The sequence below is a fragment of the Protopterus annectens genome, chromosome 5.part1 (genome assembly GCF_019279795.1).
Source record: "Protopterus annectens isolate FY-2018-M chromosome 5.part1, PAN1.0, whole genome shotgun sequence".
Lineage (NCBI taxonomy): Eukaryota > Metazoa > Chordata > Ceratodontiformes > Protopteridae > Protopterus > Protopterus annectens.
The window spans coordinates 314,650,447-314,722,535 of record NC_056736.1 but is presented as its reverse complement, the minus strand read 5'-3'; positions in this window follow the sequence as shown (position 1 = coordinate 314,722,535).

Here is a 72,089-nt window from a genome sequence, read left to right as displayed (position 1 = left end):
CATCCTTGTTAGAAATATTGCCTCACATCATGAAGACAGGTGTATTTGCGAAGGTCTGAAAATACTGCCAAATGTTTAACTTATAGACATGCTATGTATGCACTGAAATGTAATGCACAATCCTTATGGCAAATGGCTTGCCTTAATGTCATCAGTTTATTTATTTTTCAAAAGACCATGACAGAGCAATATAAAATTGTTGGCACTTTGAAAGTCAATTTACTATTCGGGAACAAAAGGCCGCTCTGCATATGACTTAAACCCTTTGCCTCTTTAAGAAAGACTCATACAAGTTACTGCCAGATTCATTTTTTTTTTAAACTGTACTTTATTCACACCATCTGTACCCAGATATCATATAAGCTGATCCCAAATCTTAGCTGGGCATGTATGTGCACAGGCTTCTGCAGTGGGGTGGTGTACAATACTGGTTGTTTTTTGTTTTATTTGAAGTTAGTACAGTAGATCACAGGCCCTCATTTCAACCATGATTTCCAGTAGAAAAAAAAAATTGAAAATGCAAGGCTACTGTTATCTTTTCTGATGTATGATTCTGCATTTTGCATACCTTCCTAAACCACTGTGAGCATACATGGTATCAGTTTCTAATGTGGGAGCATGAAGAGAAACACTTTGATTGCCTTAATTTCCCTTTTTTACACATGAAATGGGCATCTCCCTATGGTCATTCAAAGTTTAGAGAACATCATAAGGTACACTTAATGGATCTTCATGACATGCGGCCATTTTGCTCTGAAGCTACCATTCTTTACCATTCTGCTTGATGTCAATGCATTGACTTTACCAGTAAAGTCTACAATGTTTTTCCCTTATTTGTCTCAGCTACTTCATAAAAGGGATACACTAATTAAAAGAGTGTAGTGTGAGTAAGGACTACAATACATTTTTTTCTGGAGATTTCTCAAGTTGACAAAATATGGTCTGTGCCAGTAAAGGCCTATTTTCTTTGTACTGGCCACATCATCTGTTGCCTGTATATGGACTGTGTGAGAGAAGGTACATCCTCTCCATGGGTATGTCATCTGCTGCCAGTATATATCTGTGCTACAAGCACTCTCCTCCCCAAGCATGTGAACTGGTTTCACTATACGGTCATCCTAGTAATGGACCCCTTCCTTATGATGTGCTAGATTTTACTGATATATGGAGTGCATCAGTAAAGATCACCTTTACCCTGAGCATACTAGCTGCATCCATTATGTGGCTATGACAGTACCCTCCAGTCATTCTCCCTAGTATATGGCCTTTGTCAATAAAGACCCACTTTTCATCAGGGTATGTCAAACTCTGATCATAAGATGGATTGTGAGTAAAGTTCTACGTTTCCACTGAGTACAATAAAGACCCACTTTTCATCAGGGTATGTCAAACTCTGATCATAAGATGGATTGTGAGTAAAGTTCTACGTTTCCACTGAGTACATCAGCTGCTATGTATACAGCTCAGTATACAGAACATGCCAGCAAAGGAATCCCCTTTTCACTGGTTGTGTCAGCTGCTGTATATGGACTGTGCTAGCAACCCCCTCCATTCTTACTAGTATGTCAACAGCTGCATGAATATAGACTGCACGGTTAAAGGCTTTACTTTCTCCTGAATATGTTAGCTTCTTTCAGTGTACTGACTGTGACAGGAGACTTGCCCTCCCTGATATTTCATGTAATATCATTGGCCAGGATGTATGAGATCATTTTTTGTCAGGTCTTTCTATTTGCTTTTTAACAGAAACCTGGTCAAGTATAATGAAGCAATTTCTATGTATAATTGCTTTCATGAATACAGACTTCATTGGCAGTAGAATTTCTATTTTATTAAGGGAGGATTGTCCTTTGTCTAAGAAGCTAGATTACGATTGTGGGTTTAGTTTGCTAAACTGCATCTAAGACAGTTAAACTGAAAGTCACTGGCTACTACACAGAATCTAATTTGTCTTTTTATATGGATTATTTCTTTCCTAGTTAAATACCAATGCATAAGCTTCAGGTGGTATTTTTGCAGGGATACCGAAACTGACTGGACAACTCTATTGGTCAAAATAATAGCAATACATTCTTGGCTGCAGTAATAAAAATGGACTTTAATAGATAATTACCAGTCAACCAATGGGAATAATATCATGAATTTATATTTTCTTTAGTAATACTGCAGTTTCAGAATCACTTATTCTTTCATCTTTGATTAATCCAGATCATTCATTCATTCATTTTCACTCTCCTGTTTCCTGATGAATCCAGTTCAGGATTGTAAGAGATCTGGAGCCTACCCTGGTACTTACTGGGCACAAGGCAGGGGTCTTTAAAAGGAGCCTGCCTATTATAGGAAGCACGCGTGCGCGCGCGCACACACGCACACACACACACACACACACACACACACACACACACACACACACACACACACACACACACACAAGAACGCACAGCATGCATGCCTACTCACAATTTGGAGGAATGACAATTCATCTGTGATATATCTTTGGGATGTGGGAAGAAAGTATAGCGCCTAAAAACCTTTTCAAACAAAGGGAGGACATGGAGACTCTGCAGAGAATGGCAGCATAAAAATAATACCGGGCTCTGGGCACAGTCAGTAAGAAGATAAAATATTCTATTACTTGTGATAATAGTAAAGATAAAAGTGACTTTAAATTCCTGGAATTGGGAGGCTGACTCTGATAACATGGCAATTTCAAATCAATGAAAAATATTTTATTACCATACTGATCTGACTGTAGATATATAAACCAACTTTTACCAATATTTAAACCATGAACATGCCCAGCTTAGTCAGTGTAATTATATTATTAATAGAAAATATAGCACCAGAATTGTGTGGTATATAATTTATAAACAGCATTAAATATACATTAATAGGTGTAGGTTTGTTGATGCTAATGCTAAATTATAAATGCTGTAAACATTAGTTAGGACATGTGTCACAAAAGGAAATATTATCAGCCTAGCTATCTGGAATTTTGTAAATAATTATATTTCATTTGTGAATTTATTTTATTTATTTATTTTACATTTGTTGACCGGGAAAATCCGACTGGTCACAGGCCCTTTCTCAGCGGAGGCCCGGAGAAAAAAGCTCCAAACATACAATATACGGGTATCAGACTATATATATTGCAAAATTAAAGTTTGAAGAATATTAATATGATTTATATAGAGGTGTGACAGAAGGAGATACTGCCAGCCCAGCTATCTGGAATTTTGCAGGTGGTTGTGTGTCATTTGTGAATATCAGCATAATGCAATTGCTTGTCTTACAACTATATTAGAACTGTATGTCATATTGTACAGATGTGTAAGGAAGACACATTTTGTAAAATACTGAACAGAAATGTATATAAACTATTGTAACTGTGTAAATGTATATGTTTTAACAGTGGGAACTGGCATATAGAAGGTTAACTTGCAAAACTGTAGAAAATATAGTTGAAATTAAATTATTTTATAACCACATAATAAAACAGATTTTATCTTTCAGTTTCAGTGCAACAGGAGACATTATGTCTAGAACTAGAAGTTTTTTGTATTGTCTTTAAATGTGGAGGAATGTAAATTATTTAACGACTTCCACCATTTGCCAAAAGATCTAAGGTCTATGTGTTTTCTCAGGTAGATGCTAAATGCTACCAGCTGCAGTGGGGGGTTTTACCTGGGAGAGTCAGAGGGCAAGAAGTGATGTAATGCTGCAAGAGTGCAAGTTTGCCAGCAGTAATATTTGAAATATTAATTTAAGAACTTTCTGAGAGAGACTGTACATTTTGTATTTTGTCAGTTCCCTGTGCTTTCTCCTATTAACCTGGTGAGCTTGGGCATCCTGAGGCAATGTAGCAACTGCCTCATGTACACTGACAACCCTCTCCTCCTACCTCACAACACTCAGACTTGTGAGAGATGCACTTATATATCCAAATTGCAAGTCACGCACTCTCCAGCCAAGACCAGAATAGCTGGTCAAGAGGAAAAGATCAACACTTGCACCACACCACATGGAACACATAGCCCTCCAGAACACACACCAGCACTGCCGTTACATAAAAACACAAACCACACACCCACCTTTGCAGAGGGTCTCAATAAAAATCTACCCAAACAGCAGAGACCTCCAAGGCAGAAATGTACTCGACCACCACAACACAACACTAATCATTAGACACATAACTTTCCTAAAAAGTGTGCCACTCAACCAAAGCCCCTAAGGCAAAACAGCATGCCCAACACACTAGTCATAGGTGACTTGATAGTGAGGCACACTGATGTCCCATTCACTAGGTTGAATAAGGAGAAAGTAACAGTCAGCTGCCTGTCAGGTGCCAGGATCCACCACATAATGCACACCTCAGGTCCCTCAACAATAGGGACAAATATGAATCTGTCATTGTACATGGGGTATGAATGACCTGAGATGTACCTCCCTGGACTACATGAAAAGAGATACAGAGGAGCTCTCGGATTATGTAGCCCAGGCGGGTATGACCCTAGCCTCCTACTATCACCCAGAATGATACCACAGTACAAGCAGAAAATGATAGATTTCAACAATTGGCTAGGTTTCTGGTGTCATTCTAAGGGGATCCAGTATCTGTCTGCCTGGGATGACATGATTGACAGACCTAGATGCTTTGCAAAGATGGCCTGCATCTGTCACCCCTGGCTCCTGGGTACTAGACAAGGCTCTTGCCACCCCTATAGTGGCTTTTTTTAGGCGGTGTTCCAAAGACCCAATCACCACCGTAACAGCTACAAACAAATCCAATCTGAGGGTCATGTTGCTCAACACTATAAGTCTAAATCTCAAAATGCACTTGCTCGAAGCACTCCTTAAACTGGAGAACATCAACATCTGTGCTGTAACTGAGACCTGGTGCAAGGCAACAGAAGGCACCCCTGCACTACCAGGCTATAACTCATTCCACACCTTTTGGCCCCAGAACTTGGACCGAAGCTCCAAAGGCAGTAGTGTTTCCATATTCATAAAGGATGCACACATCTCCAGACTGGTAGCCCACATAATGCATCAGAGATACTTCAGGTGCAGCTAACATTGGGTAAGACAGCAATTCAGGTCGTAGCCTGCTATAGGTACTCAACCATGACCCAAGACTCACACTCCACATTCTTAAGCACCCTGGCGAATATTAGGGTCCAACCTAACACTCTCATACTGGGTGACTTCAACTATCCCTCCATTAACTGGGAAAGCTACTCATGTACCAATACACTTGCCCAATGTTTCCTGGAATTCATTAATTCCAATGCCCTGGACCAGCTCATTCTTACCCCCACTAGAGGCATCAACATCCTTGACTTGGTCATTACTAACATGGGCGATCATTGCTCTATACCAATAGTCAACTCCTCCCTGGTTAGATCTGACCACAAGCTAATCACCTTGGAAATCCACATCCCCCCGCCCCCCCAAAGGTAACCACCATGAAAAACTTCTCCAAAGTTAACTTTGGGCTTCTAAAAACAGAGGTGGCTAACTTCATGGCACCCATGCAATTGGAGAACAGCTGCATGACCACTGAAGCATACACTAATGCCCTGTACGACCACGTACACAAATGCATGGATCTCACCATACCCAACAGAACTAAGACACTCTCCTCCAAAAAAAAGAATCCAATCTGGTGATCCTCTGCCATAAACAAACTCTACAACAGAAGAGGAAACTGATGCGAAATAAGGTGAAGTCCCAAGACTGAAAAAACTCCCTTATCAGCCTCAACAAAAAGATGAGATCCCTCCTCAAATTCTCTAACGCTAGCAATGAAAACAGAATTGCAGCAGATAGGAATCTCCATGGCAATACCCAGATTTCCTCAGAGCTGTTGCACAATGGCACCTCCTATACTGAGCCAACAGATATTGCCAATATACTGGCTGACAGATTCAGTGCCAACTTTACCCCCCCCCCAAAGGATCAATCACAGTGCCAATCAAACAGTATTACTGCTGCACAGGTTAAAACAGTACCGTCCAAGGTCAAGAATACAGCTTTATGGGACCTGACAATATCCATGGCTGTATTCTACATGAACTACAGAGTGAACTGACACCTCACCTGTGTGCCCTGTTCAATCACAGCCTCACCTCAGGCTTTGTCCCTACCGAATGGCACACTGCTACAGTCATCCCTCTCCACAAAGGAGGAGCAACTATAGACTCTGGGAACTATCACCCCATTAGCCTGACAAGTCTGATATGCAAAGCTATGGAATGCATCATCATGGACCTAATAAACAAGGATATAGGGAATCTCCAAACTCTGGATCCCACACAGTTTGGTTTTGTGAAGGGTAGATTATGCCTGCTCAACCTGGTCGACTTCTTTGAGTCAGTCACCAGAGCTGTGGATGAAGGCAAGGTGGTTCATGCAGCCTACCTTGATCTGGCCAAGGCCTTTGATACCATTCCCCACTCAGGAATCATAGAAAAACTCACTAAGCTAGGCATCAACCCCTATATCACTAGGTGGGTTGCAAACTGGCTTACAGATACAACCCACAGTGTGAAAGTAGCTGACTCCAAGTCAGACTGCTGACCAGTCAAGAGTGGAGTCCCACAGGGTTCGGTCCTGGGTCCTCTCCTGTTTGGTATCTACTTCTCTGAAGTCCAGGCAACATGAATGGACTCTGGCTGACAAAGTTCACAGACGATTGCAAGTTGGGAGGCATAATTAACTCCCTAAGTGATGTTGAAATCCTAAAGAAAGGCCTCACAGAGACCAACGACTGGTGTCAGAACCATGGGCTTAAGCTCAATTCCAAAAAATGTGTCGTCATCCCCTTTGGGAAAAACCCAGTTCCCATGAATTACCACATTGATGGTAGTCTACTGATTACAGAAGTTGTCATAAGAGATCTGGGAACACAGGTTGACAGCAACCTCTCTTTTGACCACCACATTGCCACTGTGGTCAGAAAGTCCTTCTATGTGGCACATCTTATTACTAAGGGTTTTGCATCCAGGAAGAAAGAGGTCATTGTCTCCCTCTAGTCTTCCCTCATTAGGCCAGTCATTGAGTACAATGCCCCATTTGGCATGTACCCCACTAGACACCTGCCACAACTGGAGAGGCCACAAAAGTACCTTACAAAGGGATCCTAGGCCATAAACACTTTTCCTATATGGACAGACTCAAAAAAATCCAACTATTCTCTGCCTCATATTGCCTACTTCGAGGCAATCTCTGCTTGACCTACAAAGCCATGTCTGACCCAGCTCTGTTAGAAATGCTACATCTAAAGAAATCCCAATCCCTCCGCATTTCACAGTCCAAAGACCTCAACCTCATTACCACAATCAACAGAACATGCTGGAGGGACAGGTTCATAACACAGAGACTGCTCATGCTATGGAATAGACTTCCCACACATGTCAAGCAGAGTGCCTCACTGGCCCTCTTCAAAAGAAATCTTGATGAGTGGATGGAAAATAGAAAATTCACCACTGGGATCACTCCAGGGGCTCTACTTGACAGAGGCACTAGGAACTAAGGTCGGGTGGTACGATGCCAAGGTAATCCTATGGGCTAGGCTTGTAAAGGCTCTAGGGCAATTAGCCTAGGGCACACCTATGAACCTATGAGTAAGTAAGTCTAGGGTACAGTAATTTCTCTTAGATACAGTTAGGAATATAGTGAAGTATAGCTTAGATGTTTTCTTTATTTATTTGAGACTGCCGTGCAATGTTGTTTTAAATATTTCCTGTGATTTTGAACTCTGAAGTTACTGTGACTATTTACTGAGTATTTCTTGTTCTTTTATTATTTATTCTTAAATATATTTAAACCTGTTAACTGTGGCTGGTCTGTCTAGAGATATTTAAGCTCTTACAGTACTTGCATATCTATCTGGTGACACTGTGCAGGCCACTCCTAATAGCCTTGCTCTTGGTCAAACTATCATTTGTATTAACAGTAGTGTTACACAGCAAGATTGGACACCCTTTGTTAAGGGCCTTAAAGTAGCTGATAAGAAGTGGCTGGTGGCAGTCCAAACTACCTTATAGTCTGGGGAAAAGGGGACATAATTATTAAACCTGTGCCAGCCTTTCCCAGGTTTGTGTGTGTTTGTGTATAAATCAAATCTCAAAGAGTGTGTGTGTGTGTGTGTGTGTGTGTGTGTGTGTGTGTGTGTGTGTGTGTGTGTGTGTGTGTGTCAGCTATTTGGGCAGGGACACGAAGCACTGGTAGGACAGAGAGGGTGCTGGAGCTCTTGATTTGTCCACTCAGCTGAGATCTCAACTCTATAGCTGTGCCAGTGGGGGAGTCTTATTGGGGATCTGGAGAAAGAGGGATAAACCAGCCCCAGAATGACTGTGGTCTCTGTGTGCTCTTTAGGTAAATTGCACTTTAGTGCATGTATACTTGTCATCCTCCCAGTATGTACATCCCCCACTGTTGCCAGTGGTGAGGATTGAGGCTCCTTGATTACTGGGCCAGTGGTGGGGCGTCACTTATTAATTGGCTGGCAGTGGTGGGATATCTACATATTAGGATTCAGTGATGTGGATATTGAATTCCTGTAGCCTGTAAACAGTGGTCACTGAAGAAGGTGTTTTTTCTCTCAATCAGCAACACAGTGAACATTCAGAGTTTCACATCACGATAGTTTTATTTTTTTGTGTTAGCTTAGTTAGCTAGGGAGAGCAGGCAAGCATGTCAGCAGAGGAGTATGGCAAGTTGACAAGGTGCCAGATGGCTGAGATGCGCCAAGACAAATAACTGGTACATGCCAACCTGACTAAAGCTGAGATGATTGCAGCCCTAGTCACAGCTGCATCACAGACCAGCAACAAGATGGACAATGAGACTGGCCATGGAAATGTACAACTCACAGAAAATGGACAGTTCAACCTATTCACAGGGACTTAAAATTTCATCTGGAGTTAAAGAGACTTGAACTGGAGGCCAAACATTTGTAAACAGAAGCAGCAGAGAGACTGAGATGTCTGGAGGCTGAAAAAAATGAGAAACTGCAATGTCTGGAAGCTGAGGAGAATGAGAGGCAAAGACAACATGAGAAGCAGATGCTGACTCTTTGCCAGGGTCATAGAGGTAATTGGGTAGGGAGTAAATGAACCCCAGAAGTCACAAAGGTCAGTAAATTTCTTCCACAATTTACAGAGAGTGATAATTTTGACAGTTTTATTCATATGTTTGAAAGGGTATGTAAACAGTATAATGTTGAACACGGGCACTGGGTATGGTTTCTGACCCCCTTATTCCATGGTAAAGCTGTAACTGCTATTTCTAAATTGTTTGATACTAATTGCTTAAATTATAGTACTGTTAAAAATTGTCTGTTAGGGAGTATTAAGTTAACAACTGAAGCTTATAGAAAAAGGTTTGTGAGCATAGATGCAAGGCAGATGAAAGTGTGTGTGAATATATTGCTGAGTTAAGCACTTATTTTCATAGGTGGGTGAGAAGGTGTCAGGACAAATCTAGGACTTTTAATCAAAAGATCAAAATTCCAAATCCATTATCACCGAACATACTTTACCGAAAGCGCTTTCACCGAAAAAGCGCTTACGGTAAAGTATGTTTAAAAAAAAACAACAACATTAAACCTACTTCTACGCAGGGGTCAAGCCCCCCTGTACCCCCCAAAAAAAGCCAAGTCAAACCAAATAAAATCCAAAGGTGCCATCAAACGACTTCTTCAGAATAATTCCACAGTAAAAAAACTCAGTCTTAAATACATTTGACTAATAAAACAATAAATCAATTAAATACATTTGCAAACTGGATAAAGTTAATTCACAATTAAAAGCTTAACTCCCTACTTTAATATTCTCACTCCGAGGTCGCACTAAAGTGGGGAAAAGGAAATGTTCCCTTATCCGCACCCGTAGTACAACCGGCATAATGAGCATACTTATCTGAAAGTGCTGCTTCGGTGAACAGCACTTTCGGTTAAGTATGCTTAGTGATTTCTGCTTCGGTGGAAAGTGCAGTCGGGGATCTGTACAGATCCCATCAGGTCACCACTTTTGAATGGCTGGCAGACCTCCTTTTGAGGGAACAAGCCCATAGCACTCTGCCTAAGGACATGAGAACTGGTTAGCAAATAAGCAATACAATACTGCAGATGAGTTGGGGAAAAAGAGAGACCTATACCTGGCAAGCAGGGCACCATTGCACAAGAAAGGGATACCCAGTACTGCTCATATGTCTAAGGGAACCCATGGTGGACAAAAAAAAAGACAACAGGAATCAGATCCAAAGATTTAGTGCATTTAGCACCTCGGCCACTACAGCCTTGAAAGAGTACATTTTTTATTAGAACTTCCGCTGTATATATACCCCGTAACACACAATTAATTAATAAAGCAATCAATAAAACAATTACATCAGTTAATTGCAACAGTTTAAAGCAAACATTTCCAATTAATTTCTTTATTCAACCCCCTTGGTGTAAGAGTATCAAATTTTAAGATAAACATAGTTTCTTTATATGCTAATATATTTTTAATCAATCTCTCATCACCCTTTCTTACAAAAACTTTTTCCAAAATTGTTGCTTGTAACAAGCTACTATCACCATGATGTTTCTGCATAAAATGTAAAGCTATAGGGCTTTCCAATTTTTGTTTTTTGATATCTCTAATGTGTTCCTGCAACCTAATTCTAAATTTTCTCTTGGTCTCCCCAATATAGAATAGGTTGCAGGGACATCTTATGCAATACACCACACCCTCAGTATCACAACAAAAAGTAGTATTTGATATAAATATTTTGCCATTAATTCTATAAAAACTAGACACTATATGGCAACATATATTACAATTATTGCAGGGTATAGTACACTTACATCATAAAGAAATAGAGACATTTACTACAGGTAGTATAAAATAAGCCTTCACCATTTTATCTCCCAAATTTTGCCCTCTTTTATAGGCAATATAGAGTGTGCTACAAATAATTTTATTCAAAAATTCATCCTTCATTAAGAATTTCGAATAATACTTAAGTGTTTCCCAAATCTGTCCACTTAAAGTATTAAATGTGGTAGCAAAAAACATTTTTCACTACTGTTAGATTTATTTCTATTCATAACATACATGTTCTTATTGTTATGTTTAGAAAAATTGGTATCAATTATTTTATTCACAGATTCTTTGATCAAATCTTTACTATAACCTCTATGTACAAACATAGACAATGTCTGGCTTATTTGTTTTTATAAATCAACTGTATTATTACAAAGTCTGGATAATCTAATCATTTCACCAAATGGTAGAGCTTTGACATTATGTTCAGGATGGCAACTAGTGTCATATAAATACTGATTGCCATCATCAAATTTACGATGGACCATAGTTTTAATAGAGCCATCATCCATACCAATTAAATCCACATCCAAAAAATTAATTTCTGTGCTGCACTATAAATCATCAAATTTAACATTATAAGTATTATTATTCAACTGAGATACAAATTCTTGAACTTTATCTAACTCTCCATTACAAATAAAAATTAAATCATCCATGCATCTAAAATAAAATAAAGCATGTTGTACAAACTTATATATATATATATATATATATATATATATATATATATATATATATATAAAATCCATCTTAAATTTGGCCATAAAAAGATTTGCATACATGGAGGTAAAAGGTGCCCCCATGGCTGCACCTCGTAACTGATGCTAAATAACATCATTAAAACTGAAATAGTTATGAAGCAAACAAAAATGAACAAGCTCTACCATATAGTGAGACATTGGGTTATCATCCAAAAAATATTGCAATGCCATAATACCATTGTTATGTTTGATATTAGTATATAAACTGCATAAATCTATGGAAATCCAAAACATGTTAGAATTCCATTGTATGCCTGATATTTTTTCCAAAAAATCAAAGGAATCCTTAATGTAAGAATCACGCTTCTCTACATAGGACAACAAAAAATTATGTATAAGCACCCCAACATTATGTAGAAAATAATTATTGGCAGACACTATAGGCCTTCCCGGTGGGTTAAGGCTATCTTTATGCAGTTTAGGAAGACAGTAAAAAGTAGCTAAATTGCGCCCATCAGTACTAAATTTTGTGTCAATATCTTTCTTAGTGAAATAGCCCAAGCGACACCCTTTCTCTATCAAAATAGAAAAGTTTTCCATTGCTTTTTACATACATCTTAACATCACAAACTTCATATGTTGTTTTATCATTCAAATGTTGTAGACACATATTAAAGTATTGTCGATAATGAAGAACTACAATTTTGTTCCCCTTATCAGAAGGCTTCACAATCAAGTCCTGCCTAGCTGCAAGACTTTTAAGAGCAAGCAATTCATTCTTCGTCATGTTATATTGAGAATGAGGCATATTATTATATTCTTCATAAAGCTCTTTAATTGTAAAATTGAGCATTTCTGCAAAATGGCAAACACTATTTATATAGGGGGGAATAAATTTACTTTAAAAACTCACCACACTAGCATCAAATAAACTGTACACATTAACAGTAATATCACTGTTAAAATAATCAGAAACACATGAATAAAAACTGTCATCTTCACTATCCACTTCTGAGTTACTTTAATCATATTGTTTGTCAATTTGTCCATTAAAAAAACATTTAAGATGTAGTTTCCTTACGAACTTAATTATTTCTTGCTTTAATATACGTAATCTTGGTACCACAGTCGGAACAAACTTTAACCCAAGCTTCAATACACTGTATTGTTCATCAGTAAAAGAACAGCCCGATCAATTAACTACATTTGTAACATTGCAACCAAAAGAAAAATCAGTTCCATCTACCTCTTTTATATGGTTGTTTAAATTGTCCTTCATTTGTTGTAAAACCATTACCAGTTCCTCTCTTCTTGTTACCCCCTCTGGCACCTTCTCCGTTGTTGCGAAAACCCTGTTGATGAAGTTCCGGTTCTTGTGCTGGGGGAAGTGGAGTGTATGTTCGAACATCGTTTTCGGAATCTGTGGTGTAACCCGCTCCATCGGAAGAGGCAAATGAAACTGAATGTTGTTTTTTAGTTCTGGGTTTACCCTTAAACCCAGCAGATACAGTTTTTTTGTTTCTCCACAAAAAGGCACGCCCATTATTGTATTCACGCAAGTCCCTTTTGATTTTGTGTACTTTAAAATTAACTTGCTCGTTCTCAAATTTATTCAATTTGTCCTTCATATTTTTGAAGACATCATTCACCTTGGAAAAGCCAATCTTATTCAAGATTTCAGTGTGCATGGTATTAAGTTCATTCTTAAGTTTTTTTTGCAACAATTGCTCCCTTTCATTGAGAATGCTAACCCATTCCCTAGCACATTTGTGTGCCGCAGCTAACCATCGGTCTTTAAAGGCTGCATCTGCAGCATCAGCAGAATCAAAAGGTGTAGATGGGCTCTTAAATGCTTGCAACCCTCGAGGGGAAATGTCTAACTCGGAATATCTGAGCAAGCCCAATAAATTGAAATGACAGCGAGTCTCTCTAAAGATAAGTTTTTCAAAACTTTCAATACTATCTTGCACTTCTTGATGGAGAGAACCATTAGCAGAACAGCCAATACTGGCAAATGGATTGCTATGCTCTGCAATCTCTCCTCAGCATATTTAGATGCAAAATTATTAAACGTAGACTCACCTCTATTGGAAGAATTTACAACCCCAGAAGTATTGGGTTGGATACCTGAGTTAGCAATGGGAGCAGAACCACGCACTACAAAATTATCCATAGATTTTTGAGATGCAGTACCAGTAACACCTGAACTAGATGCTGCTGAGTTAAAGTCCTCATGAAAAACACAGGGAATATTCAGCATCGGATCTGAAGCCATAGACAAACGGCAAATACAGCAACCAACACAGCAAACCAGAATGTAGAAAAAATGACAGGAACCAGATCCAAAGATTTATTGCACTTAGTGCCTTGGCCACTGCAGCCTGAAAAGAGTACATTTTTTTAACCTTCCCCTGTATATACACCCCTTAACACACAATTAATTAATAAAACAATCATTAAAACAATCCATTATCACTGAACATACTTTACTGAAAGCACTTTCACCGAAAAAACGCTTAAGATAAAGTATGTTTAAAAAAAAACTGTTGCAAAACACAAAAAGCAGCAGAGGAATCAGAAAAACTCAGTTGTACTTTCATACCTTGCTCAAAATGTACCTTCGTACCACATAGTAATGAGCCAACATCCACTGTAATACTCATGTAGACAGGCTGTTGGGTTTGGAAAGCCTGCAGTCTTGCCCCAGAACAGTTTGTGGGGCAAGACTGCAGGTATCCAAACCCAACAGCCCATCTACATGAGTATTACAGTGGATGTTGGCTCATTACTACATGGTACGAAGGTACATTTTGAGCAAGGTATGAAAGTACAACTGAGTTTTTCTGATTCCTCTGCTGCTTTTTGTGTTTTGCACAGTTTTGCTTTGTAAAAAAAAAAACATTAAACCTACTTCTACGCAGGGGGACAAGCCCCCCTGCACCCCCCCGCACACACCACTACTTTGATATTCTCACTCTGAGGTCACACTACAGTGGCAAAAAGGGAATTTTCCCTTATCCGCACCGTAGTACAACTGGCACAACAAGCATACTTATCCGAAGGTCCTGCTTTGGTGAACAGCACTTTCGGTTAAGTATGCTCAGTGATTTCTGCTTCGGTGGAAAGTGCAGTTGGGTATCTGTACGGATCCCATCAGGTCACCATTTTTGAAGGGCTGGCAGACCTCTTTTTGAGGGAACAAGCCCTTAGGACTCTGCCTGAGGACATGAGAACTGGTTAGCAAGTAAGCAATACAATACTGCAGATGAGTTGGGGAAAAAGGGAGATGAGTTGGGGAAGAAGGGAGACCTATACCTGGCAAGCAGGGCACCACTGCACAGTAAATGGATACCCAGTGCTGCTCATGGGTATAAGGGAACCCATGGTGGACAGCCTAAACCACCCCAACAGAATCTGTCAGTAGCAGGGCAAGTCACTAGTACAGATACACGTCCAGGACCAAGGGTTAAATGTTTTAAATGCAACCAGTGGGGCCATGTAGTATATAGATGTCCATGGAGGTAAGGTGGGGAACAAAAGGTGGGAGAGCCAGTAAGTGGGAATGACAGAATGCCAGCAGTAAGTTGTCTGGAGACAGCAAGGGTACCAAACTACTACAAGAGGTAATATCCTCATCTTAGTAAATGGGAAACAGGCCGCTGCTAAGAGAGACACAGCCTCTGACTTAACCATTGTGAAGCCTTCAGTGGTTAAAGTGGAGCACTACTAGCTGGGCAGTCTACTCCAGTCAACGCTCTAGGAGGGACCCCATTCCAAATACCTTTGGCTAGGGCTCACCTGACTGGAAGGGTGAAAAGGAAGCCAGCAAGTAGGTGCGTTTGAGGATATCCCTGCAGATGCCCTGATAGGGAATGATTTTGATAATGCAGTACCTTGTATACATGCAGGGGCATTCAGTCAGGCTTGGAGATAAGCTTGTGGGTCTGGTAGCCTGGGGGACCTAGGCAGACTGCAGACTTGAAGCCAGGACTGGTGTGGTGGTTACTTCAGGGAGGTAATTACCCTGTAACAGTGAGACTGAAGGTGAACCACAGCTGCATCTGGGTACTGAAGTTCACTTGGACAGAGTGAGTGCAAGGGCAGAGGTGAGTAGTAGTACCCAGGCTGACAGTGAGGCACCACTGTCAGAGGATGCCAGACTTCCTGTGGAAGGGGAGCTGGGAAGGGTTACAAAGAGAGAGTTGAGACAGGCTTAGCTCTCAGACCCTACATTAGAGGGCCTGAGTGGGTTAGCCAGTGAGGCATCTGATTTTCAAAGGAAGGGTGGATCTGTATACTGGGACTAAGGGTTACTGTATAGAGAGTGGACCCCTGAGGGAGGGCTAGAGGGTAACAGAATACAGCAGTTGGTAGTGCCCAGAGCCTACCATCTTGCACTTCTAGCCATAGCTCATGACATTCCCTTTTCAGGTCATATGGGCATAAAGCATACAAAGAGACGTATTATACAGAACATTTATTGGCCTGGGATTTCCAGGGATGTAACATGATACTGTCGGATCTGTGTGCAATGCTGAAAGGTAGGCAAGACAGGAGACAAGGTGAAAGCTCCTTTGATGCCTTTACCTGTGATTGAGGAGCCATTTCAGAGGGTAGCTATGAACATTGTCAGGCCTCTGAGTAACTCAAGTTCCATAGAGAAGAAGTATATCCTAGGGGTACTAGGTTATGCTACCAGATACCCTAAAGAGCTGGCTCTGTCCTCCATTGAGGCAGAAAAGGTGGCAAATGCTTTGTTAGAGATTTTCAGCAGGGTAGGTTTCCCAAAAGAAATACTGACTGACAGGTGTCAATTTCATGTCAGACTTAATGGCTTGTCTATGGAGCGCTGTGGGGTGAAGCACCTAAAGACCACCCTCTACCATCCCCAGACTAATGGTCTGGTTGAGAGGTTAAACTCTCCACAAAAGACTATGCTACGGCATTTGCAGAGCAGTTCAAAAGGGAGTAAGACAAATATTTTCCCCATCTGTTGTTTGCTTACAGTGCGGTGCCCCAGGAAGCCACAGATTTTTCACCCTTTGAGTTGCTGTATGGGCATAGGGTGAGGGAACCTCTAGATTTGATTCAAGATGAGTGGGAGGGTGAGTGTGAATCTCACAAGGAGTCTGTTGTGACATATGTCCTAAACCTCAGGACAAGGCTCAGAGAACTCATGGGCTTGGCCCAGGAAAACCTGGCAGAAGACCAACAACAAACAAAGGTCTGTTATGACAGGAATGCTCGAGCCAGAGAGTATGCTGTAGGGCAGCAGGTAATGGTTCTCATTCCTGTCAGACACAACAAGCTGCAGCCAGCTTGGGAGGGACCCTTCAAGGTGGTAAGGAAGGTCAGTGATGTTAATTACATGGTAGAACTGCTAGGTAGGAGGCAGGGGCACAAACTGTACCATGTTAACATGATGAAACCTTACCATGATACGGAGGCCCTGGTGTTACATATTTGCAGTACAAAGCAGGAGGAGTCTGAGGAGGATCTATGGCTACATGGAGCCAGACAGCCAAATCCCAGATTACTATGGTGGAGCCTAGGGTTGCAGGTAGATGATAGGACAGTGCAGCACTGTACTGGGATCAGCAATGCCAAGGAAGCTGGAATCTCAAGACAAGGTCTCACTCTCTCAAGCAATGTTTCTCAAGGGTCACTTGAAAAACTAGCTTGAGCTTTCGGGGGGGAGATGTCACAAAAGGAAATATTATCAGCCTAGCTATCTGGAATTTTGTAAATTGTTATATGTCATTTGTGAAAATTAATATGAATTATATACAGGTGTGACAGAAAGAGATGCTGCCAGCCCAGCTATCTGGAATTTTGTAGGTAGTTGTGTGTTATTTTTGAATATCAGCATGATACAATTGCTTGTATTACAACTGTATTAGGACTGTATGTCATATTGTACAGGCATGTGCGGAAGAGATATTTTGTAAAATACCAAACAGAAATGTATATAAACTATTGCAACTGTGTAAATGTATATGCTTTAACAGTGGGAACTGGTACATAGAAGGTTAACTTGCAAAACATTTGAAAAAATAGTTGAAATTAAATTATTTTATAACCACTTAATAAAATAGATGTTATCTTTCAGTTTCAGTGCAACAGGAGACATAATGTCTAGAACTAGAAGTTTTTGTATTGTCTTTAAATGTGGAGGAATGTAAATTACTTTATGATGTCCATTTGCCAAAAGATCTAAGGTCTATGTGTTTTTGCAGGTAGATGCTAAATGGTACCAGCTGCAGTGGGGGTTTTCACCTGGGATTGTCAGATGACAAGAAGTGATGCCATGCTGCAAGTATCCCAGCAGTAATATTTGGAATATTAATTTAAGAATTCTCTGAGAAAGAGAGAGAGTAAGAGAGAGAGACTGTGCATTTTGTATTTTGTCTTTGACCTGACAACATCAGCTAGAAAATCCACTCACCACATCTGTCTTGCCTTGCTGTGAGTAAGTAAGTAAGTCTAGGGTACAATACTTTCTCTTAGATACAGTTAGGAATATAGTGAAGTATAGCTTAGATGTTTTCTTTATTTAGCTGAGAATGTACTTCCATGTTGTTTTAAATATTTTCTGTGATTCTGAACTCTGAAGTTACTGTGATTATTTATGGAGTATTTCTTGTTCTTTTATTATACATACATACATACATTAAATACATTTAAACCATTCAATTGTGGCTGGTCTGTCTAGAGATATTTAAGCTCTTATACTACTTACATATCTATTTGGTGTCACTATACAAGCCACTCCTAATAGCCTTGCTGTTAGTCAAACTACCATTTGTATTAACAGTAGCATTACATAGTAAAATTGGACACCCTTTGTTAAGGGCCTTAAAATAGCTGATAAGGAGTGGCTGGTGGAAGTCCAAACTACCTTACAGTCTGGGCAAAAGGGGGCATAACTAGTAAACCTGTGTCGGCCTTTCCCAGGTGTGTGTGTGTGTGTGTGTGTGTGTGTGTGTGTGTGTGTGTGTTTGTGAATAAATCAGATATCAAAGAGTGTGTGTGTCAGCTATTTGGGGACAGACAGGAAGCACTGGTTATACAGAGAGGGCTCTGGAGGTCTTGGCTTGTCCACTCAGCTGAGATCTCAACTCTATAGCTATGCCAGTGGAGAGTCTTATTGGGAATCTGGAGAAAGAGGGATAAACCAGAGCCAGATTGACTGTGGTCTCTGTGTGCTCTTAAGGGAAATTGCACTTTACTGTGTTTGTACTTATCAACCTCCCTGTGTGTATACCCTCCACTGTTGCCAGTGATGAGGATTGAGGCTCCTTGATTACTGGCCAGTGGTGGATCATCACAACATATACAGAAATGAATTACTGATGCTAATATTAAAGACAAGATTCATAAATTAGATGTATACTATTCTAAGACTAATAAGTGTCATGGTCATTCCTTGCCTTTCCAGTACCCTCCTTCATGCAGCACCTCCTTTCTCCTGAATGGATATTCCATAGAAGTAAAGATTGCTATATAAGTACAAATATGTCTGATACAACACCTGATGTTTTAATTGATAAATAGGGCAAATCTAGTATATGAAAGTCCATCATTGATCTTATTGTCAATGTTTTCAGGAAATGTTGCATACACAGTACAAATAAGAAGTCTTTTACTGTAATAGTGAAAGGTAGTACTTTTTAAATTAGAATTTGATGTGAGTTCTACCTTTTTTAAATTCAAAATAATTTGTATTCTAAATGAGATTTGTATTCTGAGATGCTTTTGAATACTGCTCTCGCCAGTCTATTAAAAAAGTTTGGTCCAGTTATTTTAAGTCTTCTTTAGAAAACTACAACATTCCTGATGGAGTCCTCTATATTGCCTTGCTCTTAAGTCAGCTACTAAAGGGGATCCACTTAGCTACAGGCTAATTAGTATGACTTGCATTTGTTTCCAAAGTGTTTGAGCATATACTTCAGAACTATGTGGTTGTCATATGTGATAACAGATTTTAATTAAATTCCATTCAGCTTTGATTTCTTAAAAGAAGGTCATTCTGAGCAAGTATTTTTAGTATATATGAGGCTGTAAGTATGTTATTAGATTACATTCAGGATGGATTTCTTAAAGGAAGGTCAGTTTGAACAAATATTCATAGCTTAAAGGAGGCTATAAGTATGATATTGGACAATTCATTCAGTATGCATAGCTTATATAGATCTAGAAAAGACCTTTGGCTTGTTTCTATGTTGGGTTGGAAAAAGATCTATGATTAAAAGGAATATAAATAAATTTGTAATACACTGGATAAATGAATTACTGACTAAGAGAGAACAAATGGTGCTGCTGAGCAGGTTTTTGTCACAGTGCATCAACTCTGACAAGATGTCTCTCATATGTTTGTAAAAGTTACATTATTTTAAAACACTTTTCTTTCTAATGCTTCTATGGAATAATATCTGCCAGTTAAGTAAATATGAGAATGACTGCAAGATATCTTAGATAATTGTATCAATGGAAGATAATTGCATGCTTACAAAGATACATTCATGTTCTCTGACAGGTGAGACAAGAATAGATTAAGACTTAACAGAGAAGCACAAATTAGTCATTAGTACAAATCAATCACATTTTATGAGCCCTCTACTGTTATTAGTTACTATTTAAGTAATATTCCTTTTTGACAATTTTTATTAAAGTTTTCAAGAAGTTGCAATAATTACAATTCAAAAATCATAAATGCAAAGGCAAGTAACTGTATACAGTAGACATCATGCAAGTCTGAAAAGGAAAGAAAGAAAATAAGGTAAAATAATAACTGATCATAACAATCACCAAAGATTAATTTTAAAATAAAAACTTTGGTAAGCGTTAGTGAAATAAATATTCCAGTTATAACAGGTATCATATTCTAAGCAAAAATCTACTAAGGAAAATTCTTTAGTCAATGAATTATTTGTATACAGAGTCAGGAATAATCTGTTTTTCTTGATTATGTTCTTTTTCTGGATTACTTTTTGTAAAGAAGATAAACATTCTTGAAACTGTGGTGGAGAAAAGTTATTCCATCTTTTAGTTATATTTTTCCTTGCCACAAATTGTCAATAGAAGATATTTTTCACTATTCAATTGGAAATCCAATAGAATGTTAAATAAAACTAATATTGTTTTTAAAGATATCTTGTTAGTCCAGAAGTCTGAAGAAAATTTGAAATGCACACTATTTAGACCTGACGTTGGAGTTTATTGGAAACAAAATTGTTACTTCGTTATATAGGAAACCCACCTGGAGGAACACATTACTTCCCTTTGAAAGTATGAATCCCAGATTTACCTTTAAGGGGATCATATCCAGTCAAATGCATAGAATATCCAGGATATGTAGTGATAGGAATAGCTTGCAATTAGAACTCAATGAACTTGAGGTCTTGTTTAGAGAAAGAGGTTACCCCACCAAGTTAATCACTGAATGTAAGCAGGAAATTATTAACAAAATGAACATCAATCATGACTCAGATGTTTATGAAAGGAACTTCTCTAAACAGTACATGAGAAACAAAGGGAAATTTACTGATAAGTTGAGCTATGTTACTAAATATACTAGTGATGTTGTTAATCTTAACAAAATTATCTATAGGAATTGGAATGTTTTAACAACGGACCCATTTACTAAAACAATAGTGGGCGACTATCCTAGGTTTAGTTACAGGACCTGTAATAATTTAAAACAGCTACTCTGTTCGGAGAGGACTCCACAACACAATAATGGAGCAAGTGATGTACAAGGCACATTTCCTTGTGGCCGATGTCACATGTGCCCTTATATATCCAAGAGTATCAGTTTTCTACATCCAGAAGGATTTTTTACTTTTATACCAAGGTTTTATAGTGATTGTAATAGTGTTAATTTAATCTATTTAGCTACCTGTGATAAGTGCGAAGTATTTTATGTAGGTCTAACCAAGAGGAGACTTTGCGATAGAATTTACAACCACTGCTACGACATTAAGAAGGGGCATGAATGCAACGCTCTAGCTAAACATATCATTGAGTACAATACTCACACATTTAGCTTCAAGGTCCTGGAGAAAATAGCTATAAACCCCAGAGAAGGAGACAATACCAACCATTTAGCCGTTAAAGAACTTAAATGGATCTTCACCCTGAAAGCCCACATTTATCCTTGTATCAACCAATTTGTATCAGTTAAACCCATCCTAATCAATAGGAAATTATAACAAATATGTTTTTCATATATATACAGAATACAGGTTCTGCTGCCTATTCAGTATCTTTGGACTGGCAGTTCAGTTTTCTTCCCTTCCTGGCTTTACATCATATTTATATTTTTTTCTTTCTGACCCAGTAGGCCATCAGCCCCTTCTTTTTGTATTTTAGGTATAATGAAGATTTATTCATTTCATAGAGAATATGCAAATATTCATAAACATATTCATACACCTCATGAATGCGTGAGTCCTACATAACATATATGTGTTTTTACTTTAATTGTACATATATAGACCTTGATATTAATTTAATATAATCAGGTTAAAAATATATATGTCTTTTTATATTTATTGTATACACATTTCTTTATTTATCTATATTTATCAACATTTTATTATATGCATTTCGTTTTTATTATTCATTATGATATATGTCTGAAATTATATATGAATACATAGACTTAAACTTTTTTATCTAATAGGTGATCTAAGAGAGTTGGATTTCCTGTTTTTAAGTCTTTCTCAATAAGAGTGTTTAACATCTAAATTGCTATAGAAAGATACATATGAATAAGTTTTTAAAGTCTAATACTTATTCTCATGATTTATTTTCATAGTTGATTTGGACTCACTATGATGATTAATTTGCATTTTTGCGTGTAATTTATGTTTATTTTTAGGATCCTGATACTAATATGAGCAATTACATAATGAATTTATGGCACCTTATGTATTTTGCTCTAGGTATAGTTTGATTAGCTTGCCCCCCTCCCCTTTTCTGTATCCTGGGATGGATACACTTGAGCTTTACGCTTAGGCAAACAATATTAGCGCTACCTGCAGTTTTCCACTGGAGAGTCTCATAATATAGCAGTTCCTATCTTTAGTGAACCAGCCGTTTATTCTTGCGCAGGTTCTCAGTAATGTTCCGTATCATGCACCATTTTTGCATTTAATAATTTGTTATACTTCGCACTATTGAAGCGCAATATCTATTTTAAATATGTGATGCATTAAGATATTTGTTTACAGACATTTTGTTTTATATGTTTACTTGTATTGGGATATGCATTTTTGTTAGTAAGTAGCTCCTCTAAATGCTTACGCACATCATATGATCGTAATTGTCATAACATATACATCTTGAAAGGAGAACGGTCACCAAGAATCATCTTATCTTTTCTAAGTAATTAGTCTACTTGTTCTTCACATTGGAACATCTGAGTAAGAGCAGTTAGCTAAGCGTATTATTGAACGTTGGAAAATGCTTACTGGCTTTACTAAATACTTTAATATACAGCTTTAAAACTTGTTTTAAAAGACGCTTTAATAAGCTGTGGTTTAATTATTTAGAATTTTTGATTATTTAGCATGGTCCAATCCATTACATGCTCATTTGAGTTGGTTAAGCATTATTCATTAACTTTTTGAGATGAATACTTCTATTTTTACTCTTGCTATGATTCACATTTTCTGAAAGATCGGCAACACATTTCTTTATACATAAATTTCATGGTTCAGTATGATGCTAAGTATAACTTTATTGTCATTTTATTAAATGTTATACTCTTAATATTTTAGTTTGAAACAAGAACAGATAAGCATGTTTTCTCTATTGATTTTGTGGGGTGTCTGTTCGCATTTTGAGATCTGTTCATGACATGGACATATCAACAGTTGTACTAAGGCTGTACGATAGATCGCAATATGATCTAATTTTATTTCTTTTTTCTCTTTGCATTATACTATTGTTTCTTAGGAGCCTTTCATGACAGTGTTCCTAGTACCTTATATTTAGTTTAATATTGTATTACAAGGCAACGGGTCGGAAATGTGTTTTATTTTATTTTACTGGCTTTTGTAGTCATATCTGTTTGTTTTATATACACTGTCACTTTAATGAAAAGTGAATACGATTAATCAATTAGGCAATGATTAACATTCATTACTTGGCTTGCGCGCCAAAAAATCATGTATATAAGACCACAGTTTTTATTGTTTGAATACACCTGAAGAAGCGTAGTCTAACTACGTGAAAGCGCTTGTGTTTTTATACTTCAATAAAAGATACTACGTTCACCTTATCCATCTCCTGTGGTGACTCCTGTTTGGATCTGTTACTACTATTAATTTTAAAATAAAAACTTTGGTAAGCGTTAGTGAAATAAATATTCCAGTTATAACAGGTATCATATTCTAAGCAAAAATCTACTAAGGAAAATTCTTTAGTCAATTAATTATTTGTATACAGATTCAGGAATAATCTGTTTTTCTTGATTATGTTCTTTTTCTGGATTACTTTTTGTAAAGAAGATAAACATTCTTGAAACTGTGGTGGAGAAAAGTTATTCCATCTTTTAGTTATATTTTTCCTTGCCACAAATTGTCAATAGAAGATATTTTTCACTATTCAATTGGAAATCCAATAGAATGTTAAATAAAACTAATATTGTTTTTAAAGATATCTTGTTAGTCCAGAAGTCTGAAGAAAATTTGAAATGTTATTGAAATAAGTAGAAATAGTAGGTCAATCATAGAAAACATGTATCCAATCAGCTTTTCAGTTTTGGTTACATCTTCATCAGCATTCTTGTCTTTAATAAAATGTGATATTCTATCAGGGTTTAGAAATGCTCTGTGTAAGAATTTCCAAGTTGGAATATGCCAAAATAGTACCAATGAGGTGTTTCCCACTGATATTAATAAGTGCATTTTATTATTTTCTGAGAATATTGAAATTTCTCCTAGTTAAATACAATTCCAGAACTTATTATTTAATTGTTAATAGGCAAAGCAAATATGTTGTATAAAATTGAGATTATAGCCTTAGGATTAGTTTTATTAGATACAACTTCAGATAAGTATTTTATTAGTTTAGAAGATTCTTTATAGTGGGATTGTGATAAAGGAAAATATTTATTTTGCGCATGATTTCTAACAATTTGCAAAATATCCAGTCTTAGGAATCTAAATTAAATTCTAGGAGAAAAATATGTATTGATTTAACTTCTGTTACATCAGGGCAGTATGCCATCTTAAAAAAAATATTACTCTTCCACTGAAGATATTTCTGAGATGAAGTAATCTGAAAAATCTTTTAGAAATAGTAACCAGAAATAGTATATGAAAAAACAGAGTTTCAAATCTGGATTAAAAAGAACAGTGGACTTAAAGGAATTTAAGATTAAATTAACATGCCTTGATTGTATGGGAGGAAAAAAATATCAAATTGAATATAGTTGTAGATATAAAGTCACATCAAGTTGTTTATAATTTCAGTAGAAGAAGTGTTAATTTTAATTTTATTGGGAACAAAGAGAGAAACATACAGACATTTCCAATTCACTATATAGTTCCCATTCAACCAATGAATTATTACACTAAAATCACCACCATTGTATAGGTTTCTATGTTTGGAAAGTTATTACCTCTTAATTGCCAAAGTCTGCTATGATAGCCTATAGCAATCATCGGTTTCTTGGGAAACAAAACCACAAATCAAATGAGGAAACAGGAAAAAACATAACTAATAACCAAAAATATTCCCAGGTGAAATGGAGTGCTCAGGAGCCACAAACCAAGAATGAAACATTTATTTAAGCTTTAAGTAAATGCAAATCAACTTTTCATCAATAAGATTTCTTCAGAATACAATAAACCCACTGAATCAGTTCCTATATCTCTCTCTCTCTCTCTCTCTCTATATATATATATATATATATATATGTGTGTGTGTGTGTGTGTGTGTGCACTAATCAACTGATAGTCTTAATCAAATTTAATTGTGGCAAATGAAAACACCTGAAGTGAAGTTTAATAAACATACCACTAAAACACTAGGGATAGACCTACTTTATATACAAAAAGATAAAAATATCAAGAATATTTTAGAATATTGTAGAATCTAATGGTGACAAAGAGAAGAAAGAAAAAAATTAGTAAAAGTACTCAAAACTGGGGAATGTGTAGCCAGTGTAAATATATCTTGGGCTCTCCAGTACTGCAACTGCAAAATGCAGGAAAGTCTATCATCCACTCACAGGAAGTGAATTGTCTATCTGGGGTGGTGATGTATTTGGCTGTATGTATAACCTGCCCTGCATTCTATATAGGGAAAATAGAAAGGCAGCTATAGAAAAGGAAATATGAACACCAATATGAGATATCGATGTGACGATTGGGGAGAGATGGGCGAAGGCTGCCAGCCTAGTCAAATAGAATTTGATACATAATTCTATTAACTGTATAAATAAATGTAAAATACAGGCTTGTGTTTTTAAATCTAAGAGAACACTGTGAAATGTGGAACTACAAAATATATGACAACATTGTACTCTACTGGCCCAGTGAAGCATGTTGTACCCTTTCATGTTAAAATTTGGCTCCAGGGTGGCTGGATGAAGATTTCATGCCCATTGTTTTAAGACTAAAGTTTATGACCAGAATTTAGATGTGGAAGGTACTTTATTGCTCTGGTTTCTGCTAGCATATACATGTGAAATGTCTTGTATTGTTGTAAGTTTCTGAGGAGGTGTTAGATTGCTACATAATGTAGTTTGTAGCCTGAGAACTCAGACCAGGTGTTAAGATGATGCAATATGAATACTGGGAAATCCTAAGTATAAAAAATGATGTAATTTTTGGGAGGGCCTTAGAGACATATTTGTTAATAATGTTTAAATACTATTTTTCACAAGAGACCTGGAAGCATTTTGACTTTTGACATTCAGCTTATCAGCAGTCTGCCTTATGCTCACATGTAAGTTTTAGCACTGTGATTTCTTGTAGGAATAGTTAAAGCTAGTAAAGATTAATTAGTTATTTTGTCTTTGAAATCAGACCTGTCCTACTGTATTATTTTAAGTTTCTGTGTGATCTCTGAACTCTTAGATATCTCTGTGGTGTAGTAGTTTTGTCTTGTGTTTTAATTATTTATTATTAAATATTTTTAAAACCTTCTACCTGTGGCTGATTTGTATAGAGATAAGCTCTAGAGTACATTGCATATTTATAGAGGTTATTGTAATAGGCCACTCTAAAGTAAGCCTTGACTGTTAGTCATACTACCATTGGATATTAATATTGCACAGTAATAATTGGACACCCTTTTAAGGGCCTTTTAGTAGCTGATATTATTAACTGGGTGGTGGCAGTAATTACTACCATATATTCTGGGTAAAGGGGCACAGTTGGAGAATCTGTGTCAGCCTTTCCCAGGAGTGTGTGTGAAGTTTTATAAATACCTATCTCAAAGTGTGTGTGTGTGTGTGTTGTGTCAGCTACTTGGCAGGGACACGAAGCACTGGTTGGGCAGAGAGGGTAATGGAGGTGTTAGCTTGCCCAGTTAGGCTGAGACCTGGACCCTATAGCTGTGCCAGTGGGGAGTTTTATTGGGGACCTGGTGATCAAGGGAGCAACCAGCCCCAGACTGACTGTGATCTCTGTGTGCACTTAAGGGAAATTGTACTTTACTGTGTGTATTTGTTATCCTTTCCTTTTCTATGAGACGACCTCCCTGGTGTTAGTGGTGAGGATTGAGGCTCCTTGATTGCTGGGCCAGGGCATGGTCATCACAAGTGTTTGGCAGTGGTGGGATCTACTTCACACACTAATTGGCTTGTAGTGGTGTGGGTAGAGTGAATTCCTGTAGCTTATGTACAGTGATCTCTAAAAGTGTTTTGTACTCTAAAACAGCCACAAAGTGTATACTCAGATTCAGATCACAATTGTTTTATTTCTTTTGTTGGCTTAGTGTTAGTCAGGGTGAGCAGGCAGCATGTCAGCGGAAGAGTATGGAAAGCTGACAAGGACCAAAAATTAAGCGTGTTGGTGCAAAATAAACTCTGAACCAAAGAAAAAAGCACCAAGGAACTGTGGATACTGTTTTTTAATATAATAAAAAAAATTCATCCAGAATGAACCATGTTAAGCGCTTTCATCATGTTAAAATGACATCATCAGAACAACTGACCAAAATTAGAATCCACATTTAAATAGTCTCCCACAAAACACTGCAAACCAATTAATAAACTAATTAATCAGCATTTAAACATTTAAAGCTGACAAGCAACCAGGTGGCGGAGATGTGCCAGGCTAGGGGACTGGTGCACGGAAACCTGACTAAAGCAGACCTGATGGCAGCCTTGGTTACAGCTGCATCAGAAAACAGCAGCCTGGAGGACAATCAGACTGACAGTGGAGATACAATATCCTCAGAGAATGGACAGCTCAACCTTTCTGCAGTGGACTTAAAATCCATCTGGAGCTAAAGAGACTTGAGTTGGAGGCCAGGCATATGGAACTAGAAGCAGCTGAGAAAATGAGGAGTCTACAAGCTGAGGAAAATGAATGGCAGAGGAGGCATGAGAGTGAAAAGCTGACTCATCGCCAGAGTCATGGAGGTAATGGGGAAGGGAGTAACCGGACCCCAGAAGCACAAAAGGTCAGTAAATTTCTTCCACAGTTTAAAGAGAGGGATAATTTTGATAGCTTCATTCATATGTTTGAACGGGTATGTAAACAGTACAAAGTTGACCAAGGGCTCTGGGTATGGTTTTTGACCCCCTTACTCCATGGTAAAGCTGTAACTTTAGCAAAAATGCATGACACTGACTGTTTTGATTATACTGCTGTAAAAAGACATTTATTAGAATGTTTTAAGCTAACACCTGAAATGTATAGGAAAAAGTTACGTGAGCATAGACGCTAGGCAGATGAAGATGTATGTGAATATGTTGTTGAACTGAGCACTTATTTTCATAGCAGGGTGAGTGGATGTCAGGTCACCACTTTTGAAGGGCTGGCAGAACTTTTGGTAAGGGAACAAGCCCTTAGCACTTTGCTTGAGAACATGAGGATCTGGATAGCTGATAAACAGTGTACTACTTCAGAGGAGTTGGGGAAGAAGGGAGACCTATACCTAGCAAGCAGGGCAGCCCTGCACAGGAAAGGGATCCTCAGTACTGCTCATGGGACTAAAGGAACCCATACTGGGCAGCACAGACTGCCCCCCAACAGAATCCGCCAGTAGCAGGGGAAGCTACTAGTCCAGGTACACATCCAGGAGCTAGGGTTAAATGTTTTGAATGCAACCAGTGGAGCCATGTGGCATACAGGTGTCCATGGAGGCAAGGTGGGGAACCAAAGGTGAGGGAGCCAGTAAGTGGTAAAGACAAAATGCCAATAGTAGGTTGTCTTGAGACAACAAGGGTATGGAACTACCATCCTGCAGATGTCTTGAGAGGGAAGGATTTGGATGAGGCAGTGCCATGTACTTATGCAGTTACATGCAGTGAGGCTAGGAGACAAGCATGTGGGTCTGGTAGCCTGGGGGAGACCCAGACAGACTGCATACTTGCAGTCAGGACTGCTGAGGTGGTTACTTCAGGGAGTGAGCTATGTTGTAGCAGTGAGACTGAATGTGAGCCACAGCTGCTTGTGGGTATTGATGTTCCCTTGGACAGGGTAACTGTAAAGGTAGAGGTGAGTAGTAGTCCCCGGGCTGACAGTGAGGCACAGCTGTCAGAGGATGCCAGACTTCCTGTAGAAGGGGAGCTGGGAAGGGTTACCAGGAGAGACTTGAGACAGGCTCAGTTCTCAGACCCTACATTGCAAGGCCTGAGGCAGGTAGCTAGGGAGGCACCTGATTCTCAAGGGAAGAGGGAATCTGTATACTGGAACAAAGGGTTACTGACTGTACAGAAAGTGGACCCCTGAGGGAGGGCTAGAAGGTGATAGAGTGCAGCAGTTGATAGTGCCTAGAGCTTACCATCTGACGCTTCTAGCCAAAGCCCATGATATTCCCTTTGCAGATCATATGGGCATAAAATATACAAAAAGGCGTATTATGCAAAACTTCTATTGGTCTGGAATTTCCAGAGATGTAACAGGGCACTGCAGGACCTGTAAGCAGTGCCAAAAGGTAGGCAAAGCAGGAGACAAGGTGAGAGCTCCTTTGGTGTCTTTGCCTGTGATTGAGGAGCCATTTCAGAGGGTAGCTATGGATATTGTGGGTCCTCTGAGTACCCCAAGTTCCACAGGAAAAAAGTACATCCTAGTGATTGTAGATTATGCTACATGAAAACCTGAGGCAGTGGCTTTGTCCTCCATTGAGGCCAAGAAGGTGGCAAATGCTTTGCTAGAGATTTTCAGCAGGGTAGGTTTCCCAAAGGAAATACTGTCTGACAGAGGTGCCAATTTTATGTCAGACCTGCTGGTTTGTCTGTGAAAGTCCTGTGGAGTGAAGCAAATGAAGACTACCCCCTACCATCCCCAGACTAATGGTCTGGTTGAGAGGTTAAACTCTACAATCAAGTCCATGCTATGGGCATTTGCAGATCAGTTTAAGAGGGAGTGGGACAAATATTTGCCCCATCTGTTGTTTGCTTACAGAGAGGTTCCCCAGGAATCCACAGGTTTTTCACCCTTTGAGTTGCTGTATGGGCATAGGGTGAGGGGACCTCTAGATTTAATTCGAGATGAGTGGGAAGGTGAGTGTGAGTCTCACAAGGAGTCAGTTGTGGCATATGTCCTGAACCTCAGGACAAGGCTCAGGGAACTCATGGGCCTGGCCCAGGAGAACCTGGCAGAAGCCCAACTACAGAAAAAGGTGTGGTATTACAGGAATGCTCGAGCTAGAGAGTATGCTGTAGGGCAGCAGGTGATGGTTCTCATTCCTGTCAGACACAACAAGTTGCAAGCAGCTTGGGAGGGTCCCTACAAGGTGGTAAGAAAGGTAAGTGATGTTAACTACATGGTGGAAGTGCTAGGCAGATGGCAGGGGCACAAAGTGTACCATGTTAACATAATGAAACCTTAACATGACAGGGAGGCCCTTGTGCTGAGCATTTGCAGTGGATTGCAGGAAGAGTTTGAGGAAGATCTGGGGACTGATCTCCTCAGTGAGGCTCGGGGTGACACCTCGGTGGAAGGTGTAGCAATGTCCCAGCAGCTATCTCCTACCCAGGTTCGAGAAATCCAAGCAGTGTTGCAGGAATTTGGGGATGGGTTCACTGGGAAACCAGGGTGCACCCACTTGGTGCAGCACCAGGTGGATACAGGACCACAAAGGCCTATTAGGCAGGCCCCTTATAGAGAGTGCCTGAGAGAGTCAAACAGACTCTGAGGGAAGAGGTACAGGAGATGTTGGAACTAGGGGTGATTCAAGAGTCCAACAGTCCCTGGGCCTCGCCAGTGGTACTGATGCCAAAGAAGGATGGCAGCACCAGGTGCTGTGTGGATTACAGGAAATTAAATAGTCACACAGAGTCAGATGCTTACCCCATGCCTAGGACAGATGAGGCCCTAGAGCAGCTGAGTGGGGCTAAGTATCTTACAACCATTGATCTTACCAAGGGTTACTGGCAGGTACCCTTGACTCCCAGTGCTAGAGAGAAGTCAGCCTTTGTGACTCCTTTTGGCTTGTATGAGTTCACAAAGATGCCCTTTGGGATGAAGAATGCCCCAGCGACTTTCCAGAGGCTGGAAGATCATATCTTAGCAGGAGCAGGAAGGTTTGCCTTGCTTACATGGATGATATTGCTATCTACAGCCATTCCTGGCAAGAGCACCTTCAGCATGTCAGGGAGGTGCTGAGTAGACTACAGAGGGCAGGGTTGACCATTAAGCCGAGCAAATGGTGGGTATGGCAGAGGTCTCCTACCCAGGATATAGAGTGAGGAGTGGTAAGATAAGGCCAGAACCTGCCAAAGTGGAAGCTATTCAAGCATGGCCTGCACCTGTTACCAAAAAGCAGGTGAGGGCATTCTTGGGGACAGCAGGGTACTACAGAAAGTTTGTTCCCAATTATAGTACCATAGCTGCTCCCAATCACAGACCTGACAAGGAAGAACAAAGTCAGTCAGCAAAATGCCAAGTTGCTAAGATGGAGTCTGGGGTTGCAAGCATATGATATGTCAGTGCAGCACCGCAGTGGGATTAGCAATGCCAATGCAGATGGGCTCTCAAGACAGGGAATGGGGTGAGGTACACCCAGATAGACCTGTCACTCTCAAGCAATGTTTCTCAAGGAGCACTTGAAAAACTTGCTTGAGTTCCCTGGGGGGGGATGTGATGATTGGGGAGAGATGGGCGAATGCTGCCAGCCTAGTCAAATAGAATTTTATACATAATTCTATCAACTGTATAAATAAATGTAAAATACAGGCTTGTGTTTTTAAATGTAAGAGAACACTGTGAAATGTGGAACTACAAAATATGTGACAACATTGCACTCTACTGGCCCAGAGATATCTAAGAGTTCAGAGATCACCCTTTCATGTTAGAATTTGGCTCCAGGGTGGCTGGATGAACACTTCATGCCCATTGTTTTAAGGCTAAAGTTTATGACCAGAATTTAGATGTGGATGGTGCTTTATTGCTCTGGTTTCTGCTAGCATATACATGTGAAATGTCTTGTATTGTTGTAAGTTTCTGAGGAAGTGTTAGCTTGCTAAATAATGCAGTTTGTGGCCTGAGAACTCAGACCAGGTGTTAAGATGATGCAATATGAATACTGGGAAGACCTAAGTGTCAAAAATGATGTAATTTTTGGGAGGCCCTTAGAGATATGTTTGTTAGTGATGTTTAAATACTATTTCTCACAAGAGACCTGGAAGCATTTGACTTTGGACACCCAGCTTATCAGCAGTCTGCCTTATGCTCACATGTAAGTTTTAGCACTGTGATTTCTTGTAGGAATAGTTAAAGCTAGTAAAGATTAATTAGTTATTTTTTCTTTGAAATCAAACCTGTCCTACTGTATTATTTTAAGTTTCTGTGTGATCTCTGAACTCTTAGATATCTCTGTGGTGTAGTAGTTTTATCTTGTGTTTTAATTATTTATTAGTAAATATTTTTAAAACCTTCTACCTGTGGTTGATTTGTGTAGAGATAAGCTCTAGAGTACATTGCATATTTATAGAGGTTATTGTAATAGGCCACTCTAAAGTAAGCCTTGACTGTTAGTCATACTACCATTGGATATTAATATTGCACAGTAATAATTGAACACCCTTTTAAGGGCCTTTTAGTAACTGATATTATTAACTGGATGGTGGCAGTAATTACTACTGCATATTCTGGGTAAAAGGACACAGCTGGAGAATCTGTGTCAGCCTTTCCCAGGAGTGTGTGTGAAGTTGTATAAATACTTATCTCAAAGTGTGTGTGTGTTATGTCAGCTACTTGGCAGGGACACGAAGCACTGTTTGGACAGAAAGGGTACTGGAGGGTTTAGCTTGCCCATTTAGGCTGAGACCTGGACCCTATAGCTGTGCCAGTGGGGAGTCTTATTGGGGACCTGGTGAGAAAGGCAGCAACCAGCCCCAGTCAGTCGACTGTGATCTCTGTGTGCACTTAAGGGAAATTGTACTTTACTGTGTGTATTAGTTATCATTTCATCTTCAATGAGATGACCTCCATGGTGTTATTGGTGAGGATTGAGGCTCCTTGATTGGTGGGCCAGGGTACGGTCATCACAATCTAATAAAATTCAAGCAATGCTTTGCATAGACATTCTGCTTGTTGTAGTAGCATTAAGCAATTTTTGTTCACTATATTGGAAAATGTTCCTGCTGATCCTAGAAGGGGGTGGGTAGAAAGACAAGTTTGAAGTAAAAGAGCTGAGTTGGCAAATTAAATTAGATGCAACCCATTATTGCTTATGCTGGAAGTTCCACTATTGTTGGACATTAATATATATATATTACTCAGAGCCTAAATAAGTTATGTTTTTTTTTTTATTTTTTTACTGATTCAGTGGGTTTATTGTATTCTGAAGAAGTCTTACTGATGAAAAACTGATTTGTATTCACTTAAAACTTAAACAAATGTTTCATTCTTGGTTTGTGGCTCCTGAGCAGTCTGTTTCACCTGGGATATTAGGTTTCTTGGGAAACCAATGCAAATTTAAATGCAGCTTATTATTTTTTAACGATGCTTATTAGGAGGCAAGGCTACAGACTATATATATATATATATATATATATATATATATATATATATATATATATATACACACACACACACACACACACACACACACACATATATATGTGTGTGTGTGTGTGTATATGTATATATATATATATATATATATATATATATATATATATATATATATATATATATATATATATATATGTGTGTGTGTGTGTGTGTGTGTGTGTATATATATATATATATATTGGAAGTACAACCATTTTTATTAACTGAAGTGCATCTTCAAAAGGTATGATTAAGTTATTCCACCTAGCCAGCTAGATATCAAAGTGGTTATATCCTTCAAAATCTATTCACTGTTAGCATCTCTGGTTTCCTCAAAAGTGTTTTTTTATAAATATATAAAGATTTGACAAAGTTAGAGATTCTTTCCAATAAAATTATAGTGATTCATGTGTGAATTTATCTTTTTATTTATAATTAAATAATTTAATTTCAGAGTATTAAAATAAAGATCTTATAGTTATTCAATTTTTAATGACTGAGGCCAAGTCACTGAAAAGTTCTTCAGAGTTTGAGAATTGGACCATCTGCAAAATCATGATTTAAGAATTATAGTTATCATTCAGTTCTAGGCCTCTTATGTTTGGATTACATCTAATACAACTTGTTAGTATTTCAATAACTAGTACCAAAAAAAGAATAGGAGCTAAAGGACAACAATATTTTTTCCTGTAGTTAGTGAAATTGATTCTGGAAAGAATGGATCCAATTTCGCATTACATTGTAGTGCCAAGTTCTGATAATTTGTTCAATACAGCTGTATATTTACACTGCATTACTGTGGTTCTCTAGCAGTATACTTTCTGCTACAACTACTTTGAGCTTACATGCATACACTTTTTACCATCACTCTATTCTCACATTTCCTCTGTATTCTCTTGCTATGACTTACTGCAGTCCTTTCATCATACATTTTGTATAATAAGTACTAACTCTATTGCCTCAATATAATTTTGCAGCTTAGTAGGGTTATTTTTTTCTGCCTTTCATTTTAGAGCCTGTGGCCACTACATCTACATACAAGTTTACTGTGACTTTGTCATTGTTTCATAACCTGCAGTCACCACATCTACATACAAGGAACCAAATACAGGAAATAAACTCCACGAACCAAAATAATGATATGTAATCCAAGAAGAACAAAGGCTCAAGTCCAGTGAAGCAATAATACCACCTCTTTATTAAACGACAAAGCAAATGAATTAATAGACACTCCAAACCACACAGTTAGATGTAAAACCAGCCAATGCAAAATGTGAAAGATTAAGCGCTTTCATCCACTAAAACGTGGACTTCATCAGAATCAAACAAACTAATTAAGTGATTCATTTTAAACCCTTTTTGGAGCCAAACTTTTTATCATTTTTAAAGACATATACATATGCATTCATGAACAGCTAGATAGGTTATTTAAAGTTATTCAAAAGTTACCTAAAGTTATTCAATTCATCAATGTAAGCAATAAATATGTAGTAGACATATACATTTTTGTGTGTACATTTGTGTATATGAATATATTCTTTGAAATTACGCAATGTTTTTTAGGACAAATTGATATATCTTAAAAGCAAGATGTTTATGTCTTTAAAATTGATAAAAAGTTTGGCGCCAAAAAGGGTTTAAAATGAATCACTTAATTATTTTTTTTTATTCTGATGAAGTCCACTTTTCAGTGGATGAAAGCGTTTAATCTTTTGCATTTTGCATTGGCTGGTTTTACATCTAACTGTGTGGTTTGGAGTGTCTATTAATTCATTTGCTGTGTCGTTTAATAAAGAGGTGGTATTATTGTTCGCTGGACTTGAGCCTTTGTTACATCTATACAAGTTTACTGTGACTTTGTCATTGTTTCATAACCTGCAGTCACTACATCTACATACAAGTTTACTGAGACTTTGTCATTGTTTCATAATCTGCGGTCACTACATCTACATACAAGTTTACCGAGACTTTGTCATTGTTTCATAGCTTGTGGTCACTATATCTACATACAAGTTTACTGTGACTTTCCCATTGTTTCATAACCTGTGGTCACTACATCTACATACAAGTTTGAGACTTTGTCATTATTTCATGTAGGCATAGCTATCAATTTAGAACTTTGCCGCATATTAAGTTTAATCAGTTAAATACATGGCTGCGCTGTGAAATAGTAGGACCCCTCACTAAGTTAGCCACTGTCTCCTTTTACTTGACCAATAGACTGTACTGCATATGCTGTGTATTTAGTCACAGGAAATGACAGAAAACCTGTTTTACTTGCATTTCTTTGTTAATTACTTTATCCTGGCTATAGAGCGATTGCACTCAGTTATAAATTGACCTATAAATTGACTTGAGGGTGGGGTGTCTCTATAGTACAATGTGTTGCTAAAGATCCCCACAGTATTGTCTCCTCTTGCACTCAGTCACTATCTTCCTTAGAGCAGGTATGTGTTATATGTTATCACATTTCTGTTTGTTCTGAGACTGTGTATAACAGCGAAAAGACTGTGGTAGTGTGTCATATTTGCAGCACTCATTGAGATCGGATAAACTTTACCTATGCTGATTGTGTTTCCCTTTAAAAGATATGTATGTGAGTTGCTGGTGCTCTTAGATTTAAATATATGCCTGTGTGTGTGTGTGTCTCTGTGTGTGTGTATGTGTGTGTGTGTGTGTATATATGTGTGTGTGTGTGTGTGTGTGTGTGTGTGTGTGTGTGTGTGTGTGTGTGTGTGTATATATAGATATATATATATATATATATATATATATATATATATATATATATATATATATATATATATATATATATATATATATATATATATATATATATATATTTATATTATACAGTATTTTGATGCACAGGTTAGTCCCATGAATGTTTCTAGCGATGGTGTTATATTGGGTTTATCAGTGAAGTACCATGTTCTGATAATTTGTGCAATACAGCTGTGTATTTACACAGCATTACTCTGGTTCTCAATCAGTATGTTTATTTCTTTCAGATGTCTTTAAAAGTGCACAAACTATTTCACAGAGATTTTCAATCACAGAGTAACTGATTAAAGTTAATATGCAGCAAGGTTCATCATGATAAATAGGCTTAAATTAAGGAATGACAACATTCTCAGTAAACTTGCAGGTTTAGAGCCTTGTGGTAGAGCTACTACAATATTGAGGTCAGAGGTCGTGACCGCAGGCTTTGAAATGAAAAAAAAAAGAAAGAAAAATAAACTCTGCTAACCTGTAAAATTATACTGAGGCAATAAAGTGAGTATTTATCATGCAAACAAAAGATAGAGGAAGGACCACAGTAAGTCAGAGTAAGAGAATACAGGGGAGATATAACAGTAGAGTGACAGTAAAAAAATGTATGAATGTAAGCTCAAAATAGTTTTAGCAGAAAGTATACTGACAGAGAACCAGAGTAATGCAGTGTACATATACAGCTATATTGAGCAAATTATCAGAACATGGCACAACACTGATAAGCACAATATAACACTATCACTTTGAAAAAATTCAATGGATTAACAGTACGTGAAAGCATAGAGGCTAGCCTGCAATATTGAGGCCAGGTGTAGTGACCTCAGGCTATTAAAGAATGACAAAATTCTCAGCAAACTTGTAGGTATAGGGCCTTGTGGCAGAGCTCCTGTAATACTGAGGTTGGATATTGTGACTGCAGGCTCTGCTGTATGAAGGAAGATAATGACTGAGTGTCAGAGGAGACCAATATGTTCTTTTTAGAACGGCTATGCTATCTGTATTAGTTTGAAATGTTAATGGCTTAACAGCTATAGGCAAAAGGTAGCAGTATATTTAGAAATGCAGAGTGCAAATAGCAATACTACAGAAAACCCAGTTGCAAAGAAATGAGCATGTGAATTTTATAAAGTTAGGGTTTCAGGATAGATACTGAGCAGTATATCAGGGACAAATGAAAAGGGGGAGCACTTATTCTAATTGTTAGAGGAGCTCCAATACTAATAGAAAAGGAAAAAATATATTAGTAGGTTCATAGGTTCACAGGTAGATACTAGGCTAGGTGCCCTTGTGGACCATATTAAGGCTATCAAATTACCATTTTTCCTGCTTGAAATAACCTGTCCCATTTGGTTATACTCTGGTAATGATACTGCTACATTTATGATAATTGTAGATTTGTGACATTAAGGTGTTACTTATAAGGGAGGAGAATTATGCTGACATGTATTTGTATTCCACCTAAAACTGCTATTGTGGATGGAGTTTAAGAAAATTTTGGGAGAAATAATCAGCTTTCAGCAGGGAATATTACTTATAGGTGGGGGCTGGAACTTGATTTGCAATGGTGAGGATATATCAGTAGGACCTAGAAGAGAAAATGCTATAAAAGAGGGTAGATTTCTGAAGATATTTATGAAAATATTTGGGTGGAAGATGTAAACTCTGTAGTAAGAACTGAGAGAGAATTTACATATTATTCCCAATGGTACCATAACTGGCCTAGGCTGGGCAGAAATTATATTTCACAGGAACAGATATATTTATTTGAAAGCTTCAACACACATCCAGTAACAATTTCAGATCATGTGCCAATAAAAACTAAGATAAAAATGCAAGATAATGAAGTGAAAATGAGGCACTAGCATTCCTGCACCTACCTGTTAAAAAGAGAGGAATTTATAGAATGGGTAGTGGAATTATTTGAGGTTTATTAGGGAAGAGTGGGATAAAATGAAAGTGGGTTTAAAAATAGTACAGGATACGTACCCAAAGAGTGGCGTACGGCAACAGTGGTCCCACTTCACAAAGGTGGTGCTTCTACGGACCCTGGAAATTACCGCCCCATAAGCTTGGCGAGCCTGGTCTGCAAAGCTATGGAGAGGATCATTATGGAACTCATAAACAAAGACATTGGGGACCTACAGACATTGGATCCTACCCAATTTGGCTTTGTCAAGGGCAGATCCTGCCTTTTGAACTTGGTCGACTTTTTTGAAACAGTCACTAAGGCCATTGATGAGGGTAAGGCAGTTCACACAGCCTACCTTGACCTTGCAAAAGCCTTTGACACAATACCCCACTCGGGCATCATAGACAAACTCACCAGCTTAAATGTAAACCCATATGTCACAAGATGGGTTGCAAACTGGCTCAAGGACAGAACCCACAGGGTCAGAGTTGCTGGAGCTATGTCAGACTCTAAGCCAGTCACAAGCGGTGTCCCACAGGGCTCAGTCCTGGGACCCCTCTTGTTAGGCATTTATTTTTCGAGGTACAGGCAAACATAGGAGGATTGTGGCTGACAAAGTTCGCAGATGACTGCAAACTGGCCATAATTGATACTCCAGCGGACACAAACATCCTTCAGAGAGGCCTCATAGAAATGGATAATTGGTGCCAGAGCCATGGCCTTAAGCTGAGCCAAAAATGTATAGTCATACCCTTTGGGAAAAACAAGGTACCGACAAATTACCACATAGGCGGTAATCCATTAGAACGGAAGAGGTAATCAGAGACCTAGGGACCCAGGTTGACAGTAACCTCTCATTTGACACTCACATTGCCAAAGTGGTTAGGAAGACCTTCTATATTGCCCACCTTATCATGAAGGGTTTCACATCTAGATCAAGAGAGGTCATTGTGCCCTGTACTCTTCTCTTATCAGGCCAATGATTGAGTACAATGCCCCATTTGGGATGTATCTCACCCGACACCTGCAGCAGTTGGAAAGACCCCAGACGTTCCTCACCAAGAGGATAAAGGGTCTTAAACATATGTCATATGCTGCCCGACTGAAAAACTCCAGCTCTATTCAGTCGCATACACGCCTACTCAGAGGTGATCTGTGCCTGGCGTACAAGGCCATGTCAATCCTGAATTAATGGACATGCTCCACCTCAGAAAATCCAAATCCATCAGAGCCACGAGAACAAGTGACTTAAACCTCAACACAGAAATAAATAGAACGTGCTGGAGGGACAGATTCATAACCCAGAGGCTCCCTACACTCTGGAACAGAATCCCAGTCCATGTTAGGCAGAGCCCCTCACTGACTCTATTCAAGAGAAATCTCGACGAGTGGATGGGAGATCGTAGGTTTACCCCGGTGGTCATCTCTGTGTCACTACTAGACAGAGGCATAGTAAACTAAACCCTAAAAGGGCATAGTATTCTCATCCTAAGGGGTGGTGTAAGCCACATACACTCTGGCTAGGCTTATAAATGCCCTAGGGCAGATAGCCTAGTACGAACCTATGAACCTATGGAAAAAAAGAAATATGGTTAAGTACTAACAGGAATTATTTAGAGGGGCTGACAAAGGTTGAAATATTACAGAATAGGGGGACTCAGAACAAGAAGAGGCATAACTGCAGAGTGCTAAATAGAAAATAAGGACATAGCTGGATAATATGCATGAATTTATAAAGACTGCTGTTAAACAACTGTTTTTTGATGACACAAAAACTTTTAGCAGTACGGCTTATGCAACAGAAAGTTGAAAGGGTTATTGCCAGACTTAGAGAATGTACATCCTATAGAAGTGTTATAGATATGTCAAAAATGTTATGTAAAATTTGTATAAAGCAGAGAAATATGGAAATCAAGAAAGAGCACAAATGGAAATATGTATGGAAGAATTTATTATGTCAAGGTTATAGGTATATATGACTCAGCAATTTAGGTTAAGACAGGAGATGAGATAAAAATGGTGACATATAATCAATCTGCATGAACGTTGCCCAGAAGAGATAATATTACTGTGGAGTAGGGAAGAAAGGGATAATCTGGAAGATTTTGTTCAGCAGTATTTTAAAAGTAGGGAAAGCACCAAAATCCTGGAAGAAAGCTATGGTGGCTGTAATACCTAAAGACAGTAAAGACCCATCATACCCAGCTTCGTGTAGCCTATTTCAATTTTCAACCATGCTTATAAAGTGTTCAATTCTGTAATAGCTAAAAGATTGGTGAAGATGTTGCCAAAACAGATACATATGGATCAATGTGGTTTTCTGGAGGAGAGGCAAACACTTAACAACATTAAAAGAACAATGATGATCCAAAGGGAAGCAGAATGTAAGAAAACATCGCTGTTGTTGGTGGGTCTTGATGCAGTAAAAGTATTTGATAGAGTAAGCTGGGATTTTATGAGTAGGACAATGGAAACATTTGCATTCCCTGATACGATAAGAAGGTTAATTAGGGGGGTATATGAGGGATCAGTGGCAAGGATTAAAGTGGGAGGGTTCCTCTCTGTTAACTTGTGTCTGAACAGAGGAAACAGGCAGGTATGTCTTCTTTCCCTTTTGTTATATGATATATATTTAAAGGCATTGGGAAGAAAATAAAGGACTCAGAAATTCAATGATATAATTGCTATGGTAATCAAGAAAAGTTGGCTTTATTTCCAGACAATATTATTTTGTACCTGATAAAACCAGAAAAGGATATCTTTATGTTGTGGATCATTTTGAGACAGTTTCAAGTCTTTTCACAATGTAAAATTAATGATGAGAAAACAATGGCTATAACTGTAAACAAAGTGGTTCATAGGTTCATAGGTTGGTACTAGGCTATCGTCCCTAGGGGCTAATCAAGCCTATCCATAACAATTCCCTGGCTATTTCTTCCTACACTATTTACTTCCCTGGAACCCTGTCTAGCAGGGTGACTGAAGTGATCCCAGGGGTGAATTTCCTTTCTCCCATCCGATCGTCAAGGCTCCTTTTGAAGAGGGCCAAGGAGGCACTCTGCTTGACATGTATGGGCAGTCTATTCCATAGTCTGGGGAGTCTCTGGGTCAGGAACCTATCCCTCCAGCATGTTTTGTTCATTGTGATGACAAGGTTTAGATCCCTGGAGCATGTGGCTCTGAGGTATTGGGATTTCTTTTAAGTGTAGCATGTCCAACAGCTTTGGGTTTGACATGGCCTCTGAGTAGACGATATGCAACAGAATATAGCTGGAGTTTTTTAAGGTGGTCAGCATAGGGCATCTGCTTTAGGCCTGTGATTCTTTTAGCGAGGTATTTCTGCGGCCTTTCCAGTTGTTGCAGATGTCTGGAGAGGTACATACCAAATGGGGCATTGTATTCTATAATGGGTCTAATGAGGGATGAGTACAGTGGGACAATGACCTCCTTTTTTCTGGATGAAAAGCCCTTAGTGATGAGGTGTGCCACATAGAAGGATTTCCTGTTGTGACGATGTGGTTATTGAAGGTGAGACCACTGTCCACCTGTGCCCCTAAGTCTCTTACCACACTTTCAGTGTTTACTGTACTGCCACCTATGTGGTAATTCACGGGTACATGTTTTTTCCCAAAGGAGATAACTATACATTTCTTGGCATTGAGCTTGAGCCCATGGCTCTGGCACCAAGCATCTGTTTCTGTAAGGCCCTTTTGTAGTATCCACATCATTTGGGGATTCAATAATGGCTCCCAGTTTGCAGCCATCTGCGAACTTTGTTAGCCAGAGTCCCTTAATGTTGGCCTGTATTTCAGAGAAGTAGATGCCAAACAAGAGCGGTCCCAGGACTGAAACCTGAGGTACTCTACTTGTCACTTGTCTGGAGCTGGATTTGGAGTCAGCTACTTTTACAGTGTGGGTTCTGTCAGTAAGCCAGTTGGCAACCCATCGAGTGACGTAGGGATTAATGCCCAGCTTAGTAAGTTTATCTATGATTCCAGAGTGGGGGATGGTGTCAAAGGCCTTGGCGAGGTCCAGATAGGCTGTGTGGACTACTTTACCCTCATCCATGGCTCTGGAGACTGATTCAAAGAAGTCAATCAGGTTCAGGAGACAAGATCGGCCCTTCACGAACCCAAACTGGGTGGGGTCCAGTGTTTGAAGGTTGCCAATATCTTTGTTTATAAGTTCCATGATAATACGTTCCATGGCCTTGCAGATCAGGCTCATCAGACTGATGGGGCAGTAATTCCTGGGATCCAATGTGGATCCCCCCTTTTGGAGTGGGATAACTGTAGCTGTGCACCACTCAGTGGGCATGAAGCCTGAGGTGAGGGTATGATTAAACATGACACTTAGGTGAGGTGTCAGTTCATTTTGTAGTTCATGTAGTACACAGCCCGGGATGTCATCTGGTCCCATGGATGCTGTATTCTTAGCTTTGGAGAGTGCGATTTTTGCCTGTGTGGCTGTTATTACTGGAATTTGGCAATCTTCCGGTATTGAGATGGGCCATTTAGGGGGTGAGAGGGGTGTAAAGTTGGTGCTGAATCGATCTGCCAGGATATTGGCAATATCCTTGGGATCAGTATATTTAATGCCATTCTGTTGTTGCTCAGAGCAGATCTGAGCATTGCCATTTAGATTCTTGACATAGTTATAGAATGCCTTATGGTTGTCTTTGGAGTCTTTGGAATCTTTGGCAATTTTATTTTCGTAACTGGCTTTGGAGGATTTTATGAGGGATCTCAGCTTTTTACTAAGGCTGGTAAGGGAATTTTTTGCATCATGGTATTTTCCTCTTTTCTTCAACAGTTTCTTCCTTTTGTTGTAAAGTTTGTTTATGGTAGGGACCACCAGATTAGCTTGCTTTTTTGGAGGAGAGCATCTTGGTTCTATTTGGGATGGCATGATTCATGCATGAGTGGATGTGCTCATACAGTGCCTTAGTGTAGGACTCAGCAGTTGAACTTTCACTTCCTGTCTGCATGGGTGTCATGACGTTTGTCACTTCTGACTTGAGTAGCATGAAGTTGGCTTTGGAGAAGTTTTTCATGGAGGTTTCCTTACTGGGGAGTGGGGGTGGGATGTGGATGCTTAGGGTAATTAGCTTATTGTCTGACATGACCAATGAGGGGAGTGACCATAGGTGTGGAGCATCAATTTCTCATGTTGGTAATGACCAGGTCTAGGATATTGGAGCCCCTGGTGGGGCTATGGATTAGTTGATCCAGGGCGTTGGAATTTATGAATTCCAAGAACTGTTGGGCAAAGGTGTTGGTACACAAGTAGTTTTCCCAGTTAATGGCAGGGTAGTTGAAATCACACAGTATTAAGGTGTTTGGTTGTATCTTAATATTTTCCAGTATGTTTAGAAAGGTGTAATGAGAATCTTGGGGCATGGTGGGGGATCTGTAGCAAGCTGCAATTTGGATTGCAGTCTTACCTAGTATTAGTTGCACCTGGAGAATTTCAGACGCATTGTGTTAGGAAACTAGCCTGGTGGTGTGAATATCCTTGGTGAATATGGACACTCCTCCACCTTTAGTGTTTCAATCCTGGTTTGGTGGCTGAAAAGTGTGGTAAGAGTTGTAGCTTGGTATTGCAGGTGTGCTCTCTGGAGCCTTGAACAAGGTGTCAGTTACTGCACAGATATCGATGTTCTCCATTTTTAAGAGTTCCTCGAGAGTGTGCATTTTGAGGTTTAGACTTCTAGCATTGAGTAGCATTACCTTCAGATTTTTCATGCTTGTACCTGTTACGGTGGTGGTCTTGTCCTTTAAACTTTGCCTAAAAAAGGCACTATGGGGGTGGCAAGAGCCTTAGCCAGTAACCTGAATCCCAGGGGCAACAGGTGCAGACCATCTCTGGCAAAGCATCGTGGCCTGTCAATCATGTCATCCCAGGCAGACAGATACTGGATCCCCTTTGAATGACACCAAAAGCTTAGCCAATTGTTGAAGTCAATCATTTTGTCCTTATATTGTGGTAATATTCTGGGCGAAGGTTCAGCAATACTCATATTTATGGGGACATGATAAAATGAATATCAACATTATGAGACAGTTTCCAGTTTTTTTGGGAATAAAATTAATGAAGATAAAACAAAGGCTATAGCTGTAAACTATATACCCACAAATAAATTGGCTCAGCAATACCCATATTTATGGAGACATGATAAAATGAAGAATTTAGACTATGGAGGAAAAAGACCTCTGTTATAGCAGCTAAGAATATGTGGGAATAGACTAAACAAAATACAATGCAAAAACTGATGAACTGGAAGCTCTTATTTACGGATATGGATAGCAAGATGCAAGCAGTGAAAATGTTTTTAGCCAATTTAGTTTTATATATAGGCCAAGTATATTTTTATCAACCAGAGGAAAAGTTGTGGACAATAATTAATAAAGACTTGAAGGAATTTATCTGGGTGAGGAAGAGGACAAGGGTTACGTGGGATAAGTTGATCCTTCCAATAAAACAAGGAGGTTGAGGATTACCTGATTTGAAGGGATGTTTTAGAGCTACACAGTTAAGGCTCATATAAATAACACAAGCATAAAGCTATAATTCAAAGTGGAAAGGGATGATAATGAAATGGGGCAATTCAAGAAATAAAGAGAGAGTGGGATTTTGGATGCAGATCCTTAAGAAGAATAACAACAACCATTCTTCTTCTTCTTTCAGCTTTTTCTCAGTTAGGGGTCGCCACAGCGGATCACCTGTCTGCTCATGATTGGCAGTGGAGTTTTACAGCGTCGAGTTGCCAGCCCGGCGGCCAACCTTCCACAGAAGGCACACACTCACACTCACACCTAGGGCCAATTTAGTGTGTCCAATCCACCTACAGCATGTCTTTGGGATGTGGGAGGAAACTGGAGCACCCAAAGAAAACCCACGCAACCACAGGGAGGACATGCAGACTCCACACAGAAGGCAAACCAGCTGAGGATCAAACCGGAGAATATCTTGCTGTGAGGCGGCAATGCTAACCGCTGCACCACCATGGCCACCCTAAGAATAACAACAACCATATGGATTATTATTTAAATAAAGCAGCAGAAAGTATTGTAAGAACTTAACCAATATAAGAATGGAGAAAGGAGATTTTTGCCTCACGTATCACATACTTCACAAAGTCAGTGTGCCATTCAGTCGCAGCCCCCAGGGCTAAATAACACACCTAATACACTAGTAATTGGAGACTCTATTGTCAGGCACACTGACATCCCACTCACCAGACTGAACAAGGAGAAGGTCACTGCAAGCTGCCTGTTGGGTGCCAGGATCCACCACATAACACAAGCACTCAGGTCACTCCACAGCAGGTACAAATATGACTCTGTCATTGTCCATGTTGGTGTGAATGACCTGAGATGTACCTCCCTGGACTACATGAAAAGAGACATAAAGGAGCTCTCTGATCAAGTAGCCCAGGCCGGTATGACCCTGACCTTGAGTAGCATCTTACCCTCACCAAGAATGATGCCACAGTATAAAGACAAAATGATCAATTTTAACAATTGGCTAACCTATTGGTGTCATTCTAAAGGGATCCAGTGTCTGTCAGCCTGGGATGACATGCTCGACAAGCCACACTGCTTCACCAGGGATGGCTTGCACCTGTCACCCTTAGGCTTTTGAATACTGGCAAAGGCTCTTGCCACCCCCATAGTGCCTTTTTTAGGCAAGGCTCAAAAGACAAACCCACCTCCATAGACAATACCAGAAACAAAAAACTAAGGGTAATGCTACTCAACACCAGAAGTCTAAACCTCAAGATGCACGCACTCGAGGCACTCCTCAGTATGGAGAAAATAGATATCTGTGCAGTAACTGAAACCTGGTTCAAGGCTCCAGACAGCACCCCAGCACTACCAGGATTCAACTCATACCATTCATTTTGGCCCCAGAACTCAGACCGAAATACTAAAGGCGGGAGAGTATCCATCTTCATCAAGGATACCCACACCTCCAGGTTAGTGGCACTGCATGAGGCAGCGGAGATCATCCATGTGCAGCTAACAGTAGGTAAAACTGCTTTTCAGGTTGTAGCCTGCTACAGATCACCCACTCTGACTCAGGACCCCCACTCGGCATTCCTGAGAACATTGGAAAATATGAAGGTCTCACCAAACACCATGATATTGGAGGACTTCAACTACCCAAACATTGACTGGGAAAACTACTCAAGCCTCAACTCTTTTGCCCAACGGTTCCTTGAGTTTATAAACTTGAATGCCTTGGAACAACTGGTCACCACTCCCACAAGAGGGGACAACATATTGGACTTGGTCATCACCAACATGGGGGCTAAATGTTCCATACCAGAGGTAAACCCCTCATTGGTAAGATTAGACCATAAACTAATCACAATGGACATCCACATCCCGACCCCACCCCCAGCCAAGGAAACCACTGTGAAAAATTTCTCAAAAGCAAACTTCACACTTCTCAAGACCGAGGTGGAAAGTTTCAAAGCCCCCGGGAAAATGCTACCCAAACTGCAGAATCCTTTAAAATTGCACTCTATGAGCACCTACAGGAATGCATGGATTGTGCCATCCCAAGTAAAACCAAGACTCACTCCTCCAAAAACAGGAGACCAGTCTGGTGGACCCCTGCCATAAATAAGCTATACAACAGAAGGAGGAAACTATTACATGAAAAGGCATCCCTGATCAGTACTAGTAAGAAACTTTGATCCCTCATAAAATCATCAAAGGCTAGCTTTGAAAGAAAACTCTAAAGATAATCAAGAAACAAACAAGTGAAAACAAAACAAGGGAATTCTTGTATAGTCCACACTTGTAAATTCTCCACACTCAAATGGCTGCTGTAGACAAAATCCAGGATAAAATCAGTTATGTTAGAAGCTGAATAAATGTCCACAAAGAGGTCATATGCAACAAAATATCCTTATGAATCCAGTAGTAAAGAAGATTTCTCCAAAAGCTTTATTGAACCAATACTGTGAAGCGCTTTTCATCCCTCTAATATTGGGACTTCTTCAGACAAACAGATTCTAACAAAAACCAAGGTTTAAATACTGATTTTGGCGCCAAAAAGGTGCCGTTGCTAGGTTACAGTTCTGTGCTTCAATTAGTTAAAGGTATAGTGTCCTAACAAACTGATGAGTTTATGAATGAATTTAAAACAAAATCAACAAAACTTCAGAACCATTAAAAAGATTAAAAGCATCGCTAAGATGTCATTGTTACAGTATCTAAATATATACTAAATATAAAACAAATATAAAAATATATAAAGTATATATAGTAATACAAATCACATCTATATGTTACTACATGTTTCAGACTAAGGAATGAGCAGTAAAAAACAAAAACCAGTGTTACAAAAGTTGCTCAACTTGAGCACTGAATACATATATAGGTAAATCACATCAAAGAATCGAGTGGTTACAAAAAAGAAAAAGAAAGAACGTTGTTGTGGGAAATTGCTATTCAAAGATGGTAGAAAGTCACATTAGAACTACAATAGTCTGATCAAAATCCCACCTAAAACACATACCTAACTACAAAGTCTAACAAAGGTCATAAATATATGTTCAGGATATACAGTGGCACCTGAACAAAGAACTATTAAGTAGTGCAATTAATGTAGTCAGGTCATGTAGAAAGCATGTGTATTGTAATTGTAAAAGAAATATGGTAAAAGTATATATGCTGACATGTGAACAATAGGTTTAAAATCAAAGAGCAACTAGTAAACCTATATGAAGGTAAAATGCAAGATTACTTAGGACAAGTTACTCCATAAGTGCACGGTAATGTACAGAAATTCACTCCGAAGACAAAGCAAGCAAACCCCTTACCTTAATTACCTAAAAAACACAGCATCAATGGGACCGGATGGTATCCCGGGCTGTGTCTTACACGAGCGCCAAAATGAACTAAACCCTCAGATAAATTCACTGTTCCAACTCAGCCTTATCACAGGTTATCACAGGTTATGTATCCAAAGAATGGCATACAGCAATAATGATCCTACTTCACAAAGGTGGTGCCACAACGGATCCTGGGAACTATCGCCCTATAAGCCTTACTAGTCTGGTCTGCAAGGCTATGGAGCACATCATAATGGATCTCATAAACAAAGACATTGGGAACCTCCAAACACTGGACCCTTCCCAATTTGGCTTTGTTAAAGGCAGATCTTGCCTCTTAAACCTAGTTGACTTCTTCGAAAGAGTTACCGAAGCCATAGATGAGGGAAAGGTAGTCCACACAGCCTACCTGGACCTCGCAAAGGCCTTCGATACAGTACCCCACTCTGGCATCATAAATAAGCTTACTATCTTAAATATTAACCCATATGTCACAAGATGGGTTGCAAAATGGCTCAGGGATAGAACTCACATGGTCAGAGTCGTGGGTGCCATGTCCGACTCTAAAATGGTTACAAGTGGTGTCCCACAGGGCGCAGTCCTGGGACCCCTCTTGTTCGGTATTTATTTCTCTGAGGTACAGGCAAACACGGGAGGACTGTGGCTTACCAAGTTCACAGACGATTGCAAACTGGGAGCCATAATAGACTCTCCAGCTGACACAAGCATCCTCTAGAAGGACCTTACGGAGATGGATACCTGGTGTCAGAACCATGGCCTCAAGCTAAATGCCAAAAAGTGCATAGTCATCCCCTTTGGGAAAAACAAAGTGCCCACAAACTACCACGTAGGAGGTAATCCACTAAGTATCGAAGAAGTAATTAAGGATCTGGGGACCCAAGTAGATAGTAGCCTCTCCTTTGACAATCACATTGCCAAAGTGGTTAGAAAAACCTTCTATATAGCTCACCTAATCACAAAAGGGTTCATATCTAGATCAAGAGAGGTCATTGTGCCCCTCTACTCATCGCTCATCAGGCCCATAATCGAGTACAATGCCCCATTTGGGATGTACCTTACCCGACACCTGCAACAACTGGGGAGACCTAAAAAATACCTCACCAAGAGGATCCTGGGCTTCAAACAGATGCCCTATGCAGCTCGACTAAAGAAGCTCCAACTCTACTCAGTTGCTTGTCGTCTACTCAGAGGGGACCTCTGCCTGACATTCAAGGCCATGTCTAACCCAAAACTGTTGGACATGCTCCACCTCATGAAAACCAATTCCATTAGAACTACATGCTCCAGGGATTTAAACCTTAGCACAACAATAAACAGGACATGCTGGAGGGATAGATTCATATCCCAAAGGCTTCCCTCACTCTGGAATAGAATCCCAGTCCATGTTAGACAGAGCCCTTCGCTGACCCTCTTCAAGAGAAATCTTGATGAGTGGATGGGTAATTGTAAATTTACTCCTGGGATCACTTCTTTGGCCCTGCTGGACAGAGGCTCAGGACTCTAGTCTAAAAGGGAGGCGAAAGCCAACATTCTGGCTAGGCTTATAAATGCCCTAGGGCAGATAGCCTAGTACCTCCCTATGAACCTATAAGAATGACTGCAATTAGGGTTACAGAGAATAGGCGAGAGGGCACTGGAATTTACTGGAGAAAACTGGCAAAGAAACCAAGGCATTTGGAGCATTAACAGGAAGAGGCCAAGATGAGATTTGGACTACAGACTAGAGTCTGCCTTCCCTATCAGGGACTGATATCAGAGTATAAGCAAAGAAAAAGGGATAGGGGAATATTAAGCGAAAGACTTGCTCTGGTACAGTTCTTAGTTGAATCTAGATCAGAAGCTGCTGTTAAAAAAGGCATAGTTAATAGGGCAGGTAAAATGTTGCATGATATCTATAGGAATCAATCAGATAAGGTTTAAAAAGACTAGAAAGAGAGAGTGGATAAACAATTCACAGGGAAACAATGGCAGAACATGTGTATGGCTCCCAAATATGCAACAAACTCTAGGAGATTTAGGATTTTTGCTTGGAGGTGTTTCCACAGATATTTTTATAACCTAAGAAGACTCCAAATATTTTTTTCAGGTAGATGGCAAATGCTGTAGGTGTGATAGGGAAGAAACAAGTAAATGGGAACACATGTTTTGGGAATGTAATTAGTTGGAAGATTTTAAAAACTTTGCTACAGAGTACTCTGTCAGAAATATTGGGTGAACAAGTGGATGTAACTAAGGAAATGATTCTTCTGAGCTGTGACACAGGTTCTGAATTCTCTAGGCATAGTAAGGCCTTGTTATATTTAGTCTGGTGTCTGCCAAAAAAGCAATTACTAGAAAATGGAAATTAAAGCTAAACTAACTTTATTTGAAGTATTGAATATAATAACAGAGATCAAAGGACTGTAAGTGAGATTTTTAGAAAAGGGTAGGAGCAAATTACATAGGAAAAATGCAAATTGTGGGAACAATATATGCAGAATAATGTTTTGGATGAGGAGTGTTTTTTAAGGGAAGGTAAGAATTGATCAATTTATGAAATATTGGCTGGATAGTTATATAAAAGAACAAATGTGATGCATAATGTTTGTAACTGGGAACATGTTGATATGATTTGTTTTCTTTTGTAAAAAGGTATGTTTACATATATCTTAAGTGATCATTCAATAAAAGTGTTATAAAAAAGATATTAGGCATGATGGTAACCAATTTTATTTTCTCTCTGTTTTTTGTAGGTTGTTGAATTGACCCACTTTAGTATCTTTTCACTCCTGGTTATGTCAAAATTATAAAATGTACAGTAGCAATAAAGCCTGCATCATTATACACAGTATAAACAAATGCTGTTGCACATTCTGTACAATGCAATAGTTTTACAAAACGTCAGTTAGCTACTAGAATGGATAGACATATACAGAACCAAGGGAAGAACATTCATTGGAAACTAATGTTAATCAGTGAGCACATAGGCTCCTTGATGTGATGATACCATAGCATTAGAGGAGTATGTAGTAGTAGAAAAGTCATAAGAAAATATAATAAAATAATCTGATAGTGCTTGGGATCTGGAGAGCATCTAAATAGTCAACAGGTTTCAAGAGCTTACCTTGTTCTAACTGGAGTACCTTTTTATCAAAAGTGACCATAAAAAAGGGGATTCTAGGTTGAATGGGAATCGAGACTTCCATTTTAATTGAAGACAGTGATGGAACATTTTGCCTACACCAACAATGTAGGTGATGAAGTTGTGACATTTTTTTCTAAGTTATGAGTGCCTTTCTCAGAGGTAAAGCCACTGATGGGAAGCAAGTATTTTAGTAGTAGTAGCAGTTGTAGTAGCAGTAGCATTAGTAACAGTAGTGGTAGTAGCAATAGCAGTAGTAGAAGTAGTAACACTAGTAGTAGCAGTAGCAGCAGTAGAAGTAGTAGTAGTAGTAACGGTAGTAGAAGTAGCAGTAGTATCGGTAATAGTAATAACAGTAGTAGTAGCAGTAGTCATAGTAACAGCAGTAGTAGTAGTAGAAGTAGCAGGAGTAGTAGTAACGGTAGTATAAGTAGCAGTAGTATCGGTAATAGTAATAACAGTAGTAGTAGTAGCAGTAGTCATAGTAACAGCAGTAGTAGTAGTAGAAGTAGCAGGAGTAGTAGTAATGGTAGTATAAGTAGCAGTAGTATTGGTAATAGTAATAACAGTAGTAGTAGTAGCAGTAGTCATAGTAACAGCAGTAGTAGTAGTAGAAGTAGCAGGAGTAGCATTATTATTAGTAGTAGCAGCAGTAGTAGTTGTTGTAGTTGTAGACAACTGATGATCGCAATATTGCTTTGGTGGAAGCTAGGGATTGTATGGCATCAACAGAGTTTTGATCTAAGTTGTTATTGAGGACTTCTAAGATGTGTATGGTGCTATAGAAGATAACACAATCTAACCAGATACCTGGTAGTGTTTTGAACTCTATTATTTTTAGTTAGCCACCATCATGCCTAGTAATATCCCAGTTAGTCTTACCTGTGTTAAGACATTTTTGGGCATTAAAAATCGCTGCACTTGTTTTGTTGAGGTTTACTTTTAGAGATTCCAGACTGAGGGTGTGACAGTTCAGCAGATACACTGCTGATGGAGATAGTAATGGGTTAGGGGAGAAGTGCATTTTCCCATATGACAATGCCATTTATTTATTTGCTTTGTAGACTGGGTAGGTGGGCTGGTCAACAGCCATGTGTCTAGCCAGTTAGGTATTCACAGGTTTCAACAGATAGATATTTTGTTATCAGCACAATTCAAATAGTGTGACAGATCATTTGCAGGGCAATAATGATCTGACTTAGGGAAGATAACTATAGATGACAATGATACAGTACTAGTATATTATTTATACAGTTTGAACAGTATGACAGTTCACTTGCAGAGCAATGGAGTGACGTGGATGCAATTAAATGACATTGAAAATGAAAGTGTACAGTTTTAAGAGAGCAATATATAGGTATATAGGAAGAAGAGCTACAAAAGTTTAAAGAAGGAATAGAAACCATTTTTGTTCATATGCACAACACATATCAAACAACTGTACTAATGCAGTTTTGAAATAGCATAGTAGTTAGCTGTGCAAATATGAGGTAGTTGCTATAGTCCTGATATAGCCATTGTCAAAACTTTGGCAGTTCATTACCAGGAAACTGAAGTAGCTTTTCTTTGAATGGATATAGTTCCTGATGTTGCTGGGTATCTTGAGGTTTTGAAAACCCTTTTTCACCTATTGCCTTGTTGAAATGTGGCTTGACAACTGGATGGTATTATCTGTACAGGAGTGTAGGGAACAGTTTGTCTGCTTGTGTTGCCGTGTATGTGTTTGATATGGGCAGCACAAGCAGTGAATTAGTCTGAATGTCAAAACAGCTGAGTAAGAGCAGTTACGGGTAGCCATTTTTCTATAGAAATACAATGATGATCTCTGGGCCCCAGGGTTATAAAACTACAAATCTTGTTGCCTGTGACTTGCAGAGCATGGTGTACTGAACAGAGTTTAAAGCAAACTGTGGCAGACAGTATTCTGTTTAGGGCATTACCATTTGTAATGGTAGATTTTTTCTAGATTCTCATGGGGCTGTTGGTCAAAATGTATAAATGATAAAGGTATCACATTATTCAGTCTTTAGGCAGTGAGTTGCCTTGAGGGTCATCAGTGTAATTAATATAAAGCAGAAGATTTTTTTGACATAAAAATAAGTGAGATAATGTAAATAATAAATAGAAGTTACCCCAAACAGCCTCTGGACATTGTGTTCATGATAATGGAGAGAGAGATCTGATAATCAGACCATTGACTGAAATCAACTGGTACCATGAGATGTGTCCTCATCTGATCTCTTACACTGCTTATATGTTAAGCACACAAATAAAAATTAACTTGAGCTTGAATCATTTCACAAAACAGGCTAAGTTATGGGTGACAACATCTATGTGTATTCCATCACGTCATTGCATGAACATGGGCAAGCTAATCTAGTGAACGAGTGATGACATTAGGAAACACTTGACTAAGGCCCTCTCAGGTAACAGCCTTGATTTTCATCACTTGCCAACAACATGTATTGAAACCAGCTTATGCAAAGCCTTGGGAGCATACCTCTCAACCTATCAGTGAAAGAAATATGGACAAATTCAGAAATAATGGGGGGCAATGGCCCAAAAATAGGGACAAATTTTAAAAATTGCCCCTATGAACTTAGAAAGTTGCTAGAAATACAGGCTTTGAATTATTATGTATTTTCTGAAAGATAGGATGTTTGAAATTGAAATGTCTGTCATTATTTAATATTATTTAGTGACTTCAAACCTCAATAATTTGCCAGAAAACCACAAATTTTGTGAGGAACAGATCAAAATATGAGGCAAAAATCTGGACATTTAGAGAAAATCAGGACAGTTTAGTGGTATGCCTGTGACACTGTTGTCGAAAAAATATATATTTCTGCTTCTAAAGTGAGGAAGACTAAAGAAGGGTGCTGTGAGGAATTGTTTTAGATGGTTATGCGTTTACCACACACGCATGTGATTATTTTTAGTTAAGCAGTGTTTCATACTCTTTGATTATGCAACAGGTCATGTGACCTTTGGTTCACATCTTGTGAGTTTTATCACTTCCAGTGTCATTAAAAGTCTTCCCTAAATTACTGACATGCATAAAAAATTTGCTGTTCCAGAGCCCAAACTTCATGCTTGCAACTTTGTTGCCAAAGTAAACAACTACCCTTAACTAATAATTTGCAGTCACCTCCAAAGTTCATGAACTTCATGCCCATTGCTGTGACTTTTCAGGGCTTGCTTGAAAAGTATGGTATACAGCTATGTGCTAGATATTAAAGTTATTATTATATTCTTTTTCTGTTATTCTGCCTTCTCCTTCATTGTATATATCTTTAAGATGATTACTGGTTATTTTAAATTGCATTTGTGTGCAGGCATCAAAATCATAGGATAATATTTTATATTTGGAATAGTTGTTTAAAATAGAAAAAAGTTGAACAGTTTTCAATCTCTCTTTCTCTTTCTTATGAAATAGCGCACTCCTTAAAGAATCATATGGCTCTGCAGAATACCTACAGTAAGTGTGTGTGTGTGTGTGTGTGTGTGTATGCATATATACCCACAATTGTGCCTATTAAATCATTGTACTGTCAATACTTAGATAAACGAATATATACCTATTTGTTTAAAACAACTTAATCTATAGAACATGTCAAGGCATAGTTTGAGGAGTTTGGTGTTGAGTTCAGATGTTCTCTTTGTGTCCATCTGCATTATGTCAGGGTACTGCATAATTCTTTCCATGCCCCACAGACACGTTGGTTGACTGGCTACTCCAAACTGAACTAAAATATTACATTTCCCTTTCACTCTCTGACCCTAGTAACAGCTAAAGAATGGCCACAAGGATCATTTCCCTTGTTTAGCAAATGATTAAATTAAATTTATAGGGAGATGAACTATTACAAGCAGACTACAGATGAACAGGCAATGTAGTTATACTGACAGTGCCATAAACAGCATTGTGTAGAAATTATAAAAAAAAAAACAGTAACTTGGAAATCAGAAGGACAAGGACAAATCTGGATAATAAACATTCAACAATGAGAGAAGTATATCTATGAAAAAGCAGTTCAACCATGGAATTGTCATATTTAGGATTAAGAAGATATAGTGAGGCAAAGGCTCCAAGAAAGAACACCTGTCATTCAGCTCCATGTCAGACTTCCTAAATGTACCCCCAAAGGGCAAGCAGTTTTACTTAATCATGTAGATTAGGAAAAAAGGTGTTTCTAAAATGCACTGTAAACCAGAGATCTCTATATTGGTACACTATAGGGATATTATTCCAATAGGTAATAGTGCTGTCTAACAGGCTTTTAAATAACGCTGAGTTCGCAGAGGGATAGCATTTCTGGTGGAGAGAAAAGCAAGATGATGTCAAAAGTCAGTAAATGGTAAATAATGATGTACAGATAAGATAAAAGGTTACCACATAGGAAGCACTACTTCTTTAAATTACCTATAAGAGTAGTTGTGAGCCATTTGGCTTGGACTGGGCTATCACTCTGGAGTAAACATATGAAATGTAAGTATCTAAATGGTGCCTCTCTGTAATGTGCCTCTGCGTACTGTCCTCAATTGTTTTGAATACAGATCTGAGAAAGGCTACAGTGCATAAATGCCATTGGGCCCTTTTACACCTCTCTTCCACGCAAGTACCCGCTCTCTGTTGAAGTAAATATTTTCCTCATTTGTGTGCATGTTTCTGTTAGTACTAAACACCTATGTAAATTCATGTCACAAGCATTTATTTCAGTTTCTTTCTTGACAGTAGAGCTTATTTTACTTATTTGTGCAACATTTCTTTCTGAAGTTAGACAAATAACATGAAATCAAATGCCTATCATTCCATGTTGATGACATACTGCATATTTGTTAGACTGCTTTCTTAATTAAGGAGCAACATTGTTTCTGAACTCTTTTATCAAATGCATTCTTAGCACTCGACAAAATTAATCTATGACTATTGCTTGCGTGTTGATGAAGTACTTCAAATCACAGAGTTGGAACATGCATGTAGCATGTAGTGTCAATGATGTTCAGCTTGGTAGTATACTTTGCCAATACTTAAAAGTCTGAGTCAGTTATTGGTTGTCACAATGGGAAAGGGAAAAAAACGGTGCAACCTGTGGTGGTCATGGTGAATCCAGATTATTAGCAGGCAGGAAGGAACTACAAAAAAAAAAAGAAAAGAAACACAGGTTATTTTAAATGGATAGTCTACATAAAAGTTAAGATATGAAATTGTATTCTGTAATAGCACAGGATAAGAGGTGTAAGAGATGACCCCATTGATAAAGATATCAACTGTTTAAATTATAGGATTCAACTATTTTCTTCCCTACATGTGCACATATGATGCATACACATATTACAACATGCCATAGCAAGTAACAAAGTACTTATTATTACTTTCAATAAGATCTTACCTGTATGTTATACACTGTGAAGCAAATGGACGGACGAGATGAGATGACAGTAAGGGGATAATGTAGTAAGTCAGTTGTGTGGATAAAGGGTATACAAACTGGGCCAAACAATGGATGCATTTGCTGATGTTACCCAGTATTTGACTAGAATTTATCAAGGAATATTTGAAGAGTAACTTGCGAGAATTGTACAAATTATATGAGCCTCCATAGGTTAGTTAATGTTTATAATTACAGGGAATGCATTTGTTTCTTAAGCTTTCTTATATATAACCGATAAAATAAATCTAGCAAAAATTATTACTAGTGGCAGGGGCAAGACATCAAGACAGAGGTGCTAAGGTAAGAGGGTAAAGGGGAGAGTAGCATAAACAGGTACAGAAGGAAGAAAGACATGGTGAGTGGGAGACATAAAAGGGAGGGAATGTCAGAGGTAGAGAGATGAGCTAAGACATCCTGTGCTAGATGGGAGCACTAGATATGTACACCAAGCTACCTCAAAAGTACAGTGATGGGTAGATGGATGGACTGTGGGCGATACACAAAGGTAAGATTTGGGAAAGTTTCTGAAAACAGTAAATGTCTAAGGATCAACTGATAAGAGAAGAAAGGTTTATGAAAGCTTTTTTTAGATAATGTGAGAAGATAGAAGGAGAGTCAGATTTTGAATTTATAGGGGAGACTTTAATATAATGTTTGCTCCAGATGAAGATCGACTGTATGGGAAGAAGAGGGTATGAAATATGGAAGTAACAGTAAAGAGACATCAAAAGATATTTGTAGGAGTTCATACAGCGTGGTTGAGGAGTATATGTTTTTTAGAAATGGTACAGTGCAGTCCTGTTGGACAAACAGGTTCCTGGTTGGGATGGAGGAAAGCAGGTGAATGAAGAGGGTGAATATTTAGGAGATAAGATTTTAGATCACATTAATATGATGAGGTGGGCAAATACTGAGATCTTGGGAAATGGAGAGTCAAGTTGCCACTGGAAAGAATGAAAGTGGAAGACAATGAAAGGGATAAAGATAATGAGCAGTTGTCTTACCCTTTTATTCTCATACAGTCTATCTGCATTGGAGCAAACATTATGTTAAAGTCCCCCATGAATGAAAAAATTACTACAAAGGAATAGCTAGGAGGAATGTGGTATAAGGGTGTTATGAGTTTCATAAGTCAAAATCCTTTGTATTCTAGCAAGCTGAACAGGTTATTTTATTAAGAGCATACAGGTAGTAGTTTTGTATTCAGGGACTGGTTGAAACATTAGGGGGGGGGGCGATGACAAATAACTTCCTTCCCTAGACCAGCTGGATAGCTGCTGAGAATAATGTGGAGGAAACACCAAAGGTTTTCCTTGGTACTGTCGCTACTGTGGTGACCTACTTATCAAAGAAAGCATTTATGGTGATATCCAGTTTGATTTGTTTTGATTTGTTTCTGTCAGTTTAATATGTTGAAGTTAATTCCTTCCCAAATGTGATTATATTTCATTTACTGGTAATGAGAGCCATACCTGTGCAAGGATTTGTGTGAATGTTAAAACACAGAGGAAGGAATGTCCTTCTGAGATTCATTGGAAATAAGACAGGGATGACTACTATCTACCTCTCGCTTTGTAGGTGCTATGGAACTATTGACAATAAGGAGCAGAAGGGTATTCCAGAGAAGACAGGGAAGGAGGAGAAGGCAAGGCATTTTGGAATTTTCTCTAAATGGTGGTGTATTAGTGTATTATTTACCTGTTAAAGAGTATGCGTTGGCCTATAACCTGAACCAGTGAAAAAGACTTCACCACCACCAGGCTGTAGTAAAAACATAGAACTTTTAATACAACTTTTAACAACTTTTTCGCTGTTCTTTTCTAAGGTTTTGCTTGCATAGCTCTTTAGTGCCTCTACTTGCAATTTTTGTTTCTTTATAACCTGAACCAGTGAAGCAAGGTCAGGGGAGCACCAGGATTAGAAAGGTAGAGGTTGGAGGAAGACAGCTTCTGAGGACAACAGGAAGGGAGTGAAGAGTCACACCAAGGGATTATAGAACATGATATGAAGTGGACGTGTAAAATTCTTGATAAGTGGAAGTGGAAAAGATAACTTGATGGTTAGGTTGACTAGGAACAATTAAAGATGATGGAGGGCAAGGGATAGTAGCTAAGGTCTTGATAGACAAGAGGATAAGGGCACTGGGAAACATTATTAGTGAGGATGGAAGGGATGGAGTAGAAATTAGACTATTTGAGTTAAAGCTGGGAAGGTATGATTTAGAAAGGAAGGACTAGTGGAAATATAGGAAATGGCGTAGTCCACTTTTGAAAGACTGGAGAATATAGCATAGAAAATTAAACAGGTACATGAGGGTGACAAATACATGTGCCCAAATGTATATGTTTGAAAAAAAGAACAATAAGATTAATGCATGAAGGGTGATGGAAAAAAAAACAAGAGGGACAACAGAGTCTGTGGGCCAGATGTGAAGAAGAGGAAGGCTATTAACTTAGGAAGAGGAAATGGAAATAAATATGGCATTAATCTAGGGGATAGGTTTAGTTTGTAGCATATATAACCAGCAAATGGGACTAGTACACAGATGGTTATATGCTCCTGTGTGAAAAGCGAAGGGACATATTGGAGATGCTTGGGAAAGTGAGCAGAAATTATATATATATATATATATATATATATATATATATATATATATATATATATATATATGTTTGCATGTGTAAATGCGTGAATGGGGGCTGAGAATTGGTATTGGAAGAATGGGCCAGGATGTACAAGTGGGTGTAGAACTTGGGGTATTAACTCTGCTTATTTTTGACTGTAGAGCAGGACAGTTAGACCAAAATGAAGAAGATTATATTTCTATTATTAAACTGTATAAAAAATTTCTATAACAAAACAATAAAAGACACGGGGGGTACAGAAGGTGAGAAAGGTGACTATTGAAATAGTTGAGAAGATTATGAAGGAATGCATTAAAAGGGGGTATACGCAGGATGAAGAGGTGTTGGACAATAGTCCTAAATCATTATGGAATTGAGGAGCAGCTTAGGAAAATATGTAGGTGAAAGAGTCAGGGAGCATGGGCTGTGCTTGAGCTTGGAAAAGGATACCCCTAAAGTAGGGACATGACAGATGAATGCAGCAGAGGTATACTGCGCCTTTCATAAGTGCAGTTTGCATCAAAAAGTACAAAGGTATACCATATGGACTGCACTGACTTTTTATTTTTATTAAACAATACCAGTGATACTAATATACTGTATTTTTCTCAAAAAATATAACAGATATAACAGTAGCATATCTTTATGATATATTGTACTTTGTCAGGACAGAAGCAACTGCAACAGAGATGTAATTGATGTAAATGTGTATTTCACAAAGTGGGCTCATAAGCCGGTAAGACCATTTAAATTTCAGCAAGAAAACATAACATTCCCATTCTCTTGTATAAGCAAGTGTGTGTGTGTGTGTGTGTGTGTGTGTGTGTGTGTGTGTGTGTGTGTGTGTGTTGTATACATGAGTAGTTTTACATGCATGCGTGCAAAATTTATTAAAACCGTATCCTAGTAACCTAGTCAATATTGTTCTAGAGTGACAGGAACTTAGTCAGAAAGCAGACTTTGAAAGCCAGCATGTGTCACATATTTTAGCCAAAGAGTAGCATGTCCACAGAGGGTACAGTAGGCATTTAAAAGAATATTCAGAGTTGTGTACTGCACTGATCAGAGCCAGCAGGCCAATAGAGGTCACATAACTCCATTTAATGCTATTGTTTTCTTCATTTTATTATTCGTACACATCAGAGGGCAAATCCTCCATACTGTAGCATTGTAGTCACATTCATAACCTGTAACTCAATCACATCCGCGGACCTTGTTTCAATTTTCATAGCTTTAGCTTGAGTACTGTAAGACAGAGAAAATCATTGCATGAGCCATACCCTTTTAGGTTACTCTTAAAAAAATTGCTGATATTAGATTGCTTACCACAAGCTGAAAACTGTGCTGTACTGATACTGAAATTATGCTGAAACCTCAGTCTAGTAATTATTACTGCAGACAGTTCTCATTCATTTGTACCATAACATTCAGTGAAGAATTACTCTTCAGACTGAAAAGCTTGTGTTCTAAAAATTTCTCTCAGTCTAACAAAAGGCAACATATTTTTTTCTCATTTAAATCAAACATTTTTTGTCCACTTCTTTGTCGAGGATCTACTGTATTCACAGTTCTCTGCAAAATGAAAGTGCTCGGGGAATAAAAAGAAAAACACAGGCTGGGATTCAGAAATGTGCATTCTGCAATCATGCTAAGGCTACATTGGAGATACTGTGGTGTGAGATGCAGACCACAGATCATTATCACTTAACTGTCTGGAATCTCGAGGCCCAAGCTGCTACTTCCATCTATGAATCCCACCTGTGAAAATGATAGATTCACCAGTGAGAGAGTGATTCTCAGAACAGTGGCCAAAAATATGGTTTATATCATATTGTCGACAGCTCAGAATGTTGTCTCTGAAATGTTCAACACCAAAATGTCGAACTACAAAAACAGCGAACGGCCAAATACCCAATTTCTTTTCAATGGAAAGAAATCGGTTGGCCTTTTTCTGATACCTGCCCTTTCCCTGAGTGTAGTACAGTCTTGGAGTTAGAATATTTCGTTAGAGGAGGTGTTGGGGGCGAAGCCCCCCACTTAAATATGTTTGTTTATGTGTGCCGTTGGTGTTTGACCAACCAATTTCTTTATGTTGGAAAGAAATCGGTAATATGGCCGTTCGCTATTTTTGTAGTTCGACATTTTGGTGTCGAACAATTCAGAGTCGACATTCTGAGCTGTCAACAGTATAATATAGACTCCCAAAAATGTAGCAAGAACAAGTAGTGAGTAGCATCCACACCCCTAAGCAAGTGCACAATTGTTACATTGCAATGCTATGAGAATGGCAGGAAGTCACAATAAGTTGCTCCCAGTAGTGTTTATTTATGGTTTTATTAATTTAAATGGATAGAAAAGTAGGAAAATAAGTACAGCAACCAGAGGAATATATACAAGAAGCTAGGGAAAGTAAAAGTGAGACTGGGGAGGGAGGAAAGCGTATACTTTTTTGTGGGACAGGCGACCATTTCATTTTATAAAGAAGGGTGGTTATGGAAGGATTTAATGAGAAGGCAGTGGATGGAAAGAGAGTAAAGGCATGGAAGCAGGAGTGCACAAACAAACAAATTTAAAGCCCAGACAAAGACCAACAAGGGAAGTGCTGATACAAAGAGGTTTGACAATGGAGTTATAGACACACAGACTGAGAGATGACATTGGTGATGGGGAGGACTAGCAATAAACTCCCCTAGCAACTCTGTCAACTACTGCCTGGTGATGAATTGTAAAAAATTGCCAATGCCACTGGAAGAAACAATAGGACTGACCTCCAGAAAGCAAGCATCAGAGGGCATGGGGGATGCCATGAGGCAACTTCCTGCCACACCCAAAAGTGAAGCAGGAATGGAACCAGATGGAGAGCTGCTGGGAGAAGAATGAGGTTAATGGTGGAGTGGGAACCTGTACCACTGGTACAGCCACTGCAGATACTGCAGAAAATTGTAACTGAAATGGCTAGATATAAAATAATATCAAATAAAACAGTAAACAGGCATTAATATTGCTTCTGTTTCAGATGACCTCTTTCAATGATACTTAAGGTTGTACTACACTGGTGCTGCATATGCTGCTGGGTAACCGCAGATACTTTTGCCTAGGTAGATAAAGAGTCTGGATATTCCCTTTGTCCTTGTTTATTAGGTCCATGATGATGCGCTCCATAGCTTTGCATATCAGACTCATTAGGCTAATGGGGCGATAGTTCCCAGGGTCTGTAGTCACTCCTTCTTTGTGGAGAGGGATGACTATAGCAGTGCGCCATTCAGTAGGGACAAAGCCTGAGGTGAGGCTGTGATTGAACAGGGCACACAGGTGAGGTGCCAGTTCACTCTGTAGTTCATGTAGAACACAGACAGGAATATGGTCAGGTCCCATAGAAGCTGTATTCTTGGCCTTTGACAGTGCTGTTTTAACCTGTGCAGCAGTAATATGGGTGCCTGGCAGTCTACTGGTATTGTTATTGGTCCTTTGGTGGGAGAGAGGGTAAAGATGGCACTGAATCTGTCGGTCAGTATACTGGCAATATCTGTTGGCTCGGTATAGGAGGTACCATTGTGTAGTATCTCAGAGCAAATCTGGGTATTGCCATGGAAATGTTATACATAACTATAGAAGGCCTTGTGGTTGTCTTTACTATCTGCTGCAATTCTGTTTTCATAGCTAGCTTTAGACGATTTGATGAGGGATCTCAACTTTTGTTGAGGCTGATAAGGGAGTTTTTCCAGTCTTGGGACTTCACCTTATTTTGCATCAGTTTCCTCCTGTTATAGAGTTTGTTTGTGGCAGGGGACCACCAGATTGGCTTCCTTTTTTTGGAGGAGAGCATCTTGGTTCTATTTGGTATGGCGAGATCCATGCATTTGTGTACATGTTCGTACAGTGTATTGGTGTATGATTCGGCAGTCATGCAACTATTGTCCATTTGCATGGGTGCCATGAAGTTAGCCACCTCTGGTTTTAGGACCCCAAAGTTAGTTTGGAGAAGTTTTTCATGATGGTTACCTTTAGAGGGGTGGGAGAGATGTGGATTTCCAAGGTGATTAATTTTTGGTCAGATCTAACCAGGAAGGAGCGGACTATTGGTGTCGAGCAATGAATAGAACATGCTGGAGGGATAGATTCCCTTTGCAAAGACTTCCCTTGCTATGGAACAAGGTCCCAATCTACATAATACAGAGCTCCTCACTATCACTCTTCAAGAGGAACTTTGAAGCTGCACCTGAAGTATCTCTGATGCATTATGTTGGGCTACCAGTCTGGAGGTGTGCACATCTTTTATGAATATGGAAACACCACTGCCTTTGGAATTTCGGTCCAAGTTCTGCTTGGCCAAGTTACATTGCTAGGATTGTGTGTGGTGGTGTGGAGGTTACAGGGTAGGATGGGGATGTTGAACGTAAGATGTCATGGGGGTGTGGGACAGTGGCCCTGTAGACATGCTGGAAGAGACATGTGCAATGATATTTACATGTACTTGCACAGTGGTAACCCCTTTGCAGCCCAGCATAATTATGAAGGTACTGTGCTATACAACAAACAGAGAAACAATCATGTCCAACAAAGAAAGCTATCAGCAGGTATTTTGCAAAGACCATAAGGTTATTTGTTATGCACCAGTGAACATAACATGGATGCAGCAAAAAAACAGGGGTATGACTGGTGATGCTATGAATGACAGGGGTGTATGATTGAGTAATATATGCTCCAAGGGCTCTACCCTCACCATCCACCACAGGCCACAACCTAATACCCCCATATGACTGTCCGCACAAGCTCTCCCAACCACAATGACTCCTTTGATCCCCCTAATAGACACCCCACCAACACCCCCCCCTCACATGGTCCACACCCTACTACTACCTCACCCTCAGACATCCAACTTAACACTCTTTCAGCATCTCACAGATGCACTGACTAGGCCTGTGTACAAAGACGAGGGATGTAGCAACCACCATACATGCCAGACAGTGGGAGACAGTGGGTGTTCACTTATGCAAGACAGAGAGCTGGTCATCTCACTACAAAATATAATGCATATACACCACAAACATGTGTATTTTGCATGTGGGTGTGCAAAACAACTGCGATAGTGGTATTTCACCAATGTCTGTACAAATTATGGCAGTGGTCATAGCAAAGCTGCAATACTGTAACAAAACACTATTAAAGTTCCTCACTGAAAATTATAAAAACTGTGAGAGTAGTCACAGCTAAGCTGCACTTCTACAGCAAATGATACTTACACAAACTATGGCAGCAGTCACAGCTAAGTTGTAGCAGTAGTGCAAATTGCTAAATAACAGGATATGGTTATACTCACCCTTTTGCCTGGAAAACTGTTCTGGTCTTCTCAGGTATAGGACAGTATTCTCTACAATTTCCTCTTGAGCTTAAAAACAAGAACAAGAAATACAGCATACATCAATTAAATGAGTAACCAATAATCAGATGATTGAATTTCTTAAGGATCATTTGTTTGAAGTCCTGCCCATCAAAGATTGGAGCACCTCTACAGAAAATCACTGTCAATGAATGGTGCTGGCAGTGATGCCCTTTTGGTTGAAATTTCTTCCTACTTTGAGTTGGAGCAGCCATAGAGTTGGTGCATATAAGTTTGGGGTGCAGGGAGGTTGCACCCCTGTAAAAGACACTTAAAAAATGTAAAATGTTTTCTCAACACATTTCAGGAATAATGATCCTCGACAGGTGGACTTTGACCACTAATAGTGGAAGCCAATAAATGTCCAGTAAAGGGCAATAACAGGACACTGATTGGCCCTGCATACATGTTTATAATCATGCCTCTCAAATGTCCAGAATTTTGTGAAACATCCCCCTTTTTGCTTTATAGTTTTGCCTTGTTGCTTGTAAATGTTTTGATTTTATGATAAATCATTGAGGATTACAGTCATTCAACAATGTCTGACATTAATGTTTCATACTTCTTATTGTTCTGAAAATGCATTCCAATTTAAAACCTCTTCTCCTTTTAACTTTTTTTAAAAAAATGTCCCTTATCTTATGCCTATGTCTCCCCATTATTTTTTACTTTATACAGAATTCTTCAGCAGAGAATTTGAGAGGTATGCTTGCACTACATCTCAGAGACCCTCCGTGTGGCCTCTTCTTCCCATTGACCATTAGGCTGGGATGGCACCTCCTTAGGTCATTGGAGAGATGCCAGCACTGCTCACCAGACTAAGTAATGCCAGTGGTATCAGACTCTGCCTTGGCAAGACTGTGCAAGTTATCCTCTTTATACCGGTAATCCTCATAAAATCTCCCAGTTAGGTACTCCAAGTGGCATCTCTGTACCAGTTGAAGAAAGAACTGCTAGTTGAAGAAAGAACTGTCTTTCTTTAGAATGCCACCTGGAGTCTTGCCATCTGCAGTTCCATTGTAAGCCATGGCCATTCACTGAACCACAATCAAATAATCTCACAGTCACTCACTTTAGAACAGGCAGAGTTGCTTAAATCAATTCTGTCCTTGTGAAAACATGTAGCTTTTAATAATGGGTCTATATTACCAGATCAAAAACCCATTTCAGCGAACACCACAAGACCGACATGTATAGCGCGAACCGCAAATACGCTGAGCTCCCTAAACCGTGAAATTTCAAATCTCGAATCGTCATAGTTGGCCAACACCACCACATGCTACATACTACATACACAAACATAATAAATAAAACACATACATACACTAACCAAACCCTACCTCTAACCCTACACTAAACCTTACATACATTACTATCTATGCACTTACCTTAACCCGCACCCTAACCCTAAGGTCTGTAACTGTTGCACACTTACCCTTTAGACATATACCCAAATAAAACAAATAATCCACACATATACACTTAACAAAACCCTACTTCTAACCCTACACTAAACCTTACATACATTACCTATCTATGCACTTACCTTATCCCGCACCCTAACCCTAAGGTCAGTAACTATCGCACACTTACCTTACGGAGCTATACTGCAGATGGGCCAACCATGACACTTCGACATTTCATGTTTCACGGTTTTGAATGTTTGCCGTTACCATAGTTCGCGCTGTATGTGTCGGTCTTGTGGTGTTCGCTGTCGGGTTTTCGATCTGGTAATATAGACCCTTTAATAACTAGGAATAATTCACAGGAGCTACTGTTTGTGTCACAGTAACTTGAAAGACAAGGCTATTAGCATACATGCAGGTACCTACACCACTCATAGGCTTGCTGGTTTTTACCAAACTTTCCAAGTGTTGCCTTTAAAAATATTTTTTTCTGTGTTAATGATAAATGGTGGTGCAGTTTTCAGTGTCCGACTGTCAGCATTATGGAAGAGTCGCTTGGTTAATAATTTGGAAATTCATCTTGTACTTTGCCCAACATAGAGGTTCAGATTGTGAGTAGTAATATCAGCTCCATTTGTTCTTATTTATAACACTGATGGTTCTCCAAAAATAAAAATTCCAGTGTGTGTTCAAATGTTTGTTTAAGGGCAGAAAACATGCCTATGTCTCTGTGATGGTTCTAGTCTAAAAATGACAGTCCTGCAAACATAATGGTTGATGTTGTCTTAGTCATATACTGCTAGAGAAGTTATCATTTAGTTTCTGTTTGTTTGCTTTCTATATCCTGTAATCTGCCAGATAGATTTTCGTATTTCAACAGGACCAAGCTGTTAGGCTGACAGATCAGATGGGTACCTGGAATGTCATCTTTCAGGTGTGTCTGTGATGTTCATGAGTAAGTGAACAGACCATTCAAAAGTGGGAAAGTGAGAATAACTGACAGTTCTAATAAGAGCATCAAGCAGCCAAATGTGAGTTGTTGATTAGTTATGATTTTTGGAAGAAAATTAAAAAGCTATTAATAGCTCATTGTTATACCATACCAATAAATGGTAGGTGATTGTGACACTATGTACTGTGCTCAGACTCATAGCTGCACGCAACACCATCTCCTAATTCAGCATTCAAAAAAAAAACTTGTATCTACAATAATGCTTTCAGTATGATGAATTTTATACAGTGTGATAGATTTTGTAGCTACACTTGAAAGGCAGTAGTCCTCTGTCCATAATGTACATTTCAGGCAGTTTTTTTCACATGATGTGTTGGGAAATAATAATTATGGTTTAAGTATATACATTTGATAACTAGCTAATTTGGACCTTCTGCTATTCATTCTCATGTACTTCTGTGTAATGAATCTGGACAGATCTGGCTGAAGATTTGTCAAGATATTTTATTAATGTTATGATGCTGAAATAGTTTATTGACTTGTGCTTATCATCAGAGTATTTTTCTGTGCCTTTATGTCTAGCCAAATGTATTCTGCTCATTTCACAGATTACTTTTATTACTTTTACTTGTATTTTAACATTTATGGTACCTGTAAGAATTCTGGGTTTAGTGTAAGTCAAATGTTGTTAGTAATAGCCACCAAAACCAGGAAGAATAACCTGGGAACTGGATTAACTATATATGTGTTTCTAAAGGCATACACAAAGCAATGTTGTTTATATTTTTCTTTATTACCATTTTCCTGTTTTGTTGTGCATCTGTTTCTCAGCGCTGACTACCGACATTTGAGATATTTGCTTTCTTCATTACTATAATAATTTATTGATTCGTAGCGTCATTGACTAATACTCTTCATCACAGATTACTGTTTTTTGGAGCTCTGTCTCATGTCTTTCATCTCAGGGTTAAAGACCAGCTTATCCATTTATTTTGGAGAAGCTCACTTCATCTTCCAGAAGGACCATGTGTGTTTTATAGTCTGAGTTATTCATCTTAGTATAATCTTCATAATAGCTCTCTGAGATGGTCACTAGCATTAGTGTTTCATTCTTGACCTAAGACGTATCTGTGGTACCTGAAAATAATGCTAATCCAACAAGATGGCAATCTTGTTTATCACTGCTACAGATGGAATGCAAGCAAAGAGCATCACAGACCAGGTCATGTGCTGCGTTGGTACAGTCTGATTTATGTTTTCCTTTCTTCACTGAGCTTGTTTTTCTAGATCCAGGGAAATAGTGTGACAAGGTGTACATAATCTGTTTGTTTAAAAAAATAAAATGAATGTGCTTACATAACTGGTAACCTCTATGTTGTTGTTGTTGTTGTTTGTCTTTCGGCTTTTCCCAGTTAGGGGTCGCCACAGCGGAACTCCGGTCCGCTAATGATTGTCAGTAGGTTTTTAAGGTGTCGAGTTGCTAACCTCTATAAACTACTTATTTGTATCCTGAAAGACTATCTTGGTTTGTTTGAGTTATGCCATCATGTCTGCTTAATACTGACACATTAATTAACACAAACTTTGACATTGTTACATCTTTTACTTGTGCTTTTCTTGTGCTCTTATAAATCTAAGACATGCCATTATGATGTGTGCAGTAAAGATCACTATTGTGCATTATGAATTTTGCCTCATTTATTTTATGGCAAGAAGCCATCTCATTGCAATTAATCTGCAATAATGCAAACTGTGTGTTGGTTGAAAGGATAAAATCTGATTTTACTCAGCTTAATTTTACCTGAGTGACATTGGTGTGGGCCTTAATATATTACTTTCTACTAATCAGGTGGTTATATAGTGATTGTTGTGCTCATGGTTAGGTTCATAGGTTAGTACCAGGCTAACTTCCTTTGTGGGCCATTTTAAACCTAACCAGTTACCTCATGTGAGAATCAAACCCTGCCCTTTGTGTTTGCAAGATAAATACTGTAACCATTATACTAACCTCCCACCCAGAGACTTCATTAGCTACTCAAATAACAGTTTCATTGATTTCAATGAGTTTATCATTATATTGCTTTATATCTGTCAAGTGGATTTATGCATTTTATCATGATGATATTTCAGTTAGACCAATGTTATTCAGCCCTCTCATAACAATTTCATTTGTCTGAATAGCACAATAAATTTATTTTTCTCATTTCTTGATGAACATGATTTCCTGGGCAGATGAGGCTCAGACACTTGTCATTATTAATACAGTAACTTTCTAGTTTATGAATGTCATTAAATTTAGACAAATACATCATGAATGTGCCTGGTTTGGTTAATATTAATCATGGCCATTAAAATGTCTTCATTATTTCATTTGCAACAAATACAGGCAGTGTTAAACATGACATTACTTGGAAGACTAATATATCTTACCTGATACATGTGAATATGTATAGCTTTTCATATAAAAAATGAGAGCAAAGAATGACTGAAACGGTTATGTGTCGAATTCACAGAAACCATCTGGATGGCATTAAAAATGGAGCTCTGTGGGAACAGGAGGACACAGTTTGGAAAACAGAGCTGTTTGTCTTATGGAGATACAGGAGATCAATGGAGATTAAATCCTTAATGACATGGTATATAACAAATAGGTCTCTACATAACAATTTATAAGAGACTGAGAATGAAGATAGGACTTCAAGCATGTGCAAACATATCTTCACAGCCATGGGTCTTTAGACTAATAATCTTTTTTAGTTAGGAACTACTGGGATCCTTCTAGCTCTGGTTTGTGTCCGGATAGGTACATATAAAAGGGGGCATTAACGTTACATTGGACAGTATGATATAATGTAACCGAGTCACTGTGCACATCTATAATTTGATGTTTCTGACAAAACAAAATACTACTGAGATTGCATTTAAAGATCACCTAACTTTCATATATGATTTTCATCTACTCTCCTTCTACATTCATTATAACATTTGAGAGTAGTCAAATCTCCACCATATTAGGTCCTTCACTCTTACTTTCTATCCCCTCTCTACACCCCCCCCCCTTTTTGTATATACCGGTGTCATACAGGGCACCTTTGTCTAACAGCCTTTAGTTTGGGCAGAATTGTAAATATTGTATATATAATGTATATAACTCTTGTTGTGTATCCTGTTACTGTCAGTACAAATGTCTTGTCTTGTTCCCCTGTTTTATCTCTAAGCTGAATTTGAAATTGGTCCATTGTGATGAGTGTTCTATGGTTAACAGTTAACACAGACTGCTGAAGGTAATGGTTGCAGATAACATTCAGTTAACATTTTTAAATAATTTGATATAATTGCTTATTTCCCTTCTGCAGATCTATCATACGATCATAGAATCATAGCAGGTTACTAGGCTAATGCCCTGGGGCCCTTACAAGCCCAGCCAAGAGGTTATCCTCCAAAAGAAGCCTCAGTCAGCAGCTTTCTCCCCTGTCAGTGAGGGATACAGGTGGAACCCCTGGGATAAATTTGTGGATTCCCATCAACTCAAGTTTGTGCTTGAAGAGGGTCAGCGAAGTACTCTGTTTGACGTGTATGGGAAATTTATTCCAGAGACTGGGCAGCCTCTGGGAGACAAACCTGTCTCTCCAGCAGGTTTTGTTGATGGTACATATTAGGTTTAGACCTTTTGAGTGGGTAACGTGTGAGGCATTAGAAGTGCTGATATGGAGCATCTCTAGTACGATGGGTCTGAGATTTCCTTGTAGGCAAGACACAGATCACCTCTGAGCAATCTGTACAATAGAGTACAGTGATAGTGCTTTCAGACTGTCTGCATAGGACAGGTGTTAAGTCGTCATGGATTCTCTGAGGTATTTCTGTGGCCTTTCTAGTTGGTGCAGATGTTTGGAGAGGTACATACCAAATGGGGGTTATACTCTATTGGTCTAATGAGGGAGGAGTACAGAGAGGTAACAACCTTCCTTTTTCTGGATGCAATCACTTTACCTATGAGATGAACCAAGTAAAAGGCTTTTCTGACCACACATACATTCCATTCCCCCGTAAATAGGTGGTATTTCAGTAGAACAGCAAGAAGCCTAGCCTAGGGCTAGTGGAAAAAGAAATACACCTCTCATGCCCATCCCTAAAGCTGAAACTTCTATAGTCAAAACTTTTGGCATAACACAATTTCACTTTTGCCATAACTACACTCTTACCCCTCTACCAGTCAAAAGTGCTTTCTATACATTTCCAAAGCAGTTCACTCTCAACTTACTATTCAGAGTTAACTGCATTCTTATTAAGTACAGGCTCCCTATTATGCTGTCATAGACGCAGGTTGTCGTTGAGTCTGTCGAATTGAAAAGCGTGAAAAGGCAAAATAGCAAAGCGGCTTTTCAGCGAATTCTTTCCCTGGGAAATAATTTGTTTGGCCACTTTTGCTACTTTGCCTTTTTGGCACTGTAGTGCAATCTCAGAGTTGGTATATTTAAGTAGGGGTGTATGTGGGGGCACAGCCTCCCACGGTGGAGGGTGTGGGGGGCAAAGCCCCCAACATTATGTAATGTTTTACAGTTTTTTTTTCAGAACAGCAGTTTTGTTTCCCTTGGAAAACAATTGCTGTTCTGAGGTTTCAACATTGTAAGCTTTCACTTACATGGGGGTCGATTATGTGTCGTTCGCTCTTCTGAGCATGCGATATCATAATATAGACCCTTTACATTGCGAGAGTACAGTGATTCAGCCTAGAGTCTGACAAAAGCTTAAGCAAATTCATTCTGTAAACATATTTTCACAGACCTCCATGTACATGCAGAAGCATTTACTTCAGCTTTACAACTGTATCCCCACCATTTTCCAAATGGAGTG